At 33.5% G+C, this 72,089-nt stretch overlaps 2 protein-coding genes, 2 long non-coding RNA genes and 1 other non-coding gene across 10 annotated transcripts in view; 1 reads left to right on the top strand and 4 right to left on the bottom strand.

The window, feature by feature from the left end:
* The window catches only part of LOC127150077 (uncharacterized), a 1,682-nt gene extending 696 nt beyond the window's left edge, over positions 1–986 (bottom strand). The window contains exons 1-3 of the long non-coding RNA XR_007822029.1: positions 452–986; positions 282–332; positions 1–196 (exon numbers count right to left, since the gene is read on the bottom strand). The exon at positions 1–196 is cut by the window's left edge and continues 378 nt beyond it. This is a non-coding gene — a long non-coding RNA (uncharacterized LOC127150077). The remainder of the gene's footprint in view (positions 197–281; positions 333–451) is intronic.
* Positions 987–12,005: 11,019 nt separating this feature from the next.
* LOC103491754 (uncharacterized) lies at positions 12,006–17,017 on the top strand. Of its 5 annotated transcripts, none has more exons than XR_007822027.1 (6): positions 12,006–12,387; positions 13,880–14,066; positions 15,010–15,183; positions 15,800–15,837; positions 15,944–15,994; positions 16,702–17,017. It is a non-coding gene; the product is annotated as an uncharacterized LOC103491754 (long non-coding RNA). The 5 variants fall into 5 exon arrangements; XR_007822026.1 differs by having other exon boundaries at positions 13,880–14,070; XR_007822028.1 differs by lacking the exon at positions 13,880–14,066.
* A 32,261-nt stretch (positions 17,018–49,278) lies between these two features.
* On the bottom strand, positions 49,279–53,766 carry LOC103491756 (uncharacterized). Of its 2 annotated transcripts, none has more exons than XR_538128.3 (6): positions 53,008–53,765; positions 52,364–52,400; positions 52,003–52,239; positions 51,867–51,914; positions 50,629–51,170; positions 49,279–49,643 (listed from the first exon to the last, which is right to left on the bottom strand). XR_538128.3 is itself a non-coding variant. In XM_017045327.2 (6 exons), exons 1-6 carry the CDS (start codon positions 53,307–53,309, stop codon positions 49,640–49,642), a joined length of 1,107 nt encoding a protein of 368 aa, XP_016900816.1. In that variant the 5' UTR covers positions 53,310–53,766; the 3' UTR covers positions 49,279–49,639. The 2 variants fall into 2 exon arrangements, 1 of the variants encoding a protein (XP_016900816.1); XM_017045327.2 differs by having other exon boundaries at positions 50,692–51,170; positions 53,008–53,766.
* Positions 53,767–58,219: 4,453 nt separating this feature from the next.
* On the bottom strand, positions 58,220–58,766 carry LOC103491757 (uncharacterized). Its single transcript, XR_001762935.2, has 2 exons — positions 58,636–58,766; positions 58,220–58,536 (listed from the first exon to the last, which is right to left on the bottom strand). It is a non-coding gene; the product is annotated as an uncharacterized LOC103491757 (transcript).
* Positions 58,767–61,405: 2,639 nt separating this feature from the next.
* LOC127150076 (uncharacterized) lies at positions 61,406–62,547 on the bottom strand. The gene has a single exon (XM_051086864.1). The coding sequence runs from the start codon at positions 62,180–62,182 to the stop codon at positions 61,790–61,792; it is 393 nt and encodes a 130-aa protein (XP_050942821.1). The 5' UTR covers positions 62,183–62,547; the 3' UTR covers positions 61,406–61,789.
* Positions 62,548–72,089: the final 9,542 nt, after the last annotated feature.

The raw sequence follows: 72,089 nt of genomic DNA, 5'->3' as shown, positions 1-72,089 counted from the left end.
TCACATCATCAGATCATTATGTCATATCATATCCTCATTAATTACCATACCGTTGTACAATTTAGTTATCAATATGCACAACTCAAGAATAAATGCAACCTCTTAACTCTACTCCTAGGTCTAGTAGTGAATCTCTTACCTGGGGATTAGCTCAACGAGTTCTAACCGCAAAGTCACGCTTTCCAAGCAACGAGTTCTTAAATGTTTAGAAAACGCCAATTTTCATAACTTAATCACCAAACGACCTAAGACCCAAAAAAAATTCAGTTGAAATAACTTACCTAAGTCGAGGTTGCAACGCTTGAGCCCTTAACTGAATAAATCCCACGCTCCTAAAATCAATTAGTCCAAGATGTTATTTAAGGGAAATAATTTAATTTAATCCAAATTAAATTATTTAGGTTAAAAAATTACGTCCTTGTTGGGAATGCCAAAAACCTAATCAACTTACCAAAAATAGGTGGGAAAGAACAAAAAATAGGGTTGGCGGCTAAAAAATGGTTGGCGGGTCGGCTAGAAATAGAGAATTTGACTCGGACAGACGCGCACGGCTTGAGGGAACGCGCACGGCTCGCACGCGTGCTCGGTTGGGGACGACTCGGCTTCCTCGTGTGCGGCCTGCAAGGACGCGCGTGCGGCTTGCAGCTGGCGGCTTGGCTTCACGCGAGCGCACGGACGACTGGAGATGCAGAACAGCTGGAGGCGCGGGTCGGATTTGGTTTTGCGGAGAGAGGCGCGGGTCGGGACGACGGAGACGAACGGCGAAAGGCGGCGGCGGATTGCGAGTCGGCGCGGTTGAAGATGAAGATTGCTGATTTGCCTTGCGACGGCGAGCAACGAGACGTCGTGGCTTCGACTCGGATCTGTGAATGAGGAAGGCGTACGGACCAACTCGATGGCTACTCACACCACAGCGTTTGTCGTCGGTGGCGGCGGCTGGAGGAAGAGGAAGATTTAAGGTTTCTTCTTCTTTTCTCTTTCTCTTTTTTTTTCCTTTTTTGCACGGATCCCTATGCCTATTTAAACACTAATAGAAAACCGACATAAAATTCTTTTTCCTTTTTCTTATATTAATTCAAAACAACAAATCCTCTCTCTCCTCACTCACCAAAACTCCCTTTTTTATCTTCTTTTAAATTTTTCCAAATAAATCACATAATCTCCCTCGTCACCCAACCAATCATCTTTAACTACAAACAATATCTCTACCAATTTTTATTATCCAAACAAAATAATTATATTCCTCAAAACTTAATTAATTAAACAACCCAAAATTTCATTAATCCAATTTCCTCAAATACATCCAATTAACACAACTCCCAAACACCACCCCATTAGTTATTTCCTTAATGTCTAACAAAATCACATAATCACAAATCGAATAATATTAAACATCCAAAATTTTGGGGCGTTACAGAAGGTGCCCGCATGAAGCACATGATTTGCGTCAATATAAGGGTATTGATGACAATATATTGGTGTCGAGTTATAGATAACAGTGACATATTTATTGCGTCAAGGTAAAGGTACTAATGACACAATTTTGGTATCATCTAAGCATATCTAATGACATGAAAATTTTGTCGTTAAAAGTCTTTATGACGCAAAACTTGCGTCGTTAGAACCCATATTTTTAGTAGTGTTACACTTCACCATACTGTACAGATAATTATTTATACCGCCTCAATGATGAGTGAATCCTAGAACTAATCTTTGATATCAATTCCCATTGTTCGACTCTCGGTCATCCAAATAAACCTATTGTTTTGCTTACACTTAGGCAGACAATAGGAAAACTTGCCTTAATGAGAAGTTGACTCTTATGTGATAAAGAGATACATAGTGAGTACTTCGCATATAATGATCATGACCGATGAATTATCACATAAAATTAATTACGCATATAAACAACCCGGGGTCTGAATGAATTCTCAACATCAATTGTTTGGTGCCATTGCTGGGGAATTGATTTTTCAAACTTAGTAACAGGATTGTACTTTGATTTTGGGCAAAATGCTTAACGTTGGTGAATCAAACGTTCAACCGAGGAATGTGTAAAGAGGTTTAAAGTGATCTATGCTTACTTGAACCAGCCCCAAGGGTAAGTGTATCTTTTGGATATTCACCAAGAGGGAACTCAGTGAATGCATCTCACAAATGAAGTTGAGACCCTCAAACGTCTGAGATCTTAACTGTTAAATTTGTTAAAATTTAAGAACCCATATAAAGGAGTTAAAGAAAACATTCAGTAAGATTTATATCTTAACTAACTATGCAATAAGGACCAAGAAAGATCATTTGAGAAAAGTGATGAATGATTAAGGGCAGAGGCTTATTACAATGAGCAATTAGGACGTAGAGAGCCATGTGACAAATGATCAAAAATTTTAGGGGAAGACAACAAGGCTAGGAAGCTATAAGGAGCAGCACGCGATGAAACACAACCTTCCTTACCAATAAACCTGAACGCAAGGATGCATTTGTAATGTATAAATTTCCCTAATCTTATTTATCATGTATATCCTCAATTTTTGTATTCTTTTTGTATATTCTACTTCTAGTTATTTTTCTATACTTATAATTATTCTGTAGTTTAGTTTTGGTAGTATTCTTTTCAAGTTAGGGAGCGAGAGTTTTCCCGTTGAGCATTTAGGCGAATTAAGTTAAGGTTTAGCGCGATGAAGTCACCAAGTGAGAAGGGTTCGCATAAAAACACATTAGGCATTGTGATCTTCTCACAAGATGTTGAGTGAAGAGTAATATTATACTCGAACTTAGGGTTGGTTATATGCGTCATTAATTATATATATGCAATAAGTCATCGCTCATGATCATTGTATGTGAAGTACTCACTATATATCTCTTTATCGCATAAGAGCTAAGTCCTTGTTGATTACAAGTTTTTCTATTGCTTGCCCAAGTATAAGGAAAATAATATGTTTATCTAGATGATCCAGAGTCGAACATTGGTAATTGATACCAAAGGTTAGTTTTAGGATTCACTCATCATTCAGGCAGTATAAAGAATAAAGAATAATGAAAAAACAAATGTAAGAAAAATTGTAACTACTTGTGTACGCTAGAGATTCTGTAAAGGAGATAGATGATGCAAAATGAAGATGCGAACTAACATATAATAAGAATGAGTGAAGGAATGTCTAAGTCACACCCCACCCCGAGCACCTCCATGCTTGTTCCCCTTCTGAAGACTCTAATTGCTGATCCCTTTAGCAATGCTAAAATAACTCGATTAAACTAAAATTTACGTAGCGAAATAAGATGATAAACTAACATTAACAAACTTTATTACACAACTCAAAAGAAGTCATGGCTAGATGTCGTTGATTACAGAGTTTTCTTTTTCGACCAAACAAGAACTTAAACAATTGAAACCAACCCTAATTATGTTAACACCAAGGCAAACCTAAGTACTAACAAGTAGTAGCAGAACTGTCTACAACTTTGCATATCAGACTTGGAGACAACAGTTAGGCTCTCGGATCACGATCTCTACCTTGAAAGTGGGAAAACATTTGAAAAGGGTGAGTTCAATAGCACTGTGAGTAATAGTTTTTTAAAATATATTTTGAAATAAATAAACTTTAAACTTTATCTTTGCATAAATAAATTATGAAACATAACATAACATAAAACCTTTAAAACTTCCTCTCAATGGCTATACCACATGAATCACAAGGATGGAATCATAAGCACTCTGGTATACCCTCATCATTTGATATGATATTGATGAGATAGAATGTAGGCATCAGTAGTGCGCTCGCTTGTTTGAGCTAGAATGAGATGGAGACTAGACATTCGTATAAGTCCTCATCTCTTAAGATGGAATTAATCATTTGTAGAACCTTCATCTCATTAATCTGTCCCAATGATATGATACTAGATATCTACTAAATATCATTATCAAAGGAATCTCTATGCACAGGCAATATCCCCGAAGGGTTGCTATATATATTGGACGGTATAGTCTAAAACATGCTTAAATCATTCTTTAACTAATACTTATGATAAACATACTTGCTTTGTAAATCTCATAAGTAATTCATCAGGAAATACATGCTTATCAAATGTTTCTAAACAAATGCTTTGGAAATACTTCATAAATCAATATACCTAAATATTCATACATCAAAACATGCTTAAAATATTTGAAAATAACTCGTATTTAGAATCGTCATTTTGAAAGCATTTTGTCACTCACTAATGGTAGTTCAAACCCTCGGCCTGTAAATTTGCATTATCTTTTATTGACCTAAAATAATGGTAAATAATTTCATTTAATTCCCTTTAGTCATAGAAATATTGAAACTTTGCTTAAAATTTCAAAAAACATAAAAAATAGCCATTTGGCATCGTTAGTGTGTAGAGGGTGGGTGGAAAGGATGGCACGTATACGCATGGCTTGGGCAGGCCTGCCGCGTGCTAACCTCATAAGGGGCGTTGCTCGCGCATGCCTCACACTTTACACATAGCCATTTCGCACATGCAGGGCTTGTCGTGCACTTACTTGGCTGGTTGCGCATGGCGTGGGTTACCTTGCGCGTAGGCTGTGAGTCCAACACATGCCCAATATGCCCAAGTTAACCTCTTTCACCCCAAAAGACATGCCCATCTCGTCCAGCAACTAATGACACTCGGCCAACCACCCACTGTAAACCCGATATTTTCTTGGTTTAATTTCTTTAAATGTGGAAAAAAAAGAAAATAGAAATTAAATGTAAATATATATATATATATATATGTTTATATATTTAATGATTTTATTAAGTAAAATAAAGAAAAGAAAGGATAAAAGGAAAAAAGAGAGAAGAAAATTTCATTTTTTCTTTTCTTCTTCTTCTCTTCCCTTCACCGCCAAACTTTTTGAAGAAAAAGTTCTCATCCATCTTCCATTTTTCCTTCTTCAATTTACAGAGAACATTTAAGAGAGAGTTTGGAAGGAAGAAGAAGGAATTTAATTAGAATTTTGAGGTTGAAGAAGAGAAGGAGAACTCAAGCAAAGTGTATCCATGGCTGAATCTTGGTTCATTCTACACAAGCTTATTTAATTTACTACAACTTTCATAAAGAAATGGTGAACAAAAAACGACTGAAAATAAGATAAATTGTAGGGACAAGTTAAAGAGATCGTGTGCGTGCAATTCTTGAAGTTGTTCTGTTTCGAGTGTTATCTGAGTTTATTCACAGGGAATCAGATTTATATGTCTTCAGGTAAGTTTTAGAGCACGTCAAAATGAAGATTTTGATATAAAGAACACTCATTTTAGTTAAGTATTGAGGAAGTTATAGTCATTTGAAGTTTATGTTAGAAATCTGGAAATTTCAAAGAGTTGTTGAAATAGAATTTTATTTCTTAAGTTTTGTTTTCGTGAGCGCCATCTTTAGTGCGACATGTTATGTATATCTTTAGAAAACCAGAATGTTTAGAGTTCTAATACTCGGTTGGGTTGTTGGCAGGCCGAGAAGAATTAAATCGAGCTTATAGACCAAGGATCTAGCCCAAGACTGTGAGTGACAAAACCAATTTTGAAATATTTTCCATAACTGTTATTTATGATCGAATGCGATAAATGTTTATTTACGAAGCCATGAAAGGTATTAGAATTTCATGACTATTTTCAAGTATACATTTGGAGACTAGATTTATTAATGAAATTTATGCTAGCACGTGGATATTAAATGTTTGGAAAGTATTTAAACCACAATGTTTTAAGCAAAGCATGAATTAGTAAGAAGTTTTGTTTTAAGAACTACAGTTTTCCACGAAAGAGCTGAGTAAAGTTTGAACTCTGTGTAAGATTTATAAGCAGACATGTTTTAATATTTTTAAATGATTTATAAAATTTTCATTAACTACATGACAGAGATATTGAGTCTGAGGCTAGAGATTACCGTGTGCACACTGGTTAGATTTCGTTGTTGACGTTGAGTGTACTCCGTAACAATGATGCTGTCGTGAGCGCTGGGAAGGCCTCACTACGACAAAGACGATGGGAGTGTTGGGTGGACCCCACTATATCGTAGAGCTTGTAAACATTGTTGTACTGGGTGTACCCTACACAACGTAGATTTGTCATGTTAGTTAAAATGCTTTTATATACCTTATATGCCTTGCTAGATTTCAATGACGGACATGCTGAGTATTTGAGAAAGCTATTCTTACTACTACACGTTTACATTTACGACTTGTATAAATAGATTTATATATGTAAAGTTTTCACGTGCTCTTATCTTTAAATATATAGTTTTAAACTGAGTCACTCACTGAGCTTTATAGCTTACCCTTTCCAAAAATGTTTTACCCATTTTCCAGGTAGAGATCGAGTTCCTGGTGCCTGATAGACTGCCTTAGTCTACTGCAGCTTCGTTATCGATTGCCAGTATGTGTTTCGAGTTGGGCATAGAGTCTATTGTGTTATAATGTATATATGCCCTTGTATGTTATAGATACTCCACAGTTTGTATAAGCTTTAGGAGCTGCAGTTGTGTAAATTTTTGTTGGTAATATTTTGATTAAGGTGTCTTTAGGTTTACTCGTGAAATCAGTTAATTCTGAGGTACACTTCATGTATGTGTTTGACTAGCCTAGGATCTGCTGTGTTTTGGTGCATGTATAATAGTTTATATACTAGATTGGCAAATTCATCATATTAAAATTTAAAGCAGAGTCAACAGATACAGGAAAAGAAAAGCGTTGTCCGATCGGCTTCACGCCATCTTTCGGTCTAAGCTAGCAGGTAGTCCGGGAGGGGGTATGACACCCACACTACCCATAACTCACTTTTTCGGCCAGAACCTTACCTTCACTTTAGAGCTTAATATCTTACAATCTAGAAATCAAATGAAAATACTTCCTTTTACAAAGTTGTTGCAAATTGGCTTACATTGCTTACCTGAAAATGTCAGCCAAAAAGTCCCTTTAACTTTTTTAATTCCTTCTTAACTCTCCTTCTTCCTACCTATCATGACACACTTACAATGATACTACTCAAACCTCCTTTCCCATCTTTACTTCATTTAGAATCATCATTTCAAACTCTTTGGAAATCCAAGTTCCTTAGGGTTCAGGGTTTACAGTCTATATATTAGTAGGTGATTAGGCCATGAAGGTCTTAATGCAATATAGCTTTCATAACTAATCTATGATTAAGGCGAGCGCCTCTCGGAGTCTTTAAGCATCATACTAGTCCTCTTGTTGGGGTATAAATGACTCAACCTAGTTAGACGAGATATATCTAGAAGAAGTCACTTATAAAATGCATAGAGCTTCGCATTTAAGGACACCAACCTCTCGACTTCTTTTGCCCACACTTGTCCTCATGTCGAGGTACAATTTATGGAAGTTATCTCCCAAGGTGGAGTTTTTCTTCAAACTCCTTGTTGCATGTGTTAGCCATATCCTTGTTACTTGCCTTCTCGGGTAGTTGGTGATATACACTGGCAATGTGATTATAATAGCTAAACTAACACGATAAGAGTTATAAGTAAAACAACTTATCAAGAATCTTTTGAGTCCTAAAATACAAATAACACATTAACAGATGAAAAGTAAAGAGATGAATGGATTGAAGAGATATAAATGTGTAATATATATTTAGGGATAGTTGCAAATATAGCAATTATATTCAAAATAATAAAGTATATAGCAACATTTTCAAGAAATTGCAAATATAGCAAAATCTGGTAAAATCTATCAATGATAGGAATCTATCACTGATAGACCGTGTAACAAATGTTGGTCTATCACTGATAAACCATAAGAGTCTATCAATGATTATTCTAAAAGTTGCTACTCATTATAATTATCCATATATTTAAAGGAATATAGGCCTTCAACCACTGTACAATATGAACAACATATATTACAAAGAATAAAAGAATGAAGACAAAAGAGAGTGGAAAATACTTACAAGTTAGGGGAAATGGAAATGGTCTTCCCTCCATTCAAACTCCAAGCTCTCACTCGCAGGTTGATCGGAGAAGAAGAAGAAATCTCTTAACAGACGGTCGAAAGGAAACCTTTTTACCCCTTTCTAGGGTTTAGCCCATTCAGGCCCTTTTCGGGTTCATTCAGACCTATGGCCAGACATAAGCATATGACTGTTCACATAACTAGCCATACTTGCTTGGTAGTGACAGAGTTCTTTATATAGGCAACTTTCAGGGGAAAACTTCTATTCTTCTAATCATGTTAGCGTCAAATGTAGCCTTTGTCAAGTGACTTCATCTCCAACTACCATTCTTTTCTCCTAGTGAACCATCCTCACGCGATGATGAAGATCCTTGCCTGGCATTTTTTCTCACCAGACGAGTTCTTCTCGTGTAGCTCTTTTGTAATATCCTTACATATTTCTACAAGTTATCACACCTCTAAATTTAGAATAATGCTTGTCCTCAAGTATCTCTCCATATTATGTTTGTTCTCAAGCACAAATCCTCCTAAAAGACTTAGCTTCCTCTTTGCATTTTTAAATTTCTCAAAATGCAATCAAGCTTTATTCGTTATTCATGGTTTACTCTCATCCCATACTTTTTTCTATGAAGACATTTCTACGCTCAAAATGTGGGAAGCTTAATACTTAAAATACCCTTGCTCATTCCCATAAGAATCTTATTCTCAAAATCAGAAATGGCTAACGTGTATGAAGAGTTTTGAATCTTTTTATTCGGCGAAAGAATGCTTTTTATTATACTTACAGCATGTTTGGCATTGAGTGGAAAGTCATAGATACTCTATGAGTCCATTTCTCTCCTCAACTATAACTCTTATCTCCTCCTATTACTCAAACTCTTTAAATTTTACTTTTGAAGCTTTGCTTCTTATTTATGGAAAATGAGGCAACATACATTACAAAGAAATATAAAAAAAAATGGAAAGTAAAAGAATGACATTACAAGTCAGGGGAATGAAGGTGATGGAATCTTCTCTACACTTTCTCTAAGCTCTCATTTACAGAGAGACCATAGAACAAGAAGAATATCTTTTTACAGATGACGGAAAGGCTACTCTTTTCCTTCCAATCTCTAGAGTTTCACCCATTCAAGCATTCATGGCCGATCGATTAAGACATCTGACTTCTCTTGAAGCCTACCACTTTACTTAGTAGGGAAGGAGTCTTTTTATAGGCACTTTCGGCGAAAAACTTCTATTATTCTAGTCAAGTCAGTGGTTAATACAGCCTTGTCAAGTCATATCAACTATAACTACCATTCTTGTCTTTTAGTGAACCTTCGTCATGTGATGACGTCATTCCTCACCTAGAGATGTTTTGCTAGACAAGGTTCTTTTCGCGTAGCTTTTGCATGTGCTCCTCTGCGATTTATTATTCTTCTTTCTTATTAATCACGTGCTCTGCGATTTATTATTCTTCTTTCTTATTAATCACGAGATTACCTATGTAAGATGTATTTCCTCATAGTTATGAATTTGCAATAGAAACTACGTGTTTTGACACATTTACTACGCGTTTTTGTTCCATTATTCTACCTGAAAGGCCATAATAACTTGAATTTCTACAAGTTATCAATCATGCCCGAGAACCCCAAATGTCCTTCTGTACTTCCAATCTTGGGCAAACAAAGCCTAGAGATGGCTTGAGTTTTCCTTACCTTTCGCTCTGAACTTCCAATCTCGATTGAACACGACCTGAAAATTGTTCGAGATCCTTCACTTCAGAACCTTCCATTTGCACCTCAGGCTGCCATAGCCCTTAAAGCATCGGGATTTACTCTCTGTCTTTCTTGTACCTCTTATCTCTATCGAACAGAATCATGTCCTAAAGTCTCTTCCCCGAGATCATTCAGGGTTTTCAAATTTACTATGTCAGCATACCATGGAATGTGCAAGTCTAACTTAAAAAGTTATTCATAAAAAAGTCCTCCTGTACCAGATTGTCCTCTTGCCTTTGGATAATCTTACTCAAATGGTTAGCTACGAGGTTATCAAGGCCTTTCCTATCTTTGATGGTGACATTTAACTTTTGAAGTAAAAGAATACATCTCGCTATCCTTGCTTTGGTTTCTTTTTTGTTTGCTAGATACTTGATAGCTGCATGATCAAAGTAAACAATTATCTTAGATCATATGATGTAGCTACGAAACTAATTAAGAGCAAAATTATAGAAAGAAACTCTTTTTCAGTTATTGAATAGTTAATTAGCTTGAGCTTAATTTAAGGTTATAGATGCACAGTACATTGCATGAAGTTTCTTATCAACTCTTTGCCCTAAAACTGCACCTAATGCATAGTCACTTGCATCACACTTGATTTTAAATGGCAAATTACAATTAGGTAATTGCCAAATAGGGGTTGAAATTAACTTTTCTTTCAAAGTGTCAAATCCAACTTTGGATTTATCATCAATTATGAAAGGGATCTCTTTTTGAAGCAATTTAGTCAAAGGCAAAACTATTTTTGAAAAATATTTTATAAAACATCTATAGAATCCAATACTTCCTAAGAAGGATCTAACATCTTTAAATCAAGTTGGATGAGGAAAGTAAGATCACATTTATCTTAGCTTTGTCTTCTTAGATTCCTTTTTGTGATACTAAATGCCTTAGCAGTATGTCGTGAGAGGCCATAAAGTTACACTTTTCAAAATTGAGTACTAAATTTATATCTATGAATCTCCCTAAAATAATTTCTAAAACTATTCAGACAAGTTTCAAAATCATTACTGTGGACCGTAAAGTCATCCATAAGATGGAAAACATGGCATGCATAGCGAAAATAACGAAATCTATTTTACTCTAAATGCTTTTAAACAATTTAGAGATTAACATGCTTAAAAGCTACCCTAATTAAATGAAATGAGGGTTTATCGAATACATACCTTGGAAGATTTCCCAATTCTCATAATCTCATCACAAACTCGAAGTTGAGACCACCACTAGAATTGACTTTCTATCTTTCGGACTTAGAACCAGATTGTAGGACTCGATAAGCGTATGAAATTAAGAGGAAGATGGAAATTAGAGGTGAGATTTACGTTTGAGATTTTTAAAGAATAATAGGTTGAAAAATAATTTTGAAATTAAAAATTACTAATTTTAGCAAAAGTTTTTTTAATAAAAAGAAATAAAGCCTATTTATAACCAATGCATGTAACTTAGTGGGCAAGGTGTCTACATCTGATGTAGCCACTTATCCTACTAAGTGTTCGTAGGATTATCCAAAAAAATGTTGAATTTTTCCATTAACTTAATCAAAGGGCAATATGGTCATTTGACAATTTAAATCGTTTTCAAGTCAAAATTCAACGTTTTGACTTTTTATGATTTTTTTTCGTCTTAACTAATTCGGACCTCCTAAGCATGAATCCGAATTCAATTTTTAAAACTTCAAATCACATTTGAATATAAAGTCGGTCAAAGTTTGACATTTCAAACTTATGTCAACATTTTGACTTTTTACAACTTTGACCATTTCCATTAATTCCGAGCTTTTGAATATGAACCCTCTTTTATATTTTAAATATTTAAATTACATTTAAATATAAAGCTCTATCTTAAACTTATAACCGACAATTATATCACATATATTTGTCAGTTTCTCTCTCTCTTTACCTAATTCAAGCAATTCAAATTATTCAAACAGTTTGTTATAAGTTAATTCCATATGAGCTACCAAATGGACCTATAGATCATGGGCTCTAACGTTCCGAGATTAACTGGCTAAACCCTTTTAGATCGAGCTCATCAACATTCGTTAACTAACTGGTCATTTCCTAAAATCTCGTGGTTGCACTCCCCTCGCTCACTACAATAAATATGACCTTTAATGTCAGTTGGAAAAAATGAACATGGATCTTTAATGTCGGTTTTTAAAATGTGGATCTTTAATGTCAGTTTTAAACCGACATCAAAGATGAAGGTATAATGTCGGTTTTAAATTGACATTAAAAGCATCTTAGTTTAAAAACGACATTAAAGGTATATTATTGATTATTATTATAATTATAAATAGTAAGTGGAAAATAGTTAGGTCAGAGTTTTTAATTTCACACCTAGGGTTAAGCTCACGCCGCCTCTACCGTCTCTCTTACTCAAGCCCTCGTCTCAACCTCTCATCTTACAAGTTACCGGAGTTCAATCGATCTCCCTTCTCAATCTACAGTCTCTCTTCTTCTCCAAAATCTCTCAATCTCCAATCGTCTCTCCTTCTTAGAAGTCTCCGATCGTCGCTTAGGAGATTCGGCCGTGTTTCAATTTTTTCCATCTCCTTCTTTCTTTCGTTATCCGTGTTTCAATTTTTTAGGTTTCAGAAGAAGATATGGGAGAACCAATTTGCATGACTTTGGTCGTTGCCGTCGGTAACAAAATACTTCAGAAGAAGGGAACCGTCATTTTCTTTTTCACATTTTTTAGGTCATTTAATTTCATCCGATTCGTTTTTTATTCTTCCTTGAGTTGTTTGATCGCTAGTAGTATAGTGTTTCTTTGATTCTCAATTTTTTGGATTTCATTAAGGAAGCATGAGAGATTGAATTTGCTTTATGAATTGGGTTTGGAAGTTGGGAAAGCTAGCAATTCCGATGGATTTAAAAGCCTTGAAACCCTACCTAGTTCAACTATTGCCGCGACTGTCACTGAACCATCTAGTTCCAAGTTACTATTGCGTTTTTTCGCTGATTTGTGTGCTTTGGTTATCTCTCTTTGTATTTTTCAATTATAATGTTTGTTGGATATTAGAGCTCTGTTTGAGGATGAGCCTCATTCTGCCAATGATGCATGTAGGAAACTCCATTCTGATGCTTTGCTCATCATTTAACACCATGAGAATAAGCTCTTGCTCGCGTAAAAAACAATCCTATGGCTATGATTTGCAAAACCGTAACTAGTTTTTAATCTCCTTTTATGGCTTTAACCCCACTAAACCTTACAAGATTTATTCTTATAACATGGGCTATGGAAATTTTATGTGGAAACATCTTTCTTCCTTTCATTATTTTGTAGAGAGATTTTTTGAACTTTTCTCTTAGTTTGTTCATGGACACTTTACTTGGTGGCCTATCTAAATACTAAGTTATTCTTTTGAGCTGATGTGATGAATTTCTCTGCATTTCTCTTACTCTTTTGATAGAAGCTAAAGATGAATCTTTGATCAGAAAGTTTTTCTCTATATTATTGCTGAGACAATCTTGGCATAGAGTAAATGCTTATCAACATTATTTAATCTATCATTGATTTTTGTTGTAGAGATTAAAGTTATCCATATCCAAAGTAGATTAGAAGACAAGAAAGTAATGGTCATTTAGTAAATATTTTAGTCTGAAATGGACAAGCTAAAGTAGGGAATACAGTTATATTGAAGGAAGGTAGATTTCAATAATGTATTGAACAAAAACTGAGAAATGATAGATTTCTAGGATTTCTCAAGTTCATAATGGATTTCTAGGATTTTCTCCAACAATTTTCAATAAATAAACCATCAAATCACCAACAATTTTCTTTTGCATTTTCTAACACTAACTCTGCTGAAAACAAGGAACCTGACCAATCCCTTTACATTTTTCTATTACCCATTTCTTCTCAATTTTTAAGTATAAAACTGCATTCTAGGTGTTTGTATAAATGTTGCACTGGTGGAGTTTTGGGTTTTGGGTTTTGTTTCTTATGTGCTTATTGGTTGAGACTTTTTGTGTTTTTGGTTTGATTTTGATCTTTAATTCTAATGGTAAATTGATCTTATAGTATTGAAAGATTTGGGGTATTTAATCTTATAGTGTTGAATATAGTTGTGTTTATTGATACGTGATTATATGTAGGTGTTGGATGATGTATATTTGTTGTAGTTCTATATGGAAGTGTTGAAAATTGTATGCTGGTATTTTAAGTGTTGATCTTGTGTGCATTTCAGGTGAAATAGAAATATAAGGTTTGCCACGAAGCGTAACATTTACGAAATTGTGCTTTCTTTGGTTTTTGGCTTTTGGTTTTTGCTTCGTCTTTGTGCAATCTACTTGGCAGCTTGAAAGGTGGAAATGACCATATAGATAGATGGTCAGACGATCGTTGAAGGTTGAAGACTGAAAAGGCGTTTGGTCGTGGGTATCTTGCACTTTTCGTGCTTGATCTCTGTATATGATATACTATGATCACGAATACTCTGTACCATGTTAACTTGTTTAAAATTGGTTGTAATAGTCACATTGTATGTGTGGTCAAAGTCCCTATCAATTGTCATTTCCTAGCTTACTCTATTTCCATGGTAATTTTATCAATCATCAAACTCATTTCCTCTTTTCACTTCCTTGTCCTTACCTTCATTTTTCACCTATTCTTTTCAAGCAAAGCTTCAATTCCTGCTTGCTGCACCAGAACTTCTCTGTTTTCTTTCACGTTAGGCACAAACAACAGAACCAAACTTTGCTTATTATTCCCAGTCCCTTTTTTCTTTAGTAGTTCATTTTTTTTCCATCTTATACTTCAAGTCTGAACATTAGTGATGGTTTAGGATCAGCTTTTCTGTATATCTGGTAGTCTAGGACTTAGATCTAGGTATCTCTAGTTTGTACTAGAGAGTGGGCAAAGCATGTCCACGCGCATTTGTTGTTTTCTTACTTGTTAGTCATCGCTGGTAGAATATGGTAATTGTTGTCTGGAAATTGAATACGATGGAAATGAGAAAATGAAAATTCCATGTATCCTGAAATCATCATGGCAAGATATACATATTGTTAAATGTGGATTATGTTATTCTGGGAAGACTAAGTAACTCACTTTGGAAGCACCACGAAGAATTGTATGAATATTCATTGATCTTGATGGGTCTGAATGAATTTGTACTTCAGATTTCTATCCACTGGAACTAAATAAAATGGTACTAATAGGAATATAAATATTTGAGAATGATATAAATATTTGAGAATGATATTACCACATTGATCACGAGGAAGTTACTTCAAGTTGTTAATTGCTTTCACTTTCTTCATTTCTTGTATGATTATAAATCCATTTGCTTACACTGTCTTATTATGGAACGTGCAGGAGACAATGTCCAGAGAACACGCCATGCGTTTTCCCTTTGTTGGGAGTGCAATGCTATTATGCAATGGATGGGAAAATGGAAGAGATGATTTTTATGTAGAAGATCAGGAAACTCATTCCACTATGCTAGATAAACTACTGGCATGGGAAAAGAAGTTATATGATGAAGTGAAGGTACATTCAAGTGTTATATGATGAAAAAATTACTTGATCTCAATTTCACTTGCCTTTCTTACTATTTTGTTAACAATTAAGCAAAATGAGATTTGGACATAAATTTCTTCTATTAAAACAAATGTTATTGCTTCTGCGAAAAATGCTATAAATTTCTTCTATTCGCTGGGTGTAGGATTTGATTTTATGGATCCAGCAGGGATGGAACCAAAATAAGATGGGATAAGCCTCCATATTAGATTATGAAAATTTACAATGGTCATGACCTCTGGATTTTCACTTTCATTTTTTCTTATTTCTAGAACTTTAGAATCTAAACTTTATATAGTTTTCTTACTATGGCCGGCCTTGTTGCAAAATTATTAGTTTAGACAAATTATTATCCATATCTAATACTCTTTTACCATAGGAATTAGAATTAGCATGAGTAGTTCCCTACAGTTAGGAGAGTTAAAATCGAACGTCTTAAAAACTTCATCATAATAAAAATGGCTAAATGTTGGTGTATATCTTGATAGAGCGATGTGAATTGGGAAGGTGATCCACTTTCTCCCATTATTTCTATCCAGTGTCCACCATCCTAACTGACACATAAATCTTTTTTCTTTGAATGTAGTTTACATGCTTCAGGAGCAGGAACCACATGCGGCAGAGGTAATACAACAAACTTGGATTCCTTGTTCTCGTTTTCCTTGCCCTTAATGAGTAGTTAGTGATCCCCATTAATTATTCTAACTTACTTTCTCATAACTTCTCTCAGTTTGAGCGCACGTTTATAGCCATCAAGCCAGATGGTGCACAGAGAGGGCTGGTAAGACTAAACATACCCATGCAATGTTTTTCTTGATGCCAATTCTCATTTGACATTTAGCAGCTCTGTTTTATTATCTTGCACCTTGGTATTTGTTTTCAAGATTGTGAGCTATCTTGATTCTTTCAATTTTCAATCTTCAACATGAATGATACTTCTTTAGATTTGTTAATTTTGAATCCATTCATATGTTTTGTTTTTGGGTCGACTGGCCATTTAGATTCATGGGTTGGATATTATAATGCATAGTTCATGTGTCTTGTGAAAGATGAGGTTCTTGATTTTTTTACGTAAGGTTCTCGATATGATTCACAAAATTTCTGTTATTCCTCGATGATCTAGTCAATCGTCATCTTCAGTTCTCTTATGATTTACTTAAATAGCTATAATGGTTGTTGCTTTAGTTAATGTAGTTAATCGAGGAGTGAGTTTTTAGTCTCTTAATTTAATTTATTGATAATGAGAAATGGAAATATTTATGCTAACTCATGTTTTTAATTTCCTTAAAAAAAAAAGTTTTGGGTTCTTTTGCATATTCTGATTGCTGCCATCGATCCATCTAACCACCCTCAGACACTTCCGCATTGTGCAATAAAAGTTATGTTTGGTAACCAACCCTTTGCTTTATTAATTAGTAATCAAATGTGAATATTTCTACTAGTAACTATTGTTACTTATCAATTCAACCATCTTGATGTCTTTTACAGGGAGCTATCACTAAACAAATGACTGCAATAGAAGAAATGGTTGCAAGTGAGTACAATTAGCCAGACCCTCATCTTTGTGACAAGATCTTGAAGTTGGTCATTTGTGAACCGTTCTAGTTTGCTATTAGTTACAGTTTTAGTTATTGCTCTCTCAATATATTCTTTTTCTTTCTTTCTTTCTTTTTTTTTCCAAAGGATGATCAGTATAATAATTAAGCTTCATAATTTCTTTGTTTTTGGAGCCAAGTTGTATATAAATGTACACATTATTAAGATTTCATTTTGTATATGTACACGTAAAAGATTTCATTTTTAATTATTTGGTGTCATACAAAATGGACAATAATGCCAAGATTTAATAAAAATAAATTTGAAAGAACGACATTAAAGACATCGTTAACGTTGGTTTCAAAACAACATTAAAGACAGCTTTAATGTCGGTTAAAAAAATTAAAGACATCTTTAATGTCGGTGGAAAAACGACATTAAAGATGTATCATAAGCGACATTAAAGACATATTTAATGTCGGTTATCCACCGATATTAAAGGCCTTCAATAACACCTTCAAAGATGTCGGTTTATAACCGACATTGAAGATCTTTAATGTCGATTCATAACCGACATTAAAGCCCTTTAATAACGCTCGCAAAGATGTCGGTCACTAAGTGACATTAAAGGTCTTTAATGTCGGTTTTAAACCGACATTAGAGGCTAGATTTCTTGGAGTGGCTATAGATATATTTGTGTCCATCTGATATAACTATGATCAATAAGTTCATCCTCCACAGGTTGTTCGTATCCTTGGCTGGGTTAAAATATTATTTTACCCCCAGATTATATCCTGCTCCTTAAGTCCAACTAATTCACTTTTGAACAATTGATTTAAGATCCAACCTAAATCGAATCCCTCTTGGGCTACTGAGAGAGTGAGACCCCTTGTTCAAGAATTTAGTCTTTAAAGGAACATCCTATCTACTAACCATAAAGTGGGTAGCAGTGAATTTTGTCTTGCACCCTATCTATTCACAAGTTGTGTACATCTTTTAGGCTCTGTAGCAATTAGCACCATTGCATACTTGTTCAATTCAGTGAACTTCTTCTCATATTCAACGATAGAGAGTTCTCCTTGTTTCAAGTGGAGAAATTCATCTCTCTTTTCATCTATATAAGTCTCAGAAAAATACTTACTCTTGAAAATTTCCTTAAATTATTCCTAGCTGACTGTTCCTCGCCCATTTTCCTCTAGAACCCACCAATCGTTTTATAACAAGAAATTGCTACTAAATGAAATTTATACTTCAAGAGCGAATTATTGTTGTAAACAAAGAAGATGGAAAAATAAGGAATTCTTATTGTTTTCGCCTAAAAAACTATTTATATTTTTCCAATATGTTTTATCGTAGTATACAGAGTAAAGGTTGAACCCAAATGAGTGCTCGATGGATGTAAACTTTCTTGAAATCAACACTAATGAAAAAATTGTTAGTAGACAAAAGAAATTATCAAAAAGTGATGCAAAAATTTAAAGAACAATTGTTGGACATAATCAAAAGAAAATTCAAGGAAATTTTATTCAACTCAACAAAGCTAGATTTAAGCTTCTCGAAGAAATAAAAGAGGCAAAGGCATTGGATGTGCGTGCAATCTTTATCATGGGGTAAAAAAACAAACAAACAAAAATTGAGATTTAAAATGATTTTTGGTCAAATTGTTTGGGAGTTCAACTTGCTTAAGTTCTCAAAAGATTTGTAGAAGATTTAATACCTTTAATGATGAGAAATGAACAATCATACATTTGTGGAACTTGCTTCTTTAAACACATAATTGTTCACAAAATTAATAGAAAATGAATATTTTCCCAAGAATATGAATTGGAAAAGTTTGACAATCACCAAATTCAAATTAAATGTTACACTCGTACAAAGAATTAAGTGTAAGATTCTTGGAAAGTAATTTTGCACTCAATTCTTGGTTTCATTTTCACAACAATCGTAAATTGCATACTTGAAACAAATGGTAAATTGAATTCCATCAATCAAAGTTGGCCAAAAAAATTGATGGGATCAAATTTAATTATGCATAAAAATGAATCAATTCTAACAAGACCTCAAATCAAACTTATATTTCAACAACTGTGAAGGCAATTCAACAAAACTCAACATTAATTTCCAAATAAATGTATATTTCACATAAAGGGGCACAAGATGGTTCTAGAATTTAAGAATAAAATTCAATCAATTAATTTGGAAACAAAAATACAGAATATTGAATTAAAATTCTTGAAAGAAATTAAAGGAATTTCTACAACAATTCTTGACAAATCTGAAGAAAAGCCCTTAAAGATTAACAATTCCAATGCCCCTTACCACACGAAGTGTTTACCCCTCCATTTGAATTAAAGAAATCTGTTCAAATTGAAGGGAAAATGGCAGAATGCAGAAGAAAGAATTATGGAATTTTATTCAACTTTGGTCCTAAAGCGTCACACCCCACCCTGCACAAGACTTAAATTGCCATGCAAGACATGATATGACTTAAGCATCTCTGATGCGTTAAACTCCAAAGACACTCGCTCTTGAAGTCTTTAAACTTTGCTTAAGCGCCTACTCTTTTCTTTCTTTATTACATTCATAATTTAGGTGATAAAATAACTTAACGACGAGAAATAAGACAAACAAATACTTTTATTAACTTGAGCCATGCGATTACAACACTTTACAACATTTAGCCAAAACTACATAATCAATACTTAAACTTAAGATCTAAATGCCTAGCAGCTCTTCTCACCTAGCAACCCTTCCACCCTTCCTCTCTTAGCCTTAAGGCCTGATCACCTAGAAGTAAAACTTTAAAACATAAGTCTAAAAGACTTAGTGAGTTTTAAGAAATATTTTTCGCAAAATACCTTTTGTAAACCTTATTTCACCAAATTTGACATAAAACATCTTTCACATATAAACTTGATGTTTCACATAAATGCTTTATCTCACATAATATATCAAATACATAAATACACATTAGTCATAAGCATTCCTTCCCCTAAGAATCTTGAATCATTCATCATCTTGTGTTTAAACTACTGAGATGTCATTTTCATCATCAACATCCGAGAATATCTTGATTCGTTCTTTTTTCTCATGCTGCTAAACACAATGTAGTCCTTTTTTGCTTTGACCAACTTCACTCCACCATGTAGTCCTTTTCTACATGGCTGCCTTTACTCCTTATGTACACATAACAGTTAGCTCATTGATAGGAAAGTAGACTAATTGTTTGAACACCATTTCATAATTATCGAAAGGCATCAAGCATGCTTGAAATCATTGCATAAACATTTCATATAATTCTTTTTCGAAATCTTCGTATTAAATTCATAAAAGAATTTATAAAGACAACTTGAATTCATATAAATACTTTGAAGAAAACTCTCACACTATTTAGCTACTTAAACTTCAAAGGCTTATCTTATTCTTCTTTTTCGCATAGACAAATTGACAGCACCACAACAATTAAACTTTTCTCTTCAAAAGAATAACCATGACTAATAATTTGGCTGAAGACCCATATTTATACTAATCCTTAAACAAGCTTAGTCACCCTTAAGCTCTTGATAAGTTGCCACCACCTCCTTCATAGTGGTACACGTGTAATTTTAAGGTTTAACCTAATGAGCTTAACTTAGTCTCTCCACATGGCCCATTACAACAATTATGAACTTTCTAGGAAGTTTCCTTACTCCTTCTTGCCTAGTCTTTATCACGAGTCTTTATCTCGTGAAGAACCTTAATCACGTAAAACTTAACTTTCAAAAGTCTTGTCGCATAACCTTTTTCGCAGACTAACCAGTCTCTTCTCGTGTAGTCCACCCAAAACACCCATTTTCGAACACTTCAGTCAAATTTTTACTTCTTCTATTAACTACGGGTCTTACAACTCTTCCCCTCTTAAGAAATTTTGTTCTCAAATTTTAGATAAGAAAGACTATATTTAAACGTTCATAAACTTCTACTTTCATTACTTAACTAGGTGGTTAAATCTGTATACACAGCTTACAAAATTATAATTACAAAACTACAAACTTAAACCATCTTCTTTTCCTACTTATCCTTAAATTCCCACATCTATAACCCTTTTACCCTTGTCTACTATAGAGCCTCCTCGCATAGGTTGTTGAATTCAGTGAAATGCCACCTCTGTTTGAGCTAATCTTTCTTCGTCTTCTCCAAATTTACTTTGGCAATCACTCTTTAATGTCCTTTTGCGCCACAAATTGGAAACATGTGATGCTCCTTCTTCTACAAATTCTCAAATGCCTCTTGCCACACTCATTACACCTTTGTTTTTTTTCGCTACTCCAACGTGACCCTTAACTCATAATGTTCTTAGATTTCTTAAGAGCTCCTAAACTTTGTTTTCCACCTTCTCTACTTAATTTAGAACTTGATCATTTTACACCCAAACTTTTCTTTACTTGTAGGCTACGTCTACTAATTGCACATAGTCACTTCTTACTGCAATAAGTACAACAGGAGTTTTGATTGCTCCTGTTAATCCATTCATAAAACATGCTTGAAATCATAGCATGAACTTTTCATATAATTCTTTTTAGAAACTTTCATATTGAAATCATAAAAGAATTTATAAAGACTTCTTGAAATCATATAAATACTTCGAAGAAAACACTCACACTATTTAGCTACATAAACTTCAAAGGCTTCTCTTCTTCTTCATCTCGAATGGACAAATTCACAGCACTTCAACACTTATAATTTTCTCTTCAAATTCTTAGAAAAAACATGACTAATAATTTGCCTAAAGTTGGACACAGATGAATGGACGACACATGGCAGCAGACGCGTGATCTTTCTAAATTCCTTCCATTTAATTACCATGTTGCCCTTGAATTTCATTTTGCTTATTTTCCTTTGTTCGAACTTCGTTTAAGGTGATTTTTGTTGTGTTTCGATAGTAATGGAGCCTAGTTTCATAATCTGCATAAAAATATAGAAAGATTAAATATATGTATGCCATGGTAAAGAAATAAGCTATACAAAATTGGGTCAAGTTCTGTCCCAACAAAACCAAAATGAACCAAGTCAGACATAGAAAACCAAAGGAAAATAATCAAAAACCTAAAATGCTCTTTTATAGCGGAAAGGTAGAGGGCATAATAGTATGTTCTTATTTAGAATTTATATCTACAAGAATTGTAATGCTAGACATTGGAAAGAAATGTTCATTGATGGACTTCCAAGCTTTATGATAACTCTCTTAACAAAGCATATCGTGAGTAACTACCTTGGAAAACCTTTAACTATATCAAGCTAACTTCCAAAATTATAGAATATGGATTAGACATCTGCAATGAGATAAAAATCAAAGTCAAAGTAAAAAAACATTCAAACTTTCATAAAAGAGAAATAAAGACTTTTTGCCCTCAATATGAATTTGAGAAAGTTAAAGAACTGAGATCTTCTTTAAAAGGAATTCGTCCAGAAAACTATAATATGAAACCCACATATTATAGAAATTTTGAAGATATAACAAGCCCTATACTCCTAAGGGGTGTCACAAACATTCAAACTACAAAAGACCAATTGAAAAATAGCAAAAAGAAGTTAAAAGAAGAGAAAAATCAAATAAAAGGGTTTTTTTGTTACAAATGCACAAAGGAATGAGATTATGCCAATAGATATCCGCAAAAAAGAATCCATGAGATAAATAAAGAAGAATATACATATGATTCATTCTATATTTTTTACTTTCAATTGCAAGAAATTGCAGATGAAACAGATTTAGAAATTTCAAGACAATCTTTCTTAGATAAGGGACGAAGAGCATGTGGTTGTCGCAAAGACCCATGTAAAATGTGTTTTAAAAGAAATAAATGTTTTGACTTTCGAACAAGATTTATTATTTCAAATGATTAACCATGTTTCAAATGAAGAATTAAAAATAAATATTACAGAAAAACGGAGAGATTCTTTAAGCAGAAGTCTTCTTGAAAACCATCTCAAAGAATGAAATGATGAAATTTGTGTATATTATATGTATATGATTACATTGGAATGAAAATTGATTACAATGGAATGAAACTTAATAAAATAGAAAAGTAAAATTATGACTCGACGATGACATTGCCTCGAGGAGCATAGCTCAAAATATTAAAATAATATTATTCTCTACCAAAAGTTGAGATTTGAATCTCCTCTCCATAAATCCATCAGCCAAAAAAAACCATTTGAAAACAAGCGAGAACTCTCAACAGAAGTAGAACCGATGGGAGATGTCGTAGTCATTGGTGATTAACTAGATGAATTGGGTGAGAATGTCGGAGCTATTGAGATTGATGAAGCATCGGCTGATGAGGTGGCGATGGGGATGGTGGTGGTAGTTGAATCGAGTGAAGATGAAGACAAGGTAGAAGAATCAAATGAGGAGGTCATGGTAGCTGGAATGAAGGTGAGGGAGGTAGAAGGAGCTTGAGCAAGCATCAATGATAGCGAGAATGATAAGAGCTAGGAAAACAAGAGATTAATAAGCCATTGTGATAATTAATGTAAGAGATGATATTGAAGAAAAAGAAGATGGAAATGAGGGATCGATGATGAAGAAGAGGTACACTGAGGGACTATATATATATATATATATTTCAAGTGAAAAAAACATGAGCGAGAAAGAGGAGAGGAAACTAAATGGTTGGTTTGAAAAGCTTCTACATTAGGAGTTGAAGATAAAAAAAATTTGTGAAGAAAGAAAGATAAATTTAGACCTCTTGCAATTTTAGCATTTCATTAAGTTTTTTGTTTTCATTATACTCGTTCACTAATTACTATTAATTAGAATTTCAAAATTAAAAAATAACCAGAAATTATATAAAGGTAAATGATAATACTAATAGGAGTTGAAAAGCTTCTACATTAGGAGTTGAAGATAAAAAAAATTTGTGAAGAAAGAAAGATAAATTTAGACCTCTTGCAATTTTAGCATTTCATTAAGTTTTTTGTTTTCATTATACTCGTTCACTAATTACTATTAATAAAAATGTCAAAAAGAATCTATTAGTGTTTTTGTATATCATTTCATTCTGACTGCTTCTTCTAAATTCGATCCTAATTCTCTTTGTTGTAAATGAGAGTCCTCCACCATTTGTAGTAGTATTTCTACCTCTTCCTCTTCTTTGCTTAGATTGAGATTAAAGAAAGAGAAGCTTTCCTACCATTTTCTCTAACTTGTAAAAGAGCCAAGGAATGCAAACCAATGCATTCTGAAGCTCGATGCATCTCTTTTCTTTTCATTTTTATACTTTATGATATATTGTATGAATGTTCTTCATTTTATGGCTGAAAGGCCTAAATTATCAATACAATGAACTTTTATCCATTGTCTTTCTTTCATTTCTTTACTATCACCTTATTAATGTGTCTTAAGTAGTTTAAGTGTATGTTTTGTACTTGATAATGATTCTTTAGTTATAAGCCTCATTGTGTTTAGTTTAGCTTAACTCAATCGCTTGGCCACCGTTCATGGCCAATTGCTCGAGAGAGTAAATGGCAAGAACATAGCTAAACATGCGTAGAAGGGAGTTTGGAAACTCCATTACGGCGCTTTACCTTCAATCATTTGTGTCCCAAAAGTAGAACAAGTGTACTGTTTAGGCGCTGAGAGGTTGCTCACTATAAATAGAGTCAATATGATATTTATAAGTAGGGAAGCCTAGATATGTATCCCCAAATCTATCTTTATCATTTGTGTTCCGAATGTAGAACAAGTGTGGTGTTTAGGCGCAAAGAGGTTGCTTGCCTTAAATATAAGATGGTCAAGTAATCTATATCGAATCAAGGATATACCGCATGACTTAGATCGCCTCGAATATTGAAGCTTTCCTTCGTATTTCTTAAGCAAGTTAGTTCACGTTACGCAATCACCTCATTCTATTCCCCTCTATAGATCCTTTATGTAAATAAGTTGAATATTATAGTTTTATACTTACACAGTATAGAATTTGAGTCTATGCCCATTTACTTTGAGAACTTTTCTTGTTTTCTCACTTATAATCTTAACAACACCATAATCAATGACATTATAAACAATAAATGGGCCAATCCGCTTGGATTTTAGTTTTTCCGGCATGAAAGATAAAGATTAGTTACAAAGAAGCACTTTATCCCCTACTTTGAACTCTATTTTAAGGGTATTTCTATCATGGTAAAGTTTAGTTTTTTCCTTATAGATCTTAGAGTTCTCATAGGAATGAAGTCTATGTTCTACTAACTCACTAAGTCCTAACGATCTATTCTTGTCCAAAAGGTTGCACTATTTAATAGCCCAAAAGGTTTTGTGTTTTAATTCTACAGAAAGATGACATGCTTTACCAAACACTAATTTAAATCGTGTTGTGCCTATGGGTGTTTTGTAAGTTTTCCTATAAGCCTAAAGTGCATCATTCAATCTAATGCTCCAATCTTTTCTATTGGGATTAACAGTTTTTTGAAGAATGGACTTTAACTCTCATTTGGAAATTTCTTCTTAGCCATTTGTTTGAGGATGATACGAAGTTGAAATTCGGTGTTGGACTCCCTATATTTTCATCAATGCCTCGATGATCCGGTTGCAAAAGTGGGTTCCTTGGACGCTTATTATGGCTTTGGGAGTATCAAACCTAGAGAAGATGTTTGCAACTAAGAAAGAGGAAACATCAAAGGAAGAATTAGTTCTCGTGGTGATTGCCTCAACCCACTTGGAAACATAATCTACTGCAATAAGTATGTAAAGATTTTCAAAGAGGACCCATAAAATCAATTCCCCAAATGTCGAAAACTTCACAAGGGAGAATAGGTTTCAATGGCATTTCATACCTTTTGGAAATAGAGTCAAATTTTTTACATTTTTCACATGCTTTACAATATGTATAAAAATCATCAAACAAATTTTTCCAGTAGAATCCAATCTAAAATCTTCCTAGCAGTATGTTTAACACCAAAATGTCCTCCACATGCTCTTTCATGGCAAAAAGACAAAATATAATCATGCTCATTTTCAGCAACACATCTTCTAACTACTTGATCTATTCCTATTTTCAGGAGATTCCCAAACATAATGCTTTGACTCACTTTTCAATTTGCATTTTTTATTATAAGAGAAATAAGAAGGAAGTTTACCAGCTACAAGGCAATTAACAATGTCAGCATACCATGGAGTGTGTAAATCTAACTTGAAGAGATATTCATTAAGAAAATGTTCCCTTATAAGATTTTCGTCTTTTTTTTTAACAATTCTACTTAGGTGATCGACAACGAAATTGTTCATACCTTTCCTATCTTTGATTTTCAAGTTGAACTCTTGAAGTAAGAGTACCCATCTAATAATCCTTGCCTTACTCTCTTTTTTGTTCGGAAGATATTTTATAGCTGCATGATTAGTATACTGTCCAATTATGTAGCTATGAAACTTATCAAGAGCAAAGATTATAGGCAAAAACTGTTTTTTAGCTTTAGAGTAATTAGCTTGATCAGAGTTCAGAGTTTGAAATGCGAAATATATAGCATGCAATTTCTAATCTACTCTTTGTCCTAGCACTATACCTAATGCATAATCACTTGCATCACACATTATTTCAAATGGTAAGTTCCAACTAGGTGTTTGCAAGATAGGGGAAAAAGTCAATTTATCTTTTAAAATATCAAAAGCATGCATGAACTTATCATCAATTACGAAAGGGACATCTTTATGAAGTAAATTTCTCAAAGGAAAAGCTATGTTAGAAAAGTCTTTTATGAACCTTTTATAAAATCTGGCACTACCCAAAAATGATCTAACATCTTTTAAACAAGTCGTAGGGTAAGTTTTGAATTACATCAATTTTAGCTTTGTCAACTTCTATTTCCTTAGATGATACAAAGTACCCTAGTACTATACCATAAGAGGCCATGAAATGAGACTTTTCAAAGTTAAGCACTAAGTTAGTATCCATACATCTCTTTAAAATAAACTCAAAACTATTCAAGTAGGAATCAAAATCGTTCCCATAAACTGTGAAATCTTCCATGAATACTTCTATGCACTTTCCTATGAAATTAGTGAAAATGCTTAACATGCACCTTTGAAATGTTGCAAGAGCATTATATAGTCTAAAGGGCATTCTTTTAAAAGTAAAAGTTTCAAATTCACATGTAAAGGTAGTCTTATGTTGGTCTACACATGCAATGGATATTTAATAAAATCTAGAGAATCCATTTAAAAAACAAAAGTAAGATTTTCCTCTTAGTTCAATCATTTGATCTAGAAAAGGTAAAGGGAAGTGATCTTTAAGAGTTACCTCATTTAGCTTTCTATAATCAATACACATGCATCAACTATTTGAAACACAAGTAGAAACAAACTCATCTTGGCTATTTTCTACAATGGCCATACCGATCTTCTTGGGTACTACAAGAATAGAACTTACCCAAGTGCTATGCAGTATTGGATAGATGATACCAACGTCTTTAAGCTTCAAGACCTCTTTCTTCACAACTTCCTATAAGGTAGGTTTAAGGTGCCTTTGTGGTCGAACCTTGTTCTTTGCCCCTTCCTCAAGATGGATACGATGTGTGCAAAATGATGGATCGATACCTTTCAAGTCTTCAAGACTCAAACCAATGACTTGCCTACCTCTTTTCAAGGTTTCAAGCAACCTTGCTTTTTGTTCTTTGGTAAGTTCCTTTGAAATTATGACAGGATGTGTTCTTTTCTCCCAAGAACACATATTTTAGGTGAGAAGGAAGAACCTTAAGCTCTATCCCATTTTCCTGCAAAGGTAAAGTAAAATCATTAGAATTAGAATTCTCACATTCTTTATGCAAATAAACCTCACAAGAATCATTCTCTAAATGATTCTCTTTTTCAAAGTTTTCTACGTGGGTGCTTATGTCATGATCATTATCAATGTCTATGCTTTTCAAAATTTGTTCATCATCGTCCTTAATGTCTCTTCCTAGATCATGTTCATTACTAGATGCAAAATTATTACCTAAAGCATGTTGTTCATATGTTGTAACATTATTAACCAAAGCATGCTCGTCATTTATACTAGTAACAAAGTCAAGGAAGATAGAAAGATCATCATCACTAGGTTTCACCTTAGCAAATTCATTATCAACATATTATAGAGTTGCTTGATCTATAAGCTCATTGAATTTATCATGCTCTTCTAATGTCTCTAATGATTCTAAAGTATCAAGTGCACACACTGAAACGTGATCATTAGAAGACTTTACATTATCAAAAATATTGAAAGACATAACATCGCCACCAAACTCAACACTAAGAAGACCATTATCAACATTAATTATGACTTTAGTGGTTTTCAATAATGGTCTTCTTAAAAGTATGGTAGGAGACGTGCAAATTCATTGTTCATTTTAATTATGTAAAAATTGGTGAGAAATATTAGATTTCTTACTTTAACTAGGATATCTTCTACAACCCCTAATGGTGAAATAAAAGACCTATCGGAAAGTTGGATACAAATGCTAGTCTTTTCAAGTCCATTCAATCCTAAGTCTTTATAAGTGAAGAGACATTTTTACTAACCATTACCTTTTCTTGGCTTCTACTCCTCTTGTGAGTACATAACTCGTTAAGAAAATTTGTGTACCTTGGTATGCTTTTGATGGCCGTCAAGAGAGGTAGGTTCACTTCTACCTTCTTGTAAACTTCAAGGAGTTCTTCATCATTCTTAAATTCTCTCCTTGGTTGAGATAACCTAGATGGAAATGGAGATAGAGAATTATCGACAATGTTCTTTTCATTATTAGAAGAAGATGAATTAGAAAAAGAGAGGTCAATTTGTACCTTCTTTTCTTATTTGGAGTTTGAATCAACATTCTCTAAGTTAGGATCATTTTGAGACAAAGAGACACCATTATCCTTATTCAAAATTTTGTCACTTCTTAAAGTAATAGCACTCACATTTGCATGGTTAGGTTGGGTGGGAAGTTCGCATTTCCCCTCCATTTAAAGAACGTGGGTTGCTAATTGATTAAGCCTATCTCATAACTTGGAAATGGATACTTTCATGGTTTCTATATCATCTTTCATGGCTCTTGTTGAATTAATAGTTTGCTCACTCAACTTAACTAAGTTTTTCGCAAAATCAGTTTTAAAGCTATTTGAGCTAAGAGTTAACTTGGAGACGATCTCCACTAAGTACATACCTTATGATGATGATGTGGAAGAAGAAGTGTTGGTAGGTTTTGGTTCTTGAGAGCTCCACCTAAGATTTGGATGGTCCCTCCAACAAGAGTTGTAGGTGTTACTCTGTGAATCATTTCTTCTAAAACCTCCCATGGCACTTACTTCTTTAATCTCATAACATTGATCATTATGATGGTCTAGCATACCACAAACTCCGTAAGAGATAACTTTAGGAACCTCCCCCTTGACAAAAGAAACAAAAAGTTCAGTTAGTAAATTCACTTGTTCTTTAACAGAATTATCACAAGATGAAGAAGAATCAGAATCAAGTGTTTTACTAGAAATTTTTTTAGAATTTTCAGCCATTCTAGAGACTAACTTCCTTGCTTCAGAGGGGTTTTATCTATCAAGGCCCCTCCCGAAGTAGCATCTATGGAGTCCCTAACCGATGGCAGTAATCGCGAGTAAAAATATGGGAAAATGTCCCTCTCGGTTATAGGCCAACCTAGCACAAAGTTCATTATACCTCTCCCAATATTCAAATAATGTTTCATTATGAGATTACCTAGCACCATAGGTTTCTTTTAAAACCGTTTGAGCTCTAGTAATTGGGAAGATTTTATCTAGGAATCTCTTCTTAAGTTGTTCCCAAGTGGTTATGGTTTGAGGCTCTAGGTTTATAAGCCATCTTTTCGCACTATCAGGAAAGGAAAAGGGAAATGCCTAAGGTTCAAGTGTTCCTCAGTTACCCCATGAAGTCTAAGGAGATCACATGTCCAAGAAAAGTCTCTAAGGTGTGCGTGTAGGTCTTCTCTAATGGATCCTCTAATGATAAATAAATTTGAGATCAAATCCGACCTAAGGTGAAAGTTGGTTGTGGTAGGTGGAATTACTATACCCATTGGCCTTTGATGGACATCGGGCTCATATAGATCTCTAAAGGTTTTTTTAAGTGTCTCTTCTCACATTGGATTGTTTAAATTGTTCTCTAAGAAGGCTCTAAAGGTTTTTCAAAGGATGGTTCAAATGTGTGAATGTGAGATTCTAAAGATGAACTAACTAGCTTTTTCTTTTTTTTCCTTAGTCTTCTTTCATGCCAGATTATGTCTTCAATAAATTCTAATCTAGATGCATTGGACAACCTAGTCATGCACTAAAGAAAGCAAAGAAAAAGAAAATAACAAGCAATCTTTTTGCTTTTTTTTTATTTTTTTATCAAAGAAAGACTAAAAATCTAATATGCTTTTCTAACTATACTAACAACAAATTATGTAAGCAAAGATTCAAGAAATATGCTATGTCGTGTCACTCCATGACAACGCGTCATTTTTTTGATAAAAATGATTTTGTATGTGTAAAGAATTATGCAATGTAGGTAAGGTCATTATGAAACACAAGTACATTCAGAAATTAAAATTGTTGAAAAGGGTGTTTAGCTAGATTCGCTTTGACAAAAAAAAATAGTTTACCCTTACTCTTACAATAGATAGGTGCAAGCATGGGTGTCGAACCCAAGAGAGTGAGGCTAAATAAAATTTCTTGAATAAAAGCTTCAAAGAGATGAGATTAGTAACAAAAAGAAAAGAAAAGCATTGAAAACAATTTAGGAGAAATCAATAAGGATCAAGAATTAAGGGAAACTTTAAATTGCAAGTCAATGCACAAGAAGAAAGAAATTAAAGATTAAAACTAAATAAGAAAAGTGAAGAATGGGCTTAGGCTATTCATCTATTCTTATGATTGAATCAAAGATGATTAAGAATTGAATCATGCTTAAGTAATAAGGGTTCTTGATCCAAAATTATTCACAAGATAAACTTGCTTGATCTTGAAGAATTTTGATCAATATAAGATAAGATAAGAAAAGAGATGATTTCCATACGAAATTAGTTTAATTCCTGCAATATTAACTAAAGCCCTTAACTTGTTCTTTAAAGAAAAGTGAAATTTCCTTCACAATTTTTGCAAATCAAGAATTAATTCGAAATTAATTGTGCACTAAAAAAATGTAATTAATTTAGGGAAACTTACATAAATGTAACAAAACTGTAAACTATTTACGGCCCATGTAACAAAGCCCATAAGGTTAGCCATTTTTTAAATATTCCAAGTTTGCCCTTCCATCTTTCTTTTCTTCCTCGCAATTCATCTTCCTCCTGTTATTTCGTCTTCCCCGTCTCCCACCGCGATTTCTGTCTTTCTCCTTTTCTCTTTTTTTTTCTGTGATTTCTTTCCATCATCTTTCTTATTTTTCAATTTTTTATTTATATCGTTTAATCTTTCCATCATTTTTCTTCTTTTCCTCCTCGTTTTTTCGCTTCGATTTCTTTCAATCGTCTTTCTACTTTTCCTCTTCTTTTTTTCACTGTGATTTCCTTCCATTGTCTTTCTTCTTTCTTTTTTTCTTTACGCGTTTACATTTGGGTAACCAAATTTAAACGACTGTGTACAACAAAATAGCAAAATCTAAAAGATTGTGTATAAAGAATCTTGAAAAAAATCATTTAGATTAGAGTAGCCAAATGTAAACGATCGTTTAAAAAAAATAAAAAATTGTGTTAAAGAATCTTGAAAAAAAATCATTTAGATTGGAGTAGCCAAATGTAAACGATCGTTTAAAAAAGTAAACGATCGTGTAAAAAAAATAAAAGATCGTGTATAAAAAATTATTAAAAAAAGCATTTGGATTGGAGTAACCAAATGTAAACGATCGTGTAAAAAAAGTAAACGATCGTGTAAATAAATCTAAACGATCCCAAAAGAATTAATAAAATCGTGTACCAAAATTTAAAAAATAAATATTTAAATTTGGGTTCCCAAATCTAAACGATCATGTAACAAAATTAAACGATGAAATTGAAAAGATGAATTGTAGTCATATCTAAACGATCACGTATAAATTATATCCATATCTAAACGATCGTCTTGTAGCCATATCTAAACAATCGTGTATATATTGAACCATATCTAAACGATCGTGTATAAATCACAAATATATTACTCGCGCGTTATTGACGGCATGGTTGATGGGGCAATTTTGGTATTTTACACGGTGAACATTTGGGCTTTTTCTGTTTTTGGAATTGTTCTATAGAGTGTAAATATTTTACTATTTTTTTATATTTTTTAAAAGATCCCATTAATTAAAAAGAAAAATACCAAGAACAAAGGAAATTCATCAAGAATTGGAACAAAAATTTACATCAAAATCAAGATTGAATCAAACATTAATTATAGGAAAAATTAAAGAATAGAAATTCACAGAGAAAGGATTAAACCTAAGCCCACTTATCTCAAGAATTTACCCCTCAATCATTATGAAATCTAGAATTTAATTTGAAGAGAGAAAAATGGTAGAATAATGGGTAGGATTTTGGAAATTGGGAGAGTTTTGAGAGAATTTGAGGGAAAATGGTGGATTGATGATGAAAAAATGATGAATTAGGTGTTTATATAGAAAAGAATGGGAATAATCGTCGTACAGGCTCGAACATATCACCTTTGCGCCACGTGCGCTTCAGGTTGACGGAAGAGAGGAGAAATTTTGGAAAGTTCCATTTTAATTACGAGTTTTCCATTAAAGAAAAAAGAAAAATATGAAATCAACATTGTTAGGATTCAAACTCGGATGGTGGGAGAGGCGTGCGTGCTTCAAGAGCTGACACCTCCCGCAATGAGAGAGGGAGAGGCGGACGAGACACCCATAGACAAAATTTGAAAAAATTTCGAATTTAATTTCCCATCAAGTGAGTTTCGAACCCGTGGTGTCTAAGGCACATGAAGATGATTAAAACGATGACGTTTTGGCTTGAAAAATCTAAAAAATAATGTGGTGCTTTAGGTTGAAACTCATGGTGTCTGGAGTGTTCGGGCGTGTGGTTGGCTGACGCATGTTACAGCTTTTTGAATATTTATCAATTTACCCCTAAACTTCAAATTGACCATTCTCCTTCATTTGAGCGTCGTTTTAAGTGATTTTTGTTGCGTTGGGTTCGTATGGGAGTCTTCTTTATTTTGCATAAAAATATCAAAAGAATAAACATATACATGATATGAATTGAGAATAAGCTATCTTTAAATGGGTTAATATTTGCCCCAACAACCGCTTGATTGAGAAGTAAGCATTCTAACTAAGTTTTAATAAAAATTCTCAATGTTTGATCTTCGCTTACCCAGAAAACCTCTCGCTTCCCTTACACTTGGACAAGCATGAAGAAAACTTGTACTAAACGTTAATCATTATGCATGAAGTAATGCATGGGTAAGGTATACACCTTTTATCGCATAACTCTAACCTGTACACCCATTATTAGTCGCATAATTAGAACACAACATGATATATTTACGAATGAGTTTGATGGGCAAAAATGTATAGCAAAAATTAATGCTTGGTAAGGTTGTTTTATGACAAGAAATTGCAACTAAATGAAATTTATAAAACAAGAGGGAATTATTGTTGCAAACATAGAAAATCAAAAAATAGGGAATTTTTCCCTTGCCATAAAAATACTTATAATTTTCCCTACTCAATATGTTATACCATAGTATAGAAGTAAGGGTTGAACCCAAACGAGTGCTTGATGGACAGCAAACTTTATTGAAATCAAGACGAATGAAAAAATTGCAAGTAGACAAAATGAATAATTAAAAGGTGATACAATAATTCAAAGAACAATTGTTGGACAAGGAAATTTTATTCAACTCAACAAAGTTAGACTTAAACTTCTCAAGACTACAAGAAATATGACCTATAATGTCGGTTGAAAAAAATGAACATGGATGTTTGATGTCGATTTTTAAAATGCAGATCTTTAACGTCAGTTTTAAACCAACATCAAAGAAGAAGGATTAATGTCGGTGTAAAATCGACATTAAAGCTATCCTTTATTTTTAAATTTTTGTAAAATTAATTTTAATGTTAAAAGTATATATATGTTAGTTTAGGGCTTATTCCCTTTTAGCAACTAATCGATTTCCTCCCCGATTTCCCTTTTAGCCATAAATCGATTTATTTATGAGATTGCAACAAAGTGTTTTAGAGGGATGAGAATGTGGAGCTTCATCGGTGTGGTTATAATCTTCCATGGAAGCTCTGACAAAGGTCTAGTAATGAGGTGAAGAATAAGGTTTATGTTTGCCCTGAGACTTCTTGTGTTCATCACGATCCTTCTAAAGCTTTAGGTGATTAAGAAGCACTTTTTGTTTCGTGGTTGAAAGACCAGATGTACATCATGTTGTTGACGACTTTAGAGACGACGATGACAAAAAATTATCATCACCTCTAAACGAATCAAGTGATGATGAATAATATTGTCTTCTTTACGTATACACATTAGTTATTCTTTTATACATTTAATTAGAGATACTCACATTTGTTTAACATTTGTAGGTTTTTATGTCTATAGGAATTATGTCATTTCCCAGTTGTCTTCATGAGGCAGATATATATTTGAACTTGGACGTTGTGTTAGATAACGTGGAAGGATCGTCTATGGTGGGCGCTACTTCAAGTCTCGTCACAAAAACACTTGAATTGGTAATTAAGTTTCTATTTTTTAGTGTTCTTTTTCTTTTGTAGATGCCCCTCAACCTACTCCCACTCCCAGTTCCACTCTGAGGAGATGTGAGCACTCTCGAAACCTAGAGTTAGAGTGGTATGTACCGCAAAACGGGAAGATCCCCATATCAATCTCCATAGGAGGGGATAAGCCTATCTCGCCACATGTCATTCGGTTTAGCTGCACCATTAGTGTGTTAATGCAAAAAACATTTCCAATCAATGTCCTCAAGTAGGCTGATGTACCTTCAGAGTACATCAAACTCGTCAAGAGCGGCCTTTAGGTAAGTTTGTAAATTAATCAACATATATGTTAAACCTACATATGTTATGTAGAAGACTAATCCTTATGTATCTTTCTTTTATAATGCTGATTCGAGCTTGATTTCAATAATCGAGCACTTACTGTTTTGTTGAGCATCAAATGCTCGACACATAAAGTAAAGGCCTCTGACTGATAACTTGTAGAAATACACGTTATTATGGCTTCTTAGGTAGAATAATGGAAACAAAACATAGCAATTGTGCCAAAACGTGTAACTTCTATTGAAAATTCATTAATATACGAAAATACACATTACATAAGTCTCCATGTCTGTTTCACCTTGTATTTAGTGTTTTAATGTAGGATATGAACAAAAGAAGAAACTAGTGAATCGTAGAGGAACTTACCCAAAAGCTACGCGAGAAGAATCCGTCTGGTAGGTATAATTTCTAGGCTAGGATCTATGTGATCAAGCGAGGAAGGTTCACTAAAAGACAAGAATGGTAGTTGAAGTTGATGTGGCTTGACAAAGGTTTCGGTGCTAACATGCTCAGAAGAATAGAAGTTTACCGCCAAAAGTTGCCTATAAAAGGACTCCTCCACTACTAAGCAAAGGGGGGCAACTTCGAGAGAAGCCAAATATTTGAATGGACCAGCCATGAATGCCTGAATGACTCAAAACACTAGAGAGTGACGGAAAGGAGTAGCCTTTTCATCGTTTATAAAGGTTTTTCTTCTTCTTCTCTGGTCACTTTATGAGTGATAACTCAAAACAAAGTAGAGAAGATTTTATCACTTCCCTTTTCCCTAACTTGAAAAGTCAATCTCTTTACTCTCCATTTTTATATTTCTTTGTAATGTATGTGTTCATATTGTACAGTGGTCTAAGGCCTATATTCTTTAATACATTGCATGATTATATCTTTTCTATCCATTATTTTTGTATTCTTCATCTGTCAATGTGTTATTTATAGTTTAGTTTTGTGATAAGTTCTTGATAAGAAGCGTATCTTATAAATCTTATCATGTTAGTTGTGCTATAATCATCACTTGACCAGTGTATATCACCAACTACCAGTAGAGCAAGTAGCAAGGATATGGCTAACACGCGCAAGGAGAAATTTGAAGACAAATTTCACCTTGGCGAGATAACTTCCATCATTCGTGTCCCAAAAGGAGAACAAGTGTGGGTTTTTGGCGCAGAGAGGTTGCTACCCTTAAAATAGAAGTGTTGTAAGTCTTGTAAGTAAACCCTTCTAAATCTTACTTAACTAAACTTTATCATTTGCATTCCGAAAGGTGAGTAAGTGGGACATTTAAGGCACTTAGAGGTGCTCGTCTTGATTATAAGCTAGTTAACTGATCTCTATCGCATCAAGGTTGCAGCATGGCTTAATTGCCTAATAACGCAAACACTTTCCTTCATTGTTTCTTTAATGCAAGTTAGTTCACATTTTCATCTCGCCACCATTCTTATTCCCCCTTTTAAAGATTCTCTAGTGTAGATAGTAGATATAGCTTAAAGTTACACTTTACTCTATACAATATAGTTTTTATATACCGCCTGAATGAAGAGTGAACCTTAGAACTAAGCTTTGATATCAATTCTTTGTATTTGACCTTAGTGTTGGGGCAATTATTGACCCATTTATATGTAGCTTATTCTCAACCCCTATCATGCATATTTTCATTATTTTAATATTTTATGCACAATATGAAAGAAGACTCTGATACGAACCCAACACAATAAAAATCACCTAAAATAGAGTCCAAACGAAGAAGAACGGACAAAACAAAAATTAGAGAAAATTGGTAAATATTCAAAAAATCGTGACACGCCTCAGCCATCCGTACGCGCAAAGAACCCAGACGTCATGAGTTCACACAAGTGAAGCATTTATTTTCTAGATTTTTCAAGCCAAAACATCGTCATTTTGATCCTCCCCTTCACACGCCTACTTCATCAGTTCGAATCCCACCAAACACAAAATAAATTTGAATTATTCAAATCTTTCGTCTGCCCACCTCTCTCCTCGTGCCACGTGTCACTTCCTAGTAGCATGCGACTTTCCCACCACCCGACTTCGATCCTTAGTAGCTGCAAATCAATTTTTTAAGAATATTTTAGTGGCATTTTGGTAAATATTTAGCCAAAATTTGAAAAGATTTTTTCGTCAATTGAAACGTGTGGCTGGCTTTGAAGTCACGGTTTCAACCTCATGAGCAGTTATTTCTAAATATTATAAATAAATAAATATATATATATATATATATATATATCCATTTTTCCCCAAAATTCATCATAATTTCATCATCAAATTCACATTTTCTCTCAAATAAACTCCAAAATTCTCCCAAAACTCTCTTAAACTTCAGAAATTACTCCTCCATTCTGCTTTTTTTGTTCTCTGAATTATTTTCTTGATGGAGGGCTAACCACCAAAAGGTAAGTGGGCTTAGGGCTTTTCAATTCTTGGAGAATTCTTCTCTTATTTTTTCTTATTAATTAGATATGATCAAATCTTTGAATTTCTTGTAGTTTTTGTTAAATCTCTAATTTTCTTGAATAAACAATAATTTCTTTCAATTACAAGCATTCTTGTCAATTTAATTCTTGATTCACAATTTTGTATGCAAGATACTTTGGGTATGAAAAATTAATGCAATATTAATTTGATTACCTTTGTCTACACAAAAATTCAATATATTTCTTGATTGCAACATGTCAAATCTTAAAATTCATGAATGCTAGATGAATCTCCCTTGTTCTTGGCAATTCTTGACTTTGATTGCATCAATTCTATTGTGCACAATTAAATCCAATTAATTCATTGATTGCAAATTGTTTCAAAAAAAAGTGTGAAAGATACATTGATCTTCTTTAAAGAACAAGATTAGGCTTTAGTTGTTATTGCAAGAATATATAAATCCTTGAGGTGGTTGTCTCTTTTCTTGAAATCTTGACCAAAGTTCTTACAAGAGCAAGCAAGTTGATCTTGCAGGAATCTTGATCAAGAACCTCTTTTAATTGAGCAAAAATCATTTCATAATCCTCTTAATTCAATGATAAGAATTGATTAGTGTTATTTGCCCCTTCCCTCATTTTTCTTATAAGAGTTTAATTTTTTGTGAATTGAATTTACATCCTAAATCACTCTTAAGTCTTGGTTCTACTTGATTTTTCCACACTCTTCAATGCTTTTCTTTTGCTACTAACATCATTTCTTTGAAGTTTAATTTCAAGAAACTTACTTAGTGACAAATGCGATTTTATATGTGTCAAGAATTATGCAATGTAGGTAAGGTCGTTATTAAACACAAGTATGTTCGGAAATTAAAATTGTTGAAAAATGGTGCTTACCTAGATTCGCTTTGACAAAAAAAAATTATAGTTTACCCTTACTCTTAGCGTAGATAGGTGCAAGCACGGGTGTCGAACCCAAGAGAGTGAGGCTAAGTAGAATTTCTTTAATAAAAGCATCAAATAGATGAAATTAGTAACAAAAAGTAAATAAAAGCGTTGAAAACAATTTGGGGGAAATCAATAAGCGCCAAGAATTAAGGAAAACTTTAAATTGTAAGTCATTCACAAGAAAAAGAAATTAAGGATAGAAACTCAATAAGAAAAGTGAGGAATGGGCTTAGGCTATTAATCTATTCTCATCATTGAACCAAAGATGATTAAGAATTGAATTAGGCTTAATTAAGAGGGGGTTCTTAATTCAAAATTTTCACAATATCAACTTGCTTGATCTTGGAAGAATTCTGATCAAGACAAGAAAAGAGATAAATTTCCATAGGAAATTAGTTTAATTCTTACGATATTAACTAAAGCCCTTTACTTGTTCTTTAAGGAAAAGTGGAATTCTCTTCACGATTTTGGCAAATCAAGAATTAATTGGGAATTAATTGTGCACTCAAAAAGAATATGCAATTAATTTCAAAGAAAAATGCCAAGAATAAGGAAAATTCATCAAACACCATTCAATTTTAAGAATTGGTGAGAAACAATCAAGAATCAAGTAAATTTTTGTGTAGAGAAAGTAATCCAATTAGTCTTGCATTAATTGTCATACCTAAGTATCTTGCATACAAAGACTGAATTAAAATTGAAATCAATAATGAATTTGACAAGAATTATTGAAATCAAGACATGGGTTTAATTCTTGATAAAAAAAAATATATTAGTGATTCCAACAAAAATTTACATCAAAATCATGATTGAATTAAACTCTAATTACATGAAAAATTAAAGAGAAATTCTCGAAGAAAGGATTAAACCTAAGCCCACTTACCTCAAGAATTTAGTCCTCCATCATCAAGAAATTTGGACTTTAATTTGAAGAGAAAAAAAAATGGCAGAATGGTGGATAGGATTCTGAAAATTATGAGAGTTTTGAGAGAATTTAGGAGAAAATGGTGGATTGATTTTTTTTTTTTTTTGAAATTAGGGGTTCATAAGGCCTTATATAGAAATGAGCTCGAACTCATCACCTTTAGGCCCAGACGCTCATGATTTTGACGAAAAAATGGCAAAATTTTGGAAAGTTGGTAATTAATTACAATAGTGCCACTCAAAAAATGCAAAAAAAAAAATATTTACGTCAGCTGGGTTTCAAACCGCAAATGAAAGAGAGGTGCGGGCGACTAGAGCTCGACACGTGGCACATGATAACAGGGGGTGGACGGCTGAAGAAGTGCAATCAATATTTTATATTTTATTTGCATCGACTGGAGATCAAATCCATGATGAGGGGGACGAGCACGCGGAGTAGGACTAATGACGCGTGTCACAACTTTTCAATATTTACCAATTTGCCCATAATGTTCAATTTGTCCATGCCCCTTCATTTGAATTCCGATTTAGGTGATTTTCTTGTCGTTTTGTTCGTATCGAAGTCTACTTTCATATTCTACATAAAAATATCAAATAATGAATATATACATGATGTGGATTGAGAATAATCTATCTTTAAACGGATCAATATTTGTCCCAACAAATTACCCCTACTTAAGCTTTGTTCGTCCCAAGCAAAGTAATATCTAAAATATCAAACAGTCAAGCAGCATGCACGGGAAGCAAACATCAACTTGAGAAGAAAAAAAACAATCATGCAAGTATATAGGTGATACATTTCTAACAAGTCATCCAAGCAACGTTACTCAGTGCCTTAACAGTCTATCCAAACCTATGCTTAAACCTAGTTCAAATTATAAAAGAGATTACAAATTATCGATTAAGGTTTGGGTTTAACTAAGTTCGTTCGGAACAAGTATGTTTTAGAAAGATGCTCAAACTTTGCTACTTGGATACTAGATATGCTATGAAAATATTGAAAACACCTTAGACTTGTTTTCCCCCTACTTATGGATCAGCAAGGATTCCTCCTCTTATCAAATTCCTCGTCAAACTAGATGCTATGTTTAAAACACTAAGAGAAGGTGTTTTGGTTTTACTTAGGTCAAATGTGAAGTTTTCCCCCACAAGTTCTGATAGTTAGGGAACCTAACACAATTACTTGACCTACCCGACTTCTCACTTCTTTTACGAGCTTTTTTCTTATGCATATTACATTTTTCTTTTTTGTATTATTTTTTTAGCTCTTGGTTGCCTCACCTTTTTTCTTATGACGCATTTGCTCTTTTTGCAAGCCTCTCTTTTCTTTCTTTGGTATGCAGTGCGGCGGTAACTAGGCCTTACTAAAACTAGTAGGCTACCTTTCTATGGATCTAAACTTAGTTTCTAGTTTGATTGCTCCTTTCAAGGTGACAACAAGTTTTATCAATGTCTAATCTTTTCAAGGGATCTAGTTTGTTATGGCTAGACAAGAGGTTCCTAATTCGTGTTGACAAGAAAAAAGTGTTAAAGCCTTCTCAACTTCTAAAGAGAAGCTCTTATCCTTTTCTAACTCTATCTAGGCTAGATTTGGACTAATGTATCATAGACATATTATAATAACGCAACAAAGAAGACAAGGCTATAAATGCATCCATGCACTTATATTAGTTCATAGTTACCTCAAGATTAAGATTGAGTTACCTAGGTCATCATAATCGAAATAGTCAGTTTATATAGTCAACGGTGTTATAACTTAAAAGTGATTATTTCTTTGTTCCAATATTATTTAAACTCTACATAAGATGCCCCCACTTCCATGTCTCTACATGAACGATTCAGGATCACATCGTTTGTACTAACTACAAAGCGGGCCGCATCCGTAGTGTCCCCAAAACAAGTCATCTAACCTTACTCATACGCAATAGACCGTTTGAGCTATAAACTCGAATTCAATCCACACTTATGTCTCTACATAAAGTTCAAGTCTACACTAGATAGCCTCAAGACCTTAGTTTATTGGGTTCAAGATCATAGTCTTCTATTTTCACTAATAAGTCCTCAATAACCACTTTATTGATTGGATAGAATATAATTTTAAACTACAAACTATGAGTTTCAGGACACCAAATTCCAAAAAACTCCCACTTGGACTAAACTCTCCTAGTTTAAGAAAACAACGTTGAATTTAACCGTGAGAGAATTATTCATATGAGTACAATAAACATATGAATACAATCAACTAGGGCATACACCAAAAAAAATGGCAGAATGAAAATGAAAGAATTGTGAAATTTTATTTCTAGAGAGAATTTAGGTACATTTGAGAATTAAAGTGAAAAATGAGGTTGAATTGTGATGAATTGATGAAGAATTAGGAAACAAAAGGATATGAAAATAATCGTTAATGAGATTCGAACTCCAAACCTGAAGGATGCGCGCAAATGGAAAAAAAATGGCTCGGAACGAGGCAATTTTTTGGAAAGTTCAAAAACAATTACGAAAATGCCATTAAAAATAAATGAGGAAAAATTGTTTTGCAGAGGTGATGGTTCGATCGCACGACCTTAAGGACACACGCGGCACGGGTGGTTGACACGTGCAGACGAAAGATCGGCTCGCAATAGAAGTTTTCAGATTGGGAAGTCAGAATTAATTCTGCGTGTGAGAGAACACTACCTTAGAGTAGCACACGCATGCAGATGGATGACACGTGCCATGATAAGTTCATAATATTTACGAAAATGCCATTCGACAAAAAAAATGGTGTGGGATTCATTCGCAGCTGTTAAGATTCGAACGCGCGACGTGGGGATCGAAAATGCAGAAGAAAATATGTGCGATTGGATTCAAACTCGTGACTTGAAGTTGCACGAGGATGGATGGACGACACGTGGCAACAGACGACGCAACCTTTTGAAATTTCTTCCATTTAATTACCATTTTTCCCTGCAACTTATTTTGCTCATTTTCCTTTGTTCAGACTCCGTTTAAGGCAATTTTTGTTGTGTTGATTTAGTAATGAAGCCTAATTTCACAATTTGAATAGAAATATAAACAAAATGAATATATGCATGTTATGATAAAGAAATAAGTTATATAAAATTGGGTCAAGTTCTGCCCCAGCAAAATTTTGCATAAAACAAAAACAAAACGAACCAAGTAAGACATAGAAAACCAAAGGAAAATAATCAAAAACCTAATATGCTCTTCTATGGGAGGAACTTTAGAGTGTACAAAAACATGTTCTTATTTAAAATTTATATGTTCAAGGATCGTAATGTCAGTCATTGGAAAGAAATGTTCATTGATGGACTTCCAAGAAGCTTTATGGCGAACAAGTTTATAACTCCCTTACCAAAGCATATCTTGAGGAAGTACCTTGGAAAACCTTTACCTATGCCCTTCCAAAATTATAGAATACATATTAGATATATGCAATGAGATAAAAATTAAAGCCAAAATACAAAAGCATTCAAATATTCATAAAAGAGAAATGAAGATCTTTTTCTCTCAATATGAATTTGAGAAAGTAAAAGAACAACAGAGATCTTCCTAAAAAAGAATTCGTCCAAAAAACTATAATATGAGACCCACGTATTATAGAAAATCTAGAAGATATACCAAACCCTATACTCCTAAGAGGTATCACAAACACTCAAATTACAAAAGACCAACTGAAAATAGTAAAAAGAAGTTCAAAAAAGAGAAAATTCGAATAAATTAAAAGGATTTTGTTGCAAAAGCATAAAGGAATGACATGGAGTCCATAAAAAAGAATCCATGAGATAAATGAAGAAGAATATTCTTCTGATTCATCCTATATTTTTTACCTTCAATTGCAAGGAATTACAGATGAAACAGATTAAGAAAATTCAAGACAATCTTTATTTCTTAGATAAGGGACCAAGAGCAAGGGGTTGTCTTGAAGACCATGTTTCAGACGAAGAATTAAAAAAAAATATTATAGAAACACTTAGAGATTCTCTAAGCGGAGAGTCTTCTTCAAAACAATCTCCAAGAATGAAAATGATGAAATTTATGTATATTTTATGTATTTGATTATATTGAAAGGAAAATTGATTACAATGGAATGAAACTTAATAAAAGAGAAAATTAAAATTATGACTCGATGACAATATTGCCTCGAGGAGCATAGCTCAAAGGATAAAAATAATATTAGTCTCTACCAAAAGTTGAGATTTGAATCTCCTCTCCATGAATCCATCAGCCAAAAAAACCATTTGTAAACAAGCGAGAAGTCTCAGCAGAAGGAGAACCGGTGGGAGATGTTGCAGTCGTTGGTGATTGAGCAGAGGAATCGGGTGAGAATGCTGGAGCTACTGAGATTGATGAAGCATCGGCTGAGGTGATGGTGGTGGTAGGGATGGTAGTTGAATCGAGTGAAGATGAAGACGAGGCAGAGGAGGTCATGGTAGCTGGAGTGGAGGTGGGGGAGGTAGAAGGAGCCTGAGCAACAGCACCAGTGACAGCGACAATGATGAGAGCCAAGAAAGCAAGAGATTGATACGCCATTGTGATAATTAATGTAAGAGATTGTATTAAAGAAAAAGAAGATGGAAAGAAGGGATCGATGATGAAGAAGAGGTATACTGAGAGACTATATATATGTTCAAGTGAGAAAACGTGAACGAGAAAAGAGGAGAGAAAAATGAATGATTGGTTTGAGAAGGTTCTAAATTAGGGGTTGAAGAAAAAAGTTACCGGTGAAGAAAGAAACATAAATTTGGACCTCCCCAAATTTTAGCATTTCACTAATTTTTTGGTTTTCATTATACTCGTTCACTAATTACTATTAATTAAAATTTCAAAAAAAAAACCACAAATTATTTAAAGGTAAATGGTAATACTAATGTAAATATTTTCAAATATAAAAATGTCAAAATGAATTTATTAGTGTTTTTCTATATCATTTTATTCTGATTGCTTCTTGTAAATTCGATCTTAATTCTCTTTGTGGTTAAGCATTGAGCAATTAGTGTCAAAGAAATTAGTATTAGAGCCAATCAATAGAGTTCAAATTAATTTCAATTGATTTCATATTTCATTCCCATAGGAGAAGAGATTGAGATAATTTTATCACTCTTCCGATCAATCTTGTTCTTCAAAAATTTTTGTATTTCAAAGAAATTTTAATTTCGAAGATCAAGCCTCTACATCCGTTTGTATGTCCGTGTCTAAGTTTGTGGTTCCAGCCATTAAACACAAGATAGCGCAGTGAGCCTATTGGTTAGCAGTAATTTGCCTTAGCACTTACACGTATAGATCCTTGATGAGAGTAATTTTTATTTCTAGAATTAATAAATTTTTTAAAAAATAAAGATTAAAAGTATTATGTGTATTTAAAATTTTCTCAAATGTTTAATTTCCTAAAGAAAATTTTATCTTCTAAATCTTCTTTAAAAAAAATTTCTCAAAAGGAAATTGAGAAGAGCCACGTACTATTTCCTCTAATTCAAATGATATTACAAATGAATCAATGCACATAACAAAGATAGAATATGATTTTCTCAATTGTGTAATACCCAAACTTGATTCAAAAACAATTTATTTTCAAAATACTTTTAATTTCAATGAAAACCTTTGTGTCAAAATTGTGTTGAAAGAAGAATCCCAGTTTATGGAAATTAAATTGATTCTATACAATTATTTCCAAGAAATGATATAGAAAAACACCAAATAGAATTTTCATTTATTAACATAGGTGTTGTCCGAGTAGCCTTAATTCTAATGTCTAAATCTAGACTAGATAGACCAAATTCTAATGTCTAAATCTAGACTAGATAGACCAGTCTTAGCAATTTTACAGGACAAACGTCACAAAGACTTTTCAAACTCATTATTAGGCATATAATTGAATCAAATTTGGCCAACGACCCTGTCTATTTTAATTGTTTTCCAAATTATATGGTGTTTCTTGATGACTCACACATTCTCAAAACCTTGAACCTTGATATCACTAGTCGAGGATTAAACTTTGAAGAAAGTGTTCAAAAACTAACTCTTGTTTACAAAGTTTTTACCACAACCATACATCTAAAAGCTTTGATGTCATCAATTAAAGAAAAAACCATATTGATAGAAATAAATCTAGTTCTCCAAAACTCCTTTGCTTGGGAAGAAGTTACCAAAAATCCTCACTAGGCTTTAGACAATGCTTTTATCCCTCAAAAGAAAGAAAAGGAACTTTCCCACATAATTAACATTCTGATGGAGAATTCATGAGTTCAAGGTCAAGCACCTCCAGTATTCTAAATGAGGTAGTACCTAATCTAAATAAATTAAATTCTCTAAGGATTAAATCTATTAGATTAAGGAATACCAAACATTGTTTATAAAGAAAATCTCCCATATTCTCTAACTCAAACCGAAATGGATACAAGTTCTCAATTAAATGTAATTATTTCATCAAATCAAAGTTCAAGCTTGACAGAGAATCCCTTCAAAAGGAATTCATGTTTAAAACAAACCGTACCGAAAGAATTGTCTTTTTCAAAAACTACTCTGAAAAGAAAGGAACCTATTTTGAGAAGAGTATTTTAAGACTCTTGAAATACTTCAAGAACATATCACATTTTTTAGATAGTTCAACCAAAGGAATGACTTTGATCATCTTTGCACAATCAAAGAAAAGAAATATGAAAACTCAAAGGGGAGAAATCAAAGTTGATTATCCTCCAATGGAAAATGTTGAGTTCAAAAACTTCTATAACGAAAATGTTATAGCAAAACCCTTTCAAATGATCAAAAAATCCGTAGGGAAAAAGGCTCTCATAAATAAGGAAATGAAAAGCATCTAAGTTCAAAACAATTATCCTAATAGGATGCTTTCTTCAATTGCAAACCAAATCTTCAAGCTATAGGAAATTATAAATCCCCCTACTCTTAAAGAAACTCCTAACGTTTTCCAACCTCTAGAAAAAGTTAAATAAAAATTCAGAAACAAAGGCTTCTTGAAGAAATTAATAAATGTTTAAGCAACTTAAAGGGTGACAGTCCAGTAAATGTTCTCAATGAGGAGGATGCAATAATTTATGGAAGATTTCAAAGAGTTCTTTGTTAACGAAGAAGAAAAAAAAAATCAACACAATAAATTTTGGATGATTTGTAATAAAAAAGATCAATTTAATTTCCATTCTCGACCTTCATTTCCAGGAGAAGGTCTAGAGCAAAGGCAAAAGTATACAATAAATACAAAAATTCAATGGATAATCTATATACGTCTGGAACATTGATGGAACTTCAGAATTTCAAATTTTTGACATATTAAATAGTAACTTGTTATCTTTCTTATGATCAATCCAATGGTCTTCCAAATGGAGAAGCCACTAAACTATTGATCAATGGATTTAGTGGAAGCCTAAAATTATGGCAGGAACATGCCATAACCAAGAACAAAAAGAAGCAACTAAAAATCATAGGACAAAAATTACGAGGACAATTAAAACCGAAGCTAGAACTTTAGCAACTCAAGAGGTAGAAGAAGAACAAGAGGACGATATTGAAACTTTTTCTCTATATAATTAGTAGTCATTTCGGCCTAGGAAATGACATGACATAGAAAACTAAAGGAAAATAATCAAAAACCTAAAATGCACTTCTCTATTGGGGGGAAGGGCCGGGGGAGACTTTAGATGGTACAAAGACACGTTCTTATTTAGAATTTATATTTTCAAGGATTGCAATGATAGGCATTGGAAAGAAATATTCATTGATGGACTTCCAAGCTTTATGGCAGAACGAGTTTATAACTCCCTCAATAAAGCATATCTTGAGTAAATACATTGAAAAACCTTTACCCATGCCCAACTAACTTCCAAAATTATAGAATGCAGATTAAATATCTATAAAGAGATAAAAATTCAAGCCAAAGTTCAGAAGCATTCAAATATTCACAAAAGAGAAATGAAGACCTTTTGCTCTCAATATGGATTTGAGAAAGAAAGAATCGGTATCTTTCCTAAAAGAGAATTCATCCAAAAAATTATAATATAAGACCCACATATTATAGAAAATACCGAAGATATAACAAGCCCTATACCCCTTAAGTGATATCACAAACATTCGAATTACAAAAGACCAACTGAAAAACAACAAAAAGAAGTTCAAAGAAGATAAAAGTCGAATAAAAATATTTTTTTTACAAATGCTTAAAGGAATAACATTATGCCAATAGGTGTCTGCAAAAAAGAATCCATGAGATAAATTAAGAAGAAAATTCTTATGATTCATCCTATATTTTTTATGAAACACATTCAGAAATTTCAAGTCAATCATTTTTAGATAAGGGACCAAGAGCATGTGGTTGTCTCAACCATGTTTGAAGAAATAAAAATAAATATTCTAGAAACACTTGGAGATTCTATAAGCGGAAAGTTTTCTTCAAATCGTCTCCAAGAATGAAAATGATGACATTTGTGTATATTTTATGTATTTGATTAAATTGGAATGAAAATTGATTACAATGGAATGAAACTTAATAAAAGAGAAAAGTAAAATTATGACTCGATGACAACATTGCCTCGAGGAGCATAGCTCAAAGGATAAAAATAATATTAGTCTCTACCAAAAGTTGAGATTTGAATCTCCTTTCCATGAATCCATCAGCCAAAAAACCATTTGTAAACAAGCGAGAAGTCTCGGCAAAAGGAGAACCGATGGGAGATGTTGTGGTCGTTGGCAATTGAGCAGAGGAATCGGGTGAGAATGCTGGAGTTGCTGAGATTGATGAAGCATCAGCTGAGGAGGTGGTGGTGGTAGTTGAATCGAGTGAAGATGAAGACGAGGCAGAGGAATCAAATGAGGAGGTCATGGTAGCTAGAGTGGAGGTGGGGGAGGTAGAAGGAACCTGAGCAACAGCACCGGTGACGGCAACGATGATGAGAGCCAGGAAAGCAAAGAGATTGATAAGCCATTATGATAATTAATGTAAGAGATTATGAGGAAGAAAAAGAAGATGGAAAGAAGGGATCGATGATGAAGAAGAGGTAGACTTAGAGACTATATATTTGCTTCAAGTGAGAAAAATATGAGCGAGAAAGAGGAGAGGAAAATGAATGGTTGGTTTGAGAAGTTTCTAAATTAGGGGTTAAGAAAAAAGCTTCCGGTGAAGAAAGAAAGATAAATTTGGACCCTCCTAATTTTAGCATTTCACTAATTTTTTGGTTTTCATTATACTCGTTCACTGATTACTATTAATTAAAATTTCAAAAAAAAAACCATAAATTATTTAAAGGTAAATGATAATACTAAACTTATATATTTTCAAACATAAAAATGACAAGATGACAAAATAGACTTTCTCCTTTTATTATATTTGTAAATAAGTCAATCATTTTGCTATACAAGAAAAGAGTGTTTTTTAAAGAAAAAGAAATCTTCAAATAAACAAGGTAAATATATTGATATCTATTGATGTCTATCACTAATAAATAGTAAAATTTTGCTCTGAATATTATTTATAGGTATTTTCAACCGTTTTACCATTTAAAATAATTATCCTTTTTTCTTCTTAAAACTAATTACAAATACATAATTTCGTGTCACTTTTTTATGTTTTGTAAATAATGATCAACTTAACTTATGGTAATTTTTTGTCGTGATTTCTATAAAAAAAATGGTTGTTGAAAATAAACTTTATATTTGTATTAATTTTAGTATTGTAAATACAATCTCTAATAGTCGATCATTTGTTGTTGTCTTAAGAAACTAAACTTATCTTGGATACTTTGTAGCTTGTTTTCAAACGTTGATTTATCGTGAGGGATTTGCAGTTTGTTCTCGACGTTAATTTATCTCAAGGATTTTGCAACTTGTTCTCGATGGTAAATGCATACACTTGAGTTTGACTTTGAAATGTTTTTGAACCCCTTAAATGAAGATTGCCCCCTTATTTAAGGAGGTTTAGGTATGTTCGGTAGGTTTTGGCTTGATTGGACAATTAAACTTTATCCCAATTATGAATACCAATTTGAACCAAATTATTTTATATGATCCAACAGTTACCATAAAAACATATGAGATCCTCGAGATTTGCCAATTTATGTTTTCGGTTTTTGTGTGAACTTTTAATTAGCCTGAAATTCAAGCATTTGTAATTTCGTCATTAGTTTTAAAATAATAACTATGGTGGTTTGTGGTGTCAAAGAAAACGGAACACCATTAATCCTTTTGATAGCGTTATATTGAGGAAAATGTGGGAAGAAGTAAAAAGGTCAAAGGACAGCCAAAAAGGGACATGCTTTGAAAGCATTGCATAATGTTGTGTAATGTGTTGGGAGACTAGACATTATATAAGATTCTGCTGAAGAAAGACTTTGAATAAAGATAATGAAAGTTGGACAAAAAGTCAAATCCTCGCGCCTATTTCCTGCAAATGCAAAGTCTTCTTCATATCAAAGCATGCTCCTTTCCTTTTTCTTTTTTTCTTCTTCCCATGTTCCAAAAGCCAAAATGTCTTCAGTTTCCCAACAATTTTTGGGATTAAATAAACCCCTCATCATCATCAACCTTTGACTATAGCTTCTCTGTAATAATCATCGCTGCATTTTGAATTCAGAGCATCTATCTAGCCTGTCTTTGTCACCTACAAGGATACAACATAATGAGTACTTATATTCAATATCCAAAGAACTCACATGATACATGTACTTAGTTTCTTTCACTCAGTATGTGGACATAACCTCTATCATGTTGCTTTGTGTGTTCTTTTAATAAAAACAAGTTTTATTATGAAAAATGAAAGAATACAAGTGCATAAAAAAAATGCACAAGAAAAAGGGAGCTCAGACTCCACCCATGCAAAATAACGCCTATAGAATAAGTACAAAAGGTTTTCATAATTGAAGTCCACCAAGAAACATGAAAGAAAACAAGGGACAAAATCTCCCCAAGGTCTCTTTCCACTATAAGCACCCTGCTATTACATTTACCCCTCAGACCCTAAGATAGCATACATCCCTACAAGTCATAAAAAAGTAAGCTCTAAATATAACAAATAGATGACTTGTTTGAGCAAAAGTTCAAAGATCTATGGACTAATAGCATTTGGATGTATAAATATGTTTGAGAATTAGCTCTTTCATTCGTTATTAATCCCTTTGGTTTTCTAGGATTACCTAATTTTACTCCAAGTCAAGGGAGGAATGGTAAGATGCTGGAGATCTTATGCTAAGATCTAAGTGCCAAATCTAAGGCTCGAATACTGTTCAAGCCCGTTGGATCTTACTAGCCTATAGCAATGGCAAACAAAAGAGCTTCCTTTCAGTTACGATTCATTTTGTTCCGAAAGTGAAATGTTTTTTGGAAACAAAGCTCAAACAAATTTAAAGTTGTAGAAAGCCGATAAATGAAGTTGAAACTAAAGAATTGGGCTTCTCAATAAGCCTTGAAAATCTGAAGATGGGAAAAATATTTACTCAATTGTGTCAAGAAATCAGTTTTTCTTTAATGACACCAAATCCTTTTCTCATTCATCACGATAGTTTAAATATATTATAGGCTGTGATAAGCCAAACTACAAGCAGCAGCCAGCAGAAAATAAAATTAGGGAAAAGCAAAACTATATGAACCTTTTCCTTGCAAATGCACGCTCAATTCCATGAATCTTGCAATCTATCTATAGGAAAAATTACCCAGTCCGTATTCTATCAAGCCGATCAACGCTTTTTCTCGCTCTTTCCAACTGGTGGTCGACACTTTTACGTGACTTTTCATGGCAATCAACACTTCTGCGAGACCTTTCCCCATGGTTAAAGGAGAGTCTAAGCTTTTCTAACTTATCAGTAGCACTTGAGTGATTCTTCGGTTTCTCTGATTGATCAGTGCTCTGCCAGGGTTTTTCTCTCCAGTCCGTGCTCTTCCTTGGAATATCAAAAAAATCTGTGCTCTTCCGTGGCTGCTCATATTGGTCTGTACTCTTTCTGGCACTGTATCTTTGAGAGAGAGGTTTCTCGACTGTTGCAACGAACTTCTTTAGATGTCTGATATACTCAGGATAGAGCTCCAAATTACAGTGGTTTCCGCCTTTTAGCCACAGTGGTTCGTATTTCTCTTTACAGAGTTCCCAAAGTTGCTTGCCATGTGAGCAATCAACCACATCATCTGAAGTTCCCTGCAAAATTATGTTAAGATCTCTTAATCTTGAATATTGTCCAGGATACTTAACAGAACTTGGGAACAAAGTAGGTAGTTTTCCAACTTTAGATAGATTACACAGAAACTTTTAGGAAAAGTCTGGACTCTTCTCAATGTTCAAAATCAAAACTAAGGTTTGCCATTTTCCTAATCTGGTAATATCCGTCATCTTTGGCAATGCCCAGATTGTGTCATCATAAAGACAGTATCCAACCAAGTGTAGGCACAAATCAATCATTTGGTAATACAGTTCATGCCCTGAACAAACAGAAAAAAACTTGTCTATAGACTTGATTTGTCACATCTGTCTCGGTTTGAACTTTGGATCCTCTTCTACTCTTTCTATACGAGTTAATTTCATTGATGTTTTCATGGTATATGATCCTAAAAACTGAACCAACTAATTCAAGAGATGATACTTCCTCTTCTTCTACACAAAGATGCAGGAAAAAAAAGACTATTTAATCTTTTTTCACTGCATCAAACAAATTAACAGCCAAAAAGACAAGTACCTCCTATTGCCAAACTTCTAATGACACTAAGGAAGATAGAAACAACCAAAATACTTGACATATTAAACCCCCTGATTGAACACAAGCATATCCATAACCCTCATGTTAAATAAAAATGTACAAAGCCATGAAGAGGAAATAGGTTGAAGACCCATACTTACATGAATGATGAGAATAGGGCAATGGACCTGAGAAATTTTATCGATGTTCTGCACACAAACAAAGAAAACAAAGTCCATTTACTACACATCCCATGGATATGAAAACCAAAAAAAAATAATAATAACGTAATCTTACCTTATAAATATCAAACCAGTAAGAGCGCTTTACAGGATACATGACTCTTAACCCAGAAAGTATAGGACTATGTAAAACAACAGCTCTTAGCCGAGGAAGTCGAGCTGCAAGATCCAAAGTTGGACCACTCCCAACGGATTGACCATATAGGATGATATCCTCCTGCTTGGTACCATAGCTTTCTTCAAGACACTTATATGCAGCCTCAATATCTGCATATGTATTTTGCTCAGATGGCTGCAACACAATATTAGGTCTCAGATGAGACTTGAAAGATTCTATCGAGACTTGAAAGATTCTATCATTGTAGTAATATAGAATACAGTGTTGTTTCTGTCATCAGAAGGAAATTTCAACACACCTTTCCAGATGATTGACCATAACCCGAATAATCGTACCTGCAAGAAGTAAAAGGTATTATTAGGAAGAGTTGCTTTTTATTGTTTCAGTATAATTATAGATTGCACAGCCGCAGATATAGAAGATCGAATTTCCATATTTATAAGACAAGCTTCACGAGCTTTGAAGCTTCAAAAAATCATGAGATGGGGCATGGGTTCACATCATTTCCTACCCTCGGAATGTGCTAGAAATAACCTACAAATTAACAAATTCCTCAACGCAAAGGGTACCATTTCTCGGTCCTGTATTGAGTTACCAACTTATCCAGAATTCTAAATTAGCCAAAAATACAGCTCTGGAACTTTGATTAAGAGGATGATGATAACATTGATAAACGGATACGAACATAAAGAAAATGACGCCCATATGATTGGAAGATCTATCAAAATATAACTCACAAAAAGTAGTAACAGAACTTAAGCTCTCGATGTTGATGCTAAACAAGTGCAAGCAATCAAAATCAAAATCTCCTAAAACTGAATGCCAAGATCAGAGAAGATCAAAAGGCCTAAACAGATAGAACCAGATATTAAAACAGAGAGAACAGAAACAAAGAAGTACCTAATTCAAATGCTTACTAAATGGGGAGGGAAAAAAAAGTACCCCATTAGATTAACACGTAGGTGAATGCTAAGCTCGATGAAGAGCTCATACATTTGACCCAAATCGGCGGCGTTGCCATGAGAATACAGCAGAGTTGAAGTCGCCATAGGATGCCGGACATAAATTGCAACGATATCGGTGCTCCGGCGAGTGGATAGTTTCAGAACCTCAACATTTTCGCGATGAGGGAAAGGGCTGAGAAGCAAAAGGCCAGTAAGATCATCGGTTATGAGCTTATACGAAGGTGGGTTGGGCGGGAAGAAGGCGAACTTGGCCGCCATGGAAGAAGTAACGCCACCCATATCGCCGCCGGCTCAGAACCGAAATTCAGATTCTACACTGAAGAAACGAAATTCGAGTCCTTTACTTAAGTGGGAAGGGGTGAAATTGAAACCGACATTCCTTTGGTTTAGAACCCTTTGTTTTTCTTTTTCCAGAAGATTTGTTACTTTATAGGGACAGTGGAGAAAGGGAGCAGAAGATGTTGATCCAGTTACCACGTTCTTCAAAGAATGAAGACTTCTCTCCCATATGTTTAAGAGAGAGAAAGAGAGAGAATGGTGGACCCGAGTCCAGAGAAGGGTGTGGAGGTCGAATTATTTGAAGGGTCAGAATTGAGTGCTGGGAGTGAAAGGGAATAATGGCGGACGCAGAGCTCGGCTGACTGCTGATGCTTGGTTTGGTCAAGAAATGGCCACTGCCATTTGGCTCCAACTTCACCGTGCCTCTCATGTTATTCTTCTGATCATTGCTCTTCCAAAACCGAATCTAATCAATCATTCTACTAATATATATATATAATATATACACACACTCTAACAAAGAGGAGCTATAAATTTACAATCTCAATCCAAAGTATAATGTATAACTAGATTTATCGAGTACGAGTACATCTGTATTATTATTTAGGAATATTGGATACACTAGAGATTTGAATAAATGAAGGTATACTACTACTATCTTAGTCCGTTTAGTTAGAGTGTTATTTTATAGTATTCAAATTAAATATGTAGACTATTCATATCAAATATTTATTTGAAGCGTCAGGACATAAACTCTTTTACAGTATTCATATTAAATATTTTAAAATCTTTACATAACTGGATGGGCTAAATGGGCTAAGATACTTTAACATTGTTATTTATTTTATGGGTAATTATAATAGGTAGCAATTTTTAGAATAATTATTAAGTATGTAGCAATATTTTAAAAAAATTGCAAATATAGCAAAATCTATCAGTGATACACTTCTATCGTTGATAGACTCTTATGGTTTATCAGTGATAGACCAACATTTGCTACATGGTCTATCGGTGATAGACTCCTATCATTGATAGATTTTGACAGATTTTGCTATATTTGCAATTTTTTTAAAATGTTGCTATATACTTAATTATTTTGAATATAATTGCTAAATTTGCAAATATCCCTTATTTTATAGTAATTACAAATGGATCTAAACATCAGACCATAATTTATAAAGAAACAATTGTCATAATATCAACAAGACTTACTTCCTTTAATCAGTATCTACATGCAATAGCATTATCAAGCCATCTTGATATTTTGGAATCTCTTGTGTATGATAAGCGGCACATCAGTCAAAATCTCTCTACGCAAGTCATAGTTTACTCACCACAGTTTCTACGATATATCCACCACCTCGCACACAGCAATACTTGAACTTTTTCGGTAAACATCTTAGAATCACACACGCCCAAACACGCTGAACAAAAACAGAAAGATAAGGGATGCAATATCCAACTACCTTGAGAAAATAGAAATTATCAAACAACTAGTCGAAATCCTGACAACCCATTCTGAACAAAAAAATAATAATAAAGTAAACAAATAAAAGAAATGAGACCACTCAAACTAACATTGATAGTTCTATAGAATAATTAGAACCTCTAGCACAAGGGTAGGGGTATAAGCCAAATACCCAATTGCTATGTTCATGGTATGAACCGGGGAGGATTTCAAACTAAGGAATTTTCTCTTCTATCTTTTTTCTCCTCTTCGTCTGTTCCATCGTCTTTCTTCTTCTTTTTTTTTCTTTCTTCCATATTTGTTTGTTTCATCGTCTTTTTCTTTTTTTCTTTTTTTCCAGAGTGTTATTTGGTTTATCGTGTATCAAATATAAAATATCTATTTTTTAAAAACTTTTTTATTTGGTTATTCAAGATCATGTACTAAATATAATAGACTTGAAAAAAAATGACGATTTGGGTAGCCAAATCTAAATGATTGTATACAAATGTAGACAAATCTAAACGATCGTGTACGGAAAGAATTTTTAAAAAAATCGTTTAGCCAATCTAAACAATCGTGTACCAAATAATAGTCAAATTTAAATGATCTTGTACATCTAAACGATTTAGTACTAAACAATCGCTAAATCTAAGCGATCGTGTACCAAATATATTACAAGCATTGTTGATGGAGCATTTTTGATATTTTTCATGGTGGGCCTGTGGATTTTTTTTGTTTTTTTGGAATTGTTCTATTTAGCGTAAATATTTTGATAATTTGTTATATTTTTTAAAAGATCCTTAGCATTTATTATTATTATCTTTTCTTTCCCCTTTTTCAAATAAATAAATCCAATTTCTTTCTCTTTCTTCAATAAACTCAATCAAATCAACCTCCCTCACCCATAAATATTTATCTTCCTTAAATAATTATATTTCAAAAAATATAATTATTTTTATTTTCTTCGTATACCAAAAATTCCATATCCTTAATTAAATTAGATATATATCCATATATATATATTTACAGTAGTTTCGACCAAACTAATTAACTTTATATTCAAATAAATCAAAATAACACCTAATTAATTTGAATATAAAATTAAGATAATTAAATTTAAAATTATTTTTACTATTTGGAGTATTACGAGTATAAATGAAATAAGTGTACTCATTCAACATATCCACAAAGAAGGTTAATGCTCACTTGATAAACTTTCTAAAATGTTGATGGAACAATCATTCACCTTCTCCGATTCTCGACCTAAAATAGTTATATAACTCAATTGATAATCAATAAATTAATATAGATCTTTAATTGAATTAAATTGTCAACAAATAAAATAAGGAAAAAATGTTACGAATAACGAAATATTGAAACTTTTTATAAAACTAGTAAACAACGCGTGCATCACGCGAAAATCACACACGAAGAAATTCTAGTTAACTTAACTTTATAAAATTGAAACAGTTATTTCAATATTTTTATATTTATATCATTTTCATATTCACATCGTAATGACTAGAAAATAAATAGTAAATTTAGAAATATCATAATATACTATCTCAAAATATATATTTTGTATTTTAATTATAATTTGAAATGAAATTGTACTTTTTTTAATGTAAATATGAAATTGAATATTTCAACCAATACGCATGCACTTTTACTATAAAACAAATGATTTAATAAAATAAATATCATAAATATATATATATATATATATATATATATATATATATATATATATATATATATATATACTCCTTTTTTTTTTTTGCTAAAAGGTGTCATTAGGTAAATCATTAATTAGTACTTGAACAACTTATTTCTTATTATATCATAATTTCTTATAATGATTTTGTAGGTAAAAAAATTAAAGGAAATACTTTAATATTTATTGTTTTACACATTTTATTACCTTTATGTATACTTAATAAATTCAAATCATATTTATATTGTTTGAAAAAAATCAAAGTATAAGTCATTCAACAATTTCACTAATAAAATAGCAAAAATTTAAATGAGTAAAAATACATGAGCAAGATTCTCATAGTTACATTGAAAAAAGATTATCAATATTACATGATTTAAACATAAAGAGCATAAACACATATATATGTTAAAAGTTGGTGGTTTAAGTTTCTCTAACTTTTGTTGTGTACTAAAAAGAAACCTTTGGATGGAGGAATATACACAAGTATATTGTTGTATAAAAAAATAGACATCAAAATAAAAAAGAAAAAAAATGGAAGAAAATAGAAAAAACATGATTTTATTTCTTTTTAAACTTAGCATTTTGTTGTGACTTGTGAATATGAATGAAAAAAAAATATATTTATAACCAAAGATTTCAAAATGAAGAATTTGAAAAGTTGAAAAATATACAAAAAAGTTAATATGAGAGAAGTAAATGTGAATAGTTGGAAGATAGAAGATTAAAGAGAAGAGGAATATGAATGAATTTGGATAAATTTAAATGATATAATTAATTTGAGAGAAAAATTTTAAATTTCGGAAAAAATTATAATAAAGTAATGAAAAGTTGAAAAAATCATTTTCACTAAAGCAAATATTAAAAGTTATAATGAAAATGATAAAAAACATTAAATCTATGTAAATGACAAAATTGACCTTACTTAATAAGACTAAAAAAAGTTAGGTAAAATGGAGCTAAAAAATTTCTCCACTTGCATCCTTTTATATATACTATACTATAGATATAACAAAAGAATTTAATAAATTTTGTTATATTTTATAAATATTTTGAATATTTTCCTATTTTTGAAAATGACTCTAAAATAAATTTAATGATTTTTACTTTCTATTAGATTTAATTATAAAAAGTGTTGTAGGAAGTTATTTCAATTATACTCTTAAATTTTATAGGCTCTCTTTTAACTGAAGTTTGAAATTGGTAAATCATAGTGGACTTTTACCTTTAGTTCACTCTACATATTCACACTCTAAATTGCGAACAATTCTACATATATACATAAATATAGTTGTGAACCATACATATTATCCATCATTCTCTCAACCTCACTTCTCACCTTTGATATTCTTGAATGTCACTAATTTACTTTTTCATAGGTATTTAGACTTTGTTCAGTTGAGTGACATAAACGAACACTCTTTGTCATCCATGATTTTCCGAGCCTTCAAAAGCTATTCTAAAAAATTTAAAGGTTAAAATAAAACTTTTCGTTGCTTAGAATATATAATTAAAACTAACCCCTTATTTTTTAAATCTAAATTTCAATACAAATATAATCTTTCAAACAGGAACTACTAAAAATATTTATAAATATAATAAAAATTTTCAATTAAATATACTTAACAAAATTTATTAATTTATCAACCCTGAAACGACTAATTTACCATTTTAGTGAACTATGTGCAGATTCAATTATTTTCTATAGTTCAATCAACTGTGCTTATGGTAGTAACAACAAATGTATTAGACGGAAAATTTAAATCAAATTGACGTTAAAAGCTTAAAGTTGTAATTTAACAAAGTCAAAACATATCATGGTACAATAGTTTTAACTGAATCAAAATTATTAACTAATGAAAAGAAATGATAAACAATTAGAGAATTAAGCCCTCTAGCATCAAGTGGTCTCCCTGTGCAGTTCGCTGTTTCTGAAAGAGCACAATTGTCTGAGCAGGAACTTAGAACATGTTATGTTTTACATCATTAGGCCATACAATGCTGTTGAATGAAGTGATATCTCCCCTTTTTACTTTTTTTTTTCCTTTTCTTGTGTGTATTCCCTACAATTTATTTTAGTACAATTACTCTTCTTGAATCTCGTCAAAGACAATCATATCGATATTTTTCATCAACATGTCTTTCCATTTCAAGCTTAATACCTCAAGTTGATTGTTTCGGTAGCAAATTCAAGCGGTCAAAAATTGTTCAACTAAGAAAATACACAAACATATCGATTTGTCTATGGGGGAAGAAGAGTCTCTTCCTGACCTCTCAAGTCCCATCAGCACCAACCTGATCAAAATTGCAGCAATGGTAAAAATCATTCTCAATTACAGTGAAGAAAACAATTCACAATAGGCACATGGGAAGGGAATCATTATTTCTTCTATTCCAAATCATAGAGATCAAAAAGTTCACCAGCTAAATTTATCAAACTTAATTCACAATATAAGAAAAGGCTTAGGAGAGATCTTGATATGAGATATGCATGTACCACATGGAAATTTAGTCAAAACTAATAAATAACATTGATTTCCTGAAATTCAAAAAAATAAATTAGTTCCAGACCGACCCCACAAAAAGTTCTTCGTGAATTAAAAAAGAAAAAGATTAATCCATGTCATAATGTCAGCCACGATACATGGACCCAAAATTAAGGAGAAAAAGCTTCAAATCAAGATCATAAAGCAAACATCAACCTCTTATGTTTGAAAATGACTAAATAACAACTAAATATAAAGGGAAAAATAACTAGGAAGTAGAAATGAAGCTATGGGCAGAATAAAGGGAGTGGGGGTCCCATGTTTTATGTAAAAGAATAGAAGAAAAGAAGTTGTGGGTCTCTGTGATCCTACCTCTTCTTTTTTTTTTTTTTTTTTTTTTTTGTAGTGATGGGATGATGAGGTATGTCCCCCATCTATGGCAGAGAATCTGGATTTGCCTCACAGATTTCTTTGCTTGGTTCTGAAGGTCCAGGGTTCACAAAATACATCGAGCACAACGATGATCGGTTTTAGCAGATATACCAGTTTAGTTCCAATCAAACAAATTTTTAGCCTAATAACATGTATCAGAGCCTTTCTTATCAAGAGAGTGAACAATTGGCCAGCTTTACAGGGGCCATTCAGCAGGTAAAATAAAATTCTAACATACTCAGATTGAGCCGAGAAGAAACAAAGTTGCCAAGTCGTAAAGTATGAAAAGATGAGGCCACAAGTATATGGTCTATTTCATACCATAGTGATTGGGACAAGCCCTCTTTGATTATATCAAGCAAGAAAGACAGTACATTCTGGAAAAGAAATCTTTCATTTATGTCACAGCAAGAGATGGAAAACCAAAACATTTCAGGTCATTGTTGTCATATCCTATCAATAATTACATCAATACAGACTCAACAGCAATAATTGGTTCCAAAATTTTGAAATATTTAAACCTAGAGCATTTTTGAGCTTTTCTCTCAATCTCAGAATTGATGTACATATTTGATCACATGAAATCTGCTCATGTTCAACTAACAAGTATTAATTTACAATGGAAGTGCATCTTCCAATTACCACAGCCTTAACACACCTACGAAGGAATGATTTACCAAATTTCAAGCTTCTACCTCAATTTCAAAATTCATATCAGATTATTGAGGTATCAAGGTGTGTGCTTGCTACCTCAAGTAACATATCCTAGCTGACAATGGAAGTGCATCTTCCTACATTATCACATCCTTTTCCAGCTTGTGAATCAAAGTTTGTAGAACAAGCTCGTCTAATGTGTTTTCATCTATCAACTTTTAGAATCTTAGGGGCCGTTTGGGACACCAACTAGAAGTTGCTGGAGTAAGTTATTATACCCCACTCCCATGTTTGGGACAACAACAATATTAGTGGTGTGTACACATATTTATAACCTACAGGTTACAATTAAGTAGAGTAAATACTATTTCAAAATCCTCTTTGCTATAATATTTACTATTTTTCACTCATCTTCATTTTTCGTCATTGTGTTTACCATTTCCTGCCCAAACAAAAATAATTTCCACTCCAAACAGAACCTAATTTAACTCGGACTAAAATACTTTGCACCCCAAACAATAACTACTATAACTCATTGACTATTATAACCCAATGACTATAATAACCAACTCGGTGCCAAAAATGCCCCCTTAGTGATATTTTTTATTTATCCAACCAGTAAGATTTCAATTTTCAACTACTGAAAAAACATTTCAATAACTAGATTATAGACTGTTAATTATGATGATTCTAGACGAGTTACATGTAACTCAATATGAATGCCAATCAAGAGTGCAAGACAAAGACAGTTGCAAGAAGAACAAACCAAAGTTATTTTCACATATAAAAGAACGAATAGAACAACCTGTCACAGTGATACAAACTAGGTCATCATAGTGCAAACTAATTTGAATACATTGGCCTGTATCCCTTGCGTTCAGAGATATGGCCATGCGATCAATTTGAAGATCTCATAGAAAAAAGAACTAAAGTTGAAATAAGAAGGTCCAAATACAACCCTTTTTGCTCCTTTTTGTTTGTTTTGAAGGGATGGGGATTGGCGCTGAAATAGAGGTAAGACAAGAGGCAAAAGGTAGTCGTTCAAAAAACAGAAGTCCAACATCAGAAGACAAATCCGTTTCAATGAAAGATTTGCATAGTCTAAAGTTTCAGCAACGCTGCCTTGTCATAAAGAAAAATTCTGAAGGACATATCAATATTCCATCATCCCTCTCCATGCCACCAATGAAAGAGCATAAACCTACTTCAAAAGAACTTGGTTTTTTCGAATTTTCTGAGAGAGCACACTTATAGACATACAAAAAAAGAACCCACTTGAAGGCTCATAGATTAATAGATGATAAAATAAAGTATAAAAACAAGTATATTGTCAGTACCATCATTTGATTGCCAGCAGAAATGCAGCTTGATTCTTTAGAACCATAAGGTCTAATCGTATTAACAGAAAATTTAGGCATTACAGAAATCCAGTGGAAATAAATTGGATAACAATCCTTCATCTTACATCAGTGTAAATCTTAAAACAAAAGCAAAATCAAATCAAAATCTGCAATGAACCCTAATCATAATGTATGAATTACTATTTTACTAATATAAATCATTTGTACTCCAAGTTAACAGAACACTTCCAAACTTATTCCGGAAAATGAAAAAGCAAATCTGCTCTGTGGAAAGTTTGCCAAACAATCATCTCTAAGCATTTGCCTCGAGAGAACAATAAAGAAAGAAATTCATTTAGCCCATTCTACAGGACTGTAAAAAATAGTCTTACCAAATGAATTAACTATGTCTGTCTTCGGAGCCGCTTCCTTAGCTTCTTATACTTATGCTTGTTCATCTTCCGTTTCCTCTTCTTCTTCACGCTATCAGCCCACAACTTCCGAGAATCGTCTTGCTCAACATAATCGGGCTCGAACGGAAGCAACCCAGTAGAGGAGATTTGGGGCAAGCAAAGCCCAAATGGAAAACTAGGGTAAAACTGGGAAAAATGAGACGGATTCGAAGTAGAAGCAGAGTTTAAATTAGAGTGGGAATGGGCATCTGATTTCTTATCAAAATCCAGGGGCTGGTGAAGAATGAAGGGTGTTGAGAGATTTTGTGAGGTCTGAGCACCCAAAGCAGCAATTAATCTTGAGGGCGGCGATTTTCTGATGAGCTTTTGAAGCATGGACGCCATTGAATCAGAGGGAAGGCTTTGGAAACTGAATGAAGCTGTATGCCTTACGTAGAATACTTTGGGAATGAAAAAGAGAAGAGAAGCGAACTCAGCAGAAAGGAGGAGAATAAACAGCGCCACAAAACCCTAAAGGAGATCAGAACGGAGTTGAGGGAATTTGGTTTTTTTTTTTTTTTTTGGAGAAAATTTCACATAATAACCTAAAAAAAAAAAAAAAAGGAAATTCTATCACTCTAAAAACTTTTATGTCATGGTTTTTTCTTTTCAAGGTAAAATAACATGTTTTACCCACAATTTTAAAACCTCTCCTCACCCAACTCTCTTCTTCTTCTTCAATGACTCTTTCCGCCCTTGAGGCAAAACACCAACATTCTCACCAAGCACTGAATTCAGGTCACTTTCAGTAATTTAACTTTCCATTCATGCTTTCATTTGCATTCATTACATTTTATCTTAGGTATAGAGTAAGGTTAAAAAAAAAGGGATAAAGAAAAAGAAAAAGAAAAAGAAAAAGAAAAAGAAAAAAGAAAGAGAAGGTAAGTTTCTACACACTATTTTTTTTCCAATACCACATTCATGATACTAGAAGATGAGAAATCGTTTAATAATCTAGCCCAACTAATTTTATTAAACAATCTTCTAACTTTTATTAAATGATCTCTCGATTTTTATTAAGAGATCTCTCAACTAATTTCATTGAACAGATCTCCCTGTTTTTTATTGAAGTTGTCTTCTTTGAGCAAATCTTCATTTATTTCCTATTATTATCAACGCAAACTTGGAAGGAAAATAGTTAGTAAAAACTTACGTTCTTTTAGTTTTTTGGGATACTTTGTTACTTAACTTTTAATACTGATTCATATCCCATGTTTATGTTGTATTCAAATAAATATAATCTCGGTGAATAAGAAATTTTGGACCAATCATACATTGTCACGTTATTTCTCAAATTTGAGAAAATTACAAATATTTGAATTTGGGACCAATAGAAGATTGACATGTGTCTCAAATGAAAATGGAGGACATGTGTCTCGCTTCCTTCAACCAAGCGTGTGCATTCAATCGAGAGAAAATTATAGAAAAAAATACTAGAAATCGAACTACACTCGCATCAAACCTACATCAACATAAGTTCAACTCCGTAAAACACATTCCTCCAAAACCCTCGTTGAAATAAATTGGCATGTTTAGTGGGACATCTCTAAAGATGTCCATGGGGTGGGGCAGGGACGAGTATGTCACTCCTCTTCCCCAACCTCGCCCTCTATCTTATTCCTCATCCTCACAAATTTACCCACAGGGAACGAGGCAGGGATTCCCCGCTGAAAAATATTTCCTACTTTTGTTTTTTGTTTTTTTGTTTTTGACAAATAAATATAAATATAAATACATAATTTTTCCTTTCAGGGTGGGGTCGGGGATCAGGAATGTATTCCTGATCCCCGACCCCGAAATGTTAACGAGGGAAAAATAATTCACACTCCGTCCCTCATTCCCTGTGTATTCGAAAATTTTCCACTTTGTTCGAGGCTGGTCCTTGTGGGTTAAATGGGCATCTCTAGACATCTCTACCTCTCATTTCTCGCGTAATCCAAATCAACAAATGACATCAAAGAAAGTCGCATTCAAAGCTAATGTCATAAACTATGCTTACACTATACTTGACACTTAAAGAGGATTATGCAAGAATAAGAAGTTCTATCCTGGCGAAGAAAATCTGGGAACAACTGTCGGAATCTCCTTAAAGGCGAGATCATCATTAGACAAAATCATTTGCTCAACTACTCTACTCGCTTCTAATCGGTTAGAGAAAAAATCACACCTTGAATTAGTATCTGTCATATTGGAAAATGTAACAACTAAGACATTCATGACAAAGATGGAGAGAAAAATAAATCTTCTAATAAAAGTTGTTGAGAAGCAAGATCATGAAATCTACCTTGAGAAATCAAATGAAAGCTTAAGACATTGTAGAATCGAGCCAAACTCCTATTGTCAACACCAACAACAAATGAAAAGTTATGGTGAAGGAAAACCAGGTGCAACATTTCATCTTCATCACGTCCTTATCGATCCAACAACTTTAAGATATGATCATAAGCTTAGCGTGGAGGATCATTGCAAAGTTCTCTTATATACTCAAAGTTGTATACTAAGGGAATCGTCAACTTGAGAATGCATGTTGGCTACCAACTTATAAAGTTTCAATAGTTCGATGGAAGGAGCAATCTAAAGCAACACGTTGCTCGTTTTATTAAAACATGCAAAATAGCAGGATCAAGAGGAGACTATTTGTTTGTTTGTACTTCATGCTTAATATATCCTAAATTTGGCATTGAGGTTCTAAGTATGTGACTATCTTTAGGCGACAAGACTATGTATATGCGTTAAAAAGGGCAATTGACATAATTTTATTTCGTTAGTTAAGCCTAGTGATGTATCTGTTGCGTACAAGTTTTTCTATCTCTTGCCCTAAGAGAGCTTTTCTAGGTAAGCTAGGATTGAACACATGAATTTTAAAGTAATTGAGTCATAACGCCTATCAAGTTCTCATGCGGCATCTATACACTATTCAATATTCATATATCAAGTATTTAAGTTACAATTATTATTTCCACTACAAGTGTGATGTGAAAGGTGACATGGTTGTGAACGAGTGTAGATAAAGTGGAACTAATTTTGCTAACCCTTTGGAAACAATTAAGGAAAGTTAGTCATATTACTACACAAGATAAAGAGAAGAGATACTTCTTTGAGGCAATATACATAATACATTCAACTTCAAATTCATTACAAGAGACGGGGGTACTCCCGATGCACAAAAATGTCAGGGGAAGTAAAAAAACGTCGGGAAAGGATATGCCAACGTTTTTCAGGGCATCGGGTCGCACGTCGGGAGAAGTGAGTCGGGAGAGGCATTCCCGATGCGTAACTAACACGGCGTCGAGAATGCCTCTCTCGACATCGAGAATACCTCTTCCGATGCCTTTTTGGAGACGAAATCACCGACGTCAGGAAGTCCTCTCCTGACGTTGTTTTTGCCAACTCATATCGTAGCGTCAAAAATGATTCTTCTAACGTTTTTGTGCATTCTATTCTCGACGTTTCGTTGTGTCGGGAATTCCTTTTTATATGTATTTTTTAAAAATATGTAATTTTTATTTTTTTTCCCTAAAATATTTTGCTCAAACAAGTTCTTTATTTTTGTGAAATAACGACATTCGGATTACTCACATATTTTTTTCGACGTTTTGGATTAAATTAAAACAAATACAATATAAATTAATAAATTAAGAAATAAAAACACAAATTAAAAAAAAAAATTTAATATTTATAATACGAATAAGTTAAAAAAACATAATTAATAGCGTTCATAATACAAAAAATGTAGTTCTCATAATACAAAAAATCGCAAACAAAGTTGTACGTCTTCTACGAGGCTCGTACACACCATTCTACACCTTGGGTCCTACAATGATACAAAAGTAGGTAAGTTTAGTACATATATCCATATGTTAACTGTATACTATCATTACAAAAACTTAAGAATAATGGAGACGTATATACGTACTGCTAAGCTAGGGATCATGGGGTGGTCCTTGTTGTGTCCGAGTTAAGTCTTCTATCAACTTTTGCATTCGTTCCACTTGTGAAACTAACGCTACGTGATTTCTATCATGCACTTCATTTCGTTTCAAAGTTTCATTAAGTTTAGATTATAATTCAATCTCTTTTTGTGTGGACGACGAACAAGATGTCGTGGAAATGCTTACACTCGTTGTCTTACAGGCCTTTGACTTGGGTCCCCAACCAAGGCCTTTTAAGTAGCGTGGTCGTCTACCCAACACCTGATCGCATATCTCATCCCTAAAGAATGGCTGACTACCCTCTAGGGTAGGCTGAGATTGAAGTTCCAGCATTTGATTCTGCAACAATTTTAAAAACTAAGTTAGGTAACGCAAAAATATATAATGAAATAGGATATAATTAAAAAGGGCATAAGTGTTGGTTCAATAACTTACATGTGCATCCTCTACGGCCTACGACACGAACGTGTGTTTCTCGAAACAACTCAACACGGTCGACCGACTCTCCTTTCTGCTCAGCGAGCTCGTGTTGTCGTTGTAGAAATGACTTTGACCCGCTGCTATGATTGTAAGGCTGCTCCTGTCTAGCAGCCTTGTTCGTCCGTGATTGCTCCTGCATGAAATCAATTATATTGTTTATTTCTTATACATATTAAAAATTGAAATCATAATTAATCATGATAAATACCTGGAATGCACGACTCATGTAGTGATCGCAGAGGAAGTGTCAATCCTCATGACGTCCAACCAATATGTTTGATGGGCTGGCACGAGCCTCGTCAGGGTTGCTGTACTTTTTGAAGTGTTTGTGATAGTCGGTCCGGAAATTTTTTAAGATGGTGAGCATCTGATGCTCAACAAACCTATTCATTACTTGATCATTGAAATTAAGCACAAAAAACTGCTACACATTACAAAAATAACACATTAGATTGGTTAACTTAGATATGTTTCAAATGAAATCATGAATGTGTAGTGGACTTAATTACCTGGAGGTCGCCCTTGACGACCTCAATGTATTCCCTGTGAACATCCGCCCACTTAAGGCAGTGGATGAAAGATGTCTTTCGCACACACACGCCTATCGTCTAGCTAAAGCGAACGACGTATGAGGAAATAGGTTTCTCTGCACCAGGGGCTATCGTCATCGAAATGTGCCCATATACTGCAACGTGGTGCTCTAACTCTAAGAGTTGAGACTGTGCACGTCTCCTAGGAGTCGGAGTTCCAGGTTGTTGAAAAGACGACCTTGTTCAATAAATCGGTAATAACATATAATGTTAGAGAAAAAAACATGAAATAATCGTAAGTTAAAATGAAAGAAATTCTTATACTCACTTGTATTGTCGCCCACCGATGACGACCCTCCTGCAAAGTTATCTAACTCATCCTCAAACTCGAGGAACATAGCGTCCGTCTCCAAAAAATTATGACGTGGATATAACGATGACATAATGCCTGTGGACATAGAAAATAAACATTGAATAAGCAAATACGAACACGTTTTTAAAATCAAAATATATAAACTACATAAATATGTGGGTATGTGGTTTATCATTATAATTCGTCGTCGTCGCTTGCATGTGACAAGTGTTCATCCACATCATCGATGAAGTCGTCGGTGACATGACGCACAACTCCAACTGATCTAGTTGTTCTAATATTTCATGCTCATTTGTCACCACTAAAGGAGCCTTATGCTCTACCTTTCCATTGTGTAGATTAGATCTACGCCACACGTTGTTCTCTGGAAGATAGCGTCTATGTTTCATGAAAGATATTCTACCTCGTATCCTGAAGGACGATCTATCACCCATGCATATATGACATGCCTGATACCCCTTTATACTCCACCCTGATAGGTCACCATACGCCGGGAAGTCATTAATCGTCCACAACAAGGCTGCATATAGCTGAAAGAACTGATCTGTAAAAGAGTCATACATACGCACCCCAAAAGTCCATAACTCTTTCAATTCCTCAATCAATGGTTGGAGATACACATCAATTTCCTTACCAGGAGATCTAGGACCAGGTATGAGCAATGACATAAAGAAATTTGTCTCTTTCATGTATTTCCATGGGGGTAAATTGTAAGGAAGTAACACAACATGCCACATATTGTACGATGTACTCATTTGACCAAATGGGTTAAATCCATCTGAAGCCAAGCCCAAACGCACGTTTTATGGATTATAAGCAAAATCAGGATATTCAGAATCAAAGTGCTTCCACCCCTCTACATCAGCTGGATGTCTCAACACATCATCTGTTTCAACATGTTTATCCTTATGTCATCTCATGTTAGGAGACCCTTCCTGCGATACAAACAAGCGTTGTAATCTCGGTACCAAAGGAAAGTGGCGCAATACCTTATGGGAAATTTTTTTTTTCCTCTATTATGATTAACCTTGTACCTGGCCTCACCCACATGTAGGACAATGTTACAAATCAGCAAACTCTTTCCAATACAATACACAGTCATACTTGCACGCATGAATAGTCTCATATTCCAAGCTCAAGTCACGAAGTTTTTGTTTTGCTTCATAAAATGAACTAGGGATAGTACTACTACACATTGGAAATCTTGCTCTTAAGAGTTCTAACAACATGTCGAACGACTTGTTACTCCAACCATTTAGAACTTTCATATGCATCAACTTAACCAAAAAATTCAACGATGAAAATTTAGAATAACCGGGGTACAACTCATTATGTGCTTCATTCAATAAGTCTTGAAATATATTGTTTGTTCTATCTTCATCTATATTTACCCCAACATTCATCGATATTTCATCTTCTAAACGATCGTCCTTTGTTTCCTCTTCATGTTCAATGGAGGCTTGTAAATCATTTAGCATACCAAACATTTCATCTTCTTTATTAAATTGCCTACTACTAGTTCCTTCATCAAAAGGATTACTACTAGTTCCTTCCTCAAAGTTTCTGTACCTCTAAAGCTTAATGACTCTCCATGATACACCCATTCTGTGTAAGAGAGAGATATTCCAATAGTCAGTAGATATCGTTCCACACCCTCTAATGAGCTCAAACTTAAATTCAAACATCTCTTACTTGGACACCTTAATCGTCCGTAGGCATCAACGTGAAACTTGAAAATTTTTAAAAAGGAGAACTTATTTCTAAGTTTCATCCAAATCTTGTCCATCATTTAAGTCCCTAAAACATAAATAGGTTTGATTAGAAACATATCTCTCTCCCTCCCCCACATCCATAACTTACTCTCTCTAAATTTTTACTAAGACTAACTTCAAACTAAAGAGGCTACCATAACTACAAGATAGCCAACACAACCTGATTATTAACAACAAAATATTTCAAAAATCTTCACATCCTACCCATCCCTTCAAACTACAGAGGCTACCATAACTGCAGGATAGTTAACATAACCTAATTATTAACAACAAAATACTTCAAAAATCTTCGCATCCTACCAACCCCTTCCAACAACGCTATCTTACAAGCCATCCAAAATATGAAACAAATTCAAAACAAACAAGGCTACCATAACCGCACGATAGCCATCCCAAATATAAACAAATTCAGCACAAAAAAGACTACCATAACTACAGGATAGCCAAGTCAAATCCACAACCAAGTTATTCAACACAAACAGGCTACCATAATGGCAAGATAGCCAAAACAAATCTTAACACATATTACATTTTCAATTCAAAACATAATCCCCCTTTCAAATTTGAACGCAACCATAACCCCCCCTTCATCATTCAAATTTGAATTCAACCATAAACCCCTCCCTCATTCAAATTTGAATTCAACCGTAAACCCCCCCCCCCCTTTCAAATTTCAATTTAACTATAACCCCTCTTTAAATTTCAATTTATAAACCCCCCTTCAAATTTCAATTTAAATATAACCTCCCTCAAATTTCAATTCAACAATAACAACATTACACACATTGTACACAAAAATATATTTAACAATAAAAAATCTATTCCAAAACAAATTTTTTTAAAATACCCTAAACCTAAAAATAAACTTATTTAAACTTACCTATATGGTGGCAGACGGCGACGGACGACGGCAATGAAAGGTAGCGGCGGCGGACGGTGGCAAGCGGATGTGTAGGAATTTGTGTCCTAAAACTCGTATTTTGTTGTTTGATTCAATAAAATATATTATTGAATGCTATAATCTAAAAACCAATAAATTTAGGTCCGGAGGCTATTTTACTGAGTTTGTCAAATACACTTGAACTTTATGTATAGACATAAAAATGGATTAAGTTCAAATTAATAGCCCAAATAGTTTATAGTGTATGAATAAGGTTGGGCGCTTTATTCTTGATAAACACTATGGATGCGGCCTGCTCCGTAGTTAGTACAAACGATGTAATCCTGAATCGTTCATGTAGAGACATGGGAGTGGGGGCATCCTATGTAAATGGTTTGCATAAGATTGGAACCACGAAGTAGTCACTTTTAGATATAACACCGTAAACTATAAACTGACTATTTCAATTGTGATGACCTAGATAACTTGATCTTAATCCTGAGCTAACTATGAACCTCTGTTCATTCGGTAGTATCCTTAGATCTACATAGGTGAGGGCAACTCAACATCGCTGGCCCAATAAGCCTCCCATTTCAGGGATAAGACCGAGTGGATAACTAGGGACATAGGGTGCAAGATGGAATTCACTCCTACCCACTTCTGGGATAGTAGATAGGTTGTTCCCTTAAGGACTAAATCCAAGTCTTGAACAATGGGTCCCACATTCTCATTGACCCAAGAAGGATTCTGGTTTCTAGGTTGGACCTTAAACCAATTATTCAATAGTGGATCAGTGGGTCTTAAGGAGCAAGATGTAATCTCGGGGTAAAACGGTATTTTGACCTAGCCAAGATTACGAACAACCTGTAAAGGATCAACTTACTCATCATGGTTATATCAGGTGGACAGAAATATATCTATAGTGAGGGGACTGCAACTAAGAGTCTTTAGTGGAATGACTCTTTAGTTAACGAATGTTGATTAACCTTGGTCTAAAAGAGTTTAGCCAGTTAATCTTGAATCGTTGGAGTCCATGATCAATAGGTTCATTAGGTTCCCCTACTAGCTCATATGGATTCAACTAAGAACAAATATGTTGAAGTAATTCGAATTGTTTGAATAAAGATAAGAGAGAGAAACCGACAAATATATAAGATATAAGTCGGTAGAAATAAATATTAATTTTTGTGTTTAAATATGATTTAAATAAATATGAATATAGATTCATATTTAAAAGTTTGAAAAGTTTAGAAACGATCAAAGTTATAAAAGTCAACATGTTGACTTTGAACTTTGAACTTTGACTGGATTTATATTCGAATATGATTTGAATTTTAGAGAAATGAATACGGATTCATACTCGGGAGGTTAGAATTAGTCAAGAAGGGAAAATTAGTAAAAAGTCAAAAAGTTGAATTTTGATACTTGGTCAAATGACCAAAATGTCCCTTTTGATAATTACTTTATTAATTAACGGTTAATGGGAAATGTGGCAGATTATTGTGAATTTGAAGCCACTAATTTCATTAAAGAGTTAATGAAAAGATTAGATGTTGAACATATATGAAATAAATTCATGTAATTTGCATGTAAATTTCATATAAAACTTCTCATTACCGAATGAGAAAAGATGAGATTTTCTCTGAAAAACATCACCTAAACGATACGTTTCCCATCTCTCTCTATATTGTACCTCACAAAAACCGATTGCCACAACTCCGTTCTTGGTCTTGAGCATAGTAGGTGAGCTTGGTGGTTGTCCTTGTTCATGATATTCAGGCAGAGAAGGAAAAGAATTCAAAAAGGAAGCTCAGAACTATAAAAAGGTAAGTTCTTCGTTTACCTTTTAGGCTCCTCGCTTAGACCATCGCATAGCATGTAGTTGTTAACTTCTAAATCGTTTAGATGCATATAGAGTAAATCATGATCTATTTCTTCCGCTGCAGCATGCCTCTAGTGTTTTTTCCATCAGGACGAACCTCTCTAATCTTTTCTTTCTTATTCGTTTCAATAGAACCAAAATGAATATATAGGGGATCTTCTGATGCAGCCCGAAAACGTCGGGAGTCGAAAGATCCCACTTATGGCGTCGAAAAAATGTCACTTTTTCAGACGCATTTAATGAGCATCGGGAATAAGCTCCGACGCACTATGCATGGCAACGGGAATTGAGATTATTTTCGATGTTTTTTCGTCGACGCGTTCATTGCACGTTGGGATAACCTGTATTTCCCGACGCGTTAGTTCTGTGTTGGGAATAGCCTTTTCTCCCGACGTCTTACTTT

The sequence above is a fragment of the Cucumis melo genome, chromosome 6, assembly GCF_025177605.1.
Source record: "Cucumis melo cultivar AY chromosome 6, USDA_Cmelo_AY_1.0, whole genome shotgun sequence".
NCBI lineage: Eukaryota > Viridiplantae > Streptophyta > Magnoliopsida > Cucurbitales > Cucurbitaceae > Cucumis > Cucumis melo.
Note: the sequence above shows the minus strand (reverse complement) of the source record. Positions and strands in the feature narration are given on the sequence as shown.

Bases quoted from the DNA above. Each gene is read 5' to 3' on its own strand.
- LOC103491756 (XM_017045327.2), bottom strand. From the start codon at position 53,309: ATGGGTGGCGTTACTTCTTCCATGGCGGCCAAGTTCGCCTTCTTCCCG. The intron at 52,401-53,007 runs GTACTTTTTTTT...TACTTCTTGCAG, and splicing joins CTACGTGTTAATCTAATGGG to GTACGATTATTCGGGTTATG. The intron at 51,171-51,866 runs GTAAGTATGGGT...ATAATTTTGCAG, and splicing joins GCCCTATTCTCATCATTCAT to GGAACTTCAGATGATGTGGT.
- LOC127150076 (XM_051086864.1), bottom strand. From the start codon at position 62,182: ATGGCGTCCATGCTTCAAAAGCTCATCAGAAAATCGCCGCCCTCAAGA.